Raw genomic sequence first — 72089 nt, forward strand, 5'->3', positions numbered from 1 at the left:
GTCTTGTTCATTGCCTTGGAACACAGCCTCATGAATATCTACTCATCACTTAAAACTAAGTCTTCCTGATTTGTTCATGATAATGGCATCTGGAAGAAATAGTTACTAGAATACCCATGCCATGGGATTTTTACCAGAAAGCTAAACCCTTTAAAGAGCAGTAATACTTTCTGTCAGGTGGCCTGTAGTGGTTTTGTTCTCTGCTCTGTATCTGGGCATTAACCATGTGTCATTTTCAAAGAGTCTTTCCTGTCACCCAAAGCTGGTAGTAATGCACAGCAGCAGGGTAATATAGTTCCCATTCTTCTTTGGTCCTCTTCTATTAATGGATTGTACAGATGAGAAGAGGTGTTATTGATTATTGTATATTGGCCCCAGTTCAGCTAAGTGCTTCAGCACAGTTCTGAGCTGCAGTGGAAAAACATATTAAGTACCATTAAAGTACTGCCAAATGTTGAGGTACAGTCCAAGAATCATACTGAAATGCAGTCTTTTATAAATTAAAGAGTGAAAGTAGAAGGCACACACATCACACTACAGCAGAATACAAATGTTAATCTTTTCTCTTACAGAATGGGTGGGTCTCATTAATCAAGGAACTCTGTAGATTACACTGTTACAGGCACATACTCTTGTAAAGAAAAGAATGAAGGAATTTATTTGTGTCTCAAGTATGTTGTGGAGTATTTTCCATCCTAAACCAAGGTGTTCTTGTTTGTTTCTAACTAATAATCCATTCAAAGATGGGAACTCTAACATGTGGATCTGCAACTTATCTGGAAATACCTGCCTCTGGTTTTCATTTTCATTCCACTCAGATTGTGCATATTCAAGAAATGGAATACAAGCCTTGTTTTCTGTAGATTAGTGAACAAATGGCTTATATAATATTTTCCTGGAGCCACACCTGACTTACCAAATAACCTGTAGTTCCCATTTGTCCAAATAGTGATGATGCTATATTCTCTCAGGTGTATGCCCAGATCTCTAAGATAAAAGCACCACAATACATTGTTCCCTTTTTAGCGATCATATAGAGTAGGTTAAGGGAATTTTTAAATACTCTTGTGATTACCTAGCACAGAAACATGACTCTGTTGGGTGACTCCTGTGACAGTTCAGAGTTTCTTCAGGAGTGTTTGTCATAACAGCTATAGCTTGTGATTGAATTGCTGGCCTTGATATTTGCGGATTTGCTTCTTGCTGCATTGACTTGTTTGGTTTTGCTCTCTTCAGGGTTTGAAGAGCTTTCTAGTTTGAAGGACTCATATCTAACCAGTCTTGCCAGGTATTTCATGGTGTGGAACCTTGGGTTTGCTGTCACTGAATCTTGATTTCTGTCCCATGTATTTTCTTTAGTCTTTTATTTAGCTGTTATTTGGAGTGTAATGACTGTAATTGAAATACCTAATTCCAAAAGAGGTTATTAAGTAAATAAATTAATCAGATTGCATTTCATGGTAATATAATCTTGATTTTTTTTTCTTGTAAAGTATTAACATTTTAAAACTAGTTCGTGATACCGGACTGTTCACATATGTATTCATGGATATATTAACATTCAGGAAAAGTATTTAGATTTCTGAAGTAGTCTATTTTCCATCTTTCTTTAAGTTGTGTAACAGAATAGTAACACATAGTTTTATATACTTTTTGTCTTCCAGAACATATGAAAAATAAAACTATGTTCTTTAAATATCTCCTTTTGATATCATCTCTCCTTGTGTTTATATTTCATAACTCACTGAACATCTTGGGCTTCACTATTTTATGTAAAGAGAATAATAGATTATGAGCTTTTTTATTACCATTTCATATTTTATGATCTCACAAGAAAACTCAGCAGCCTTCCTTCTAACTATCCACAAGCAGCAGTTACTAAATAAAACTAAGCTTGTAATCCATCCTGTACTTAACTTGTTTCAGCAAAAATATCTCCATTAGCCTTCTCCCGTACAGTATGAGCAGAACAAAAGGCTGTGGAGTCTGTAAAATCATGAAAGATTTTACATCATGATCCTAATCATGAAAGAATCATGATCCTAATCATGAAAGAATGAACAAGAGAAACTGAAATTCAGTAATGGTTCTTCACACCTATAATAAGAGCAATTCATAATCAAATAAAATTGAAGGCTGACAGGGTGAGATTAAGCAATAGAAGCAATTGATTGTGGTAGACACTATATGAGAAATCTTTTCAAATATAACTGAATAAGTGTGGATCAGCATGGAGAAATCATGGTATTCCTAGTCTGTCCTTGTTAAAATAATGCAGCTGTTCCCATTTTAATCTGACAAGTGGTTATGAAGCTGCAGTTGGGATAAAGCAGTAAGGCTCCTCTGAAGTCAGTAGATGGATTTTACTGTAAACAATGGGACTAAACATATCCACCCATTATCTCCCAGTACCTCTTCCATAAATGAGAAGAGTATGGAAAATGGAAAAAGGGTAAGGAAATGCAATGTATTTAGTTAGCATTGCCATTTGATAATTACCATCTGCATGAATGTAATCTTGCTCATTAGTAAGGAGACATCCTTGAAAATTGTTGCTAGTGATTTTTCTGCAAATCTTTCTTAATTGATCCTCACATTTTGTGTCTGACAGAAGATGAGCTACTAATGTTGACAGTCTACCAGAAACTTGTTTTGGTGGATTGTCTCAGAGTAGGTGAACACTATTTCTATCCTTTAGGCTTTCAGTTTCTCTTCCTCTGCAGGGCATTCTAAGCCAATCATTTGTCTGTGTTAATTTAAAACTGTTAAAGAATTGTCTTTAGAATGTCCAGTATCAGCATTAATTGATCTTTGCACTCATCTGTGAACTCTGTTCAAGAGTTTATCTGACCATCCTTAGATCTCTAATGCTTCAATGACTATTGATCTCTTCTGCTGCTATTTCAGTTCTTTTCAGATGCTGAGCTTTTATTGATGCTAAAGGAAAAACATTGGTGTAGAGCATATTTTTTAGCAGACCTCTTCTACTGTCTGTGGCTGGGAAAGAGGGGCACATGGAGAGAAGAAATTTTGATATTCAAAGTAATTCTGGGAGCTAACTGTGCTCTTCCATAAGCTATCTTAAGATGACAGTAGAATCACTCTAAGTAAGACAGCAATTAAACTGTGTCCAAACATACCTCACCGAATCAACTAGAAATGGATAGGCTCTTGTGGGAGGGAGACAGCTTTGTTCCACAAATGGAGAATGGGGCAGAATTTGAGGAGCTGTAGTTTGCACAACCTCATATGTTTCTTTGGGTTCTACTGGCAAATGAGCTCGAGCAGTAATCCTGCATCAGATAAAAATGGCTTTAAAATATACACATTGTAGAAGATTTGGGTGAAAATGCTGAGCAGGGTCTCTTTCATTGTGAAAGAGTTTTAGAATTTCAAATGAACTCACCTCAAATTGTATCCCCATTGTCATTCTTTCACTCCTTCCCTAAGGAGTAATATTCAAATTTTTCATCAAATTTGTAATATTCAAAGAAGGAAAGCCCATTACATAATCACTGATGAAATAGGTTTTAGATGCCAGCTAGCTGTTTTCAAATACTTTTTTTTCATTTCAGTGGCTTGCTTTAGTATTTTGTAGATTGATATCTTTATAGAAGAAGAAAAAGAGAAATGCATCCTACTTCTTACAGCATAATACATTTCCTCCAGATTTCTCTCTCTATTGAAGGATTTTCAGTAATTTCAGCAGTAGAAAAATAATTTTAAACTTGAATGAAAAACAGGGAAAAAACCAAAAGAAAACAAAAAAACAAAAAAACCCACAAAACAAAACAAGAAACCAAACAAACCATAAACCTGAGCACTTGAAAAATCATCCTTTCCATGATGATTAGCAATCTGCATGGGCCAAGTATTCATGCACACACACACACACACACACACATTGCTGCTTCCAATCTATACCCCCTGTCTGTTGTATCCTTGACACACTTTGAGTCCTTTAAAAGGAACTGATGTGGAGTGAACATTCAATCCATTTTGCTATTACCTTTATGAAAGGTACAGTGCATCTTGAGAAGAGCATGCCTGACCCAATTTGATCTTTCATTTCTAACACCATAGCTTGCTGACTTTCTAAAGGATACTCAAGAAAGGCTTATTAGCAGATGTTATCACTGGATTCACCTTTTCTGAAATAAGGAATGACAGGACCATCTGTTCATTTGTTGCTTGATAACCTAAGCTTCTGTGTTGTCCTGGAAATCCTGCTGATAGATCTATCTCCATGTGGTCACATAGCATTGATCTGTTTGGAGTGGATTTTTGTGGAGCAGAACAGAAAAAATGGAAAATAGAGGGGCTGTTTTAAAGAGCAAATAGCACAGGCTCCTGTACTGCATGGGTAGAATTTTCAGTAGAACCAAAGTGAAATAATACCTCAAATCCCATTTACATAAAATGAAAGACAGTGAAGCAGTAAACCTGTACTTGAAGCTTATGGAAATTGTATATCTTCCTGGTTTCTCTAGCTCAAAGATATCAATACCACTGATTAGTGAAGAACTTAGATGCTGCTGGTAAATGTGTAGGAAAACAAGCAGCATCACTCAGTCTCTAAAAATACAAAACAAATGATGAAATCTCTTTAGGGAAGTTTTAAATTATAAGCTCTAGAGTAGAAAGATTTAAGAGTAGTAATTTGCAGTGGGGCAGGTGGGGCAGCTTAACTGAGAGCTTTCCACAGAGATAGTGTGTGAAGTCTAAGCAGTCTATAATGCTTAATAATCAATATAAAAGATCAAGAGATCTTAAGTTTTTCTAGATGTTATGGAGTATTAAGGGTGGTTTACTATTGCTATAAAGGCGTTTGTAGTTACTCAACTATTTAGTGACTCCCATAGTCGTTGATTATAGTAGGAAATAGTATTAAACATGAAAAACCAGTAACAACTCTTATTTGATCCTTTTTACCTGCTTATGTGAATTTATTTGGTAAAGTACCAGTTGATACAACAGCAGCTTGTGAATGGAGATTGTTTGTGGGATGTTGTGTGCTGAGGAGGTGCATGTATTGCCAATGAGAAGTTAACAGTGGCCTTTGCCCTTTTTATGATTAATCAGTCAAGAGCAAGAAATGACACTGAGTCTAGCAAAGTGTCTGTTGCTTCTTCAAGGAAGTGGAAGGGGAAATAAGACAGAACTGAAATCTGGGAAGAAATCTCAAATGTGTATCAGAAAAAATATAAAATTTCCCCTGGAATCAGAGAAGGACTATCCCATGGGATGTAATATTTATATAAAGAGATAGTTGATAGTTTTCTTTTATTTGTTTTCTTAAACATTTAAAGTATGCTACTGTATTTCATTAAGAATAAATAATAAAAAAAAAGGGAGCCTATTTGCACTCTGTTTTCTCATGTGATTTCTGATGATTTAAATGAGAAAAGAAAAAAACCCAAGAAACCCATTTTTGTATTAAACTTACTAAAAGGTGTAGGAGAACTGTATGTACAGCCCCTCAAAATATTTTCCAGTTTATTAAAAAAGTAACAAAATGTCCATCAACATGAACCTGGGCAGACTGAGTTTGTGATGAGTTTGATCTGCAGGGGAAGGCAGTGCCCCAGGGGGATGTTTAAAGGAAGCAAAGTGGCTGGCAGCATGGGGAGCAAGTCTAAACCCTAGTTATCTATGCTAGATATTCCACCCAAATAACTGGACAATGTTGCTTTCTAGGCATTACAGCTCATTTTGGATCCCTTCATTAAATGGTGACTTAGTGCAAGGTGGTAGCTTGGGATGCTAGTTGTAGCAGAAAAAAATCAGCTCTCTGAAGTTTTATTCCTGTTTTCACCAGCCAGATCCTGAAATGATTATGGATCACTGAAGCTGTACAGACACAGAATAATTTGGGATCTGACTCTGCAAAAGAAAGCCATAAATTGTATCCAGTATGTAAGAGACCCAAGTTTTCATAGAATCATAGAATCCTTGGGGTTGGAACAGACCTCGAAAGATCATCTAGTCCAACCCCCCCTGCCAGAGCAAGGCCACCTAGAGCACTTCGCATAGGAACGTGTCCAGGCGGGTTTTGAATGTCTCCAGTGAAGGAGACTCCACGACCCCCCTGGGCAGCCTGTTCCAGGGCTCTGTCACCCTTACAGGAAAAAAGTTTTTTCGAATATTCAACTTGAACCTCCTATGCTCCAATTTACACCCATTACCCCTTGTCCTATCACTGGTCACCACTGAGAAAAGCCTAACTCCATCTCCCTGACACTCACCCCTTACATATTTGAAAACATTGATGAGGTCACCCCTCAGTCTCCTTTTCTCCAAACTAAAGAGACCCAGCTCCCTCAGCCTTTCCTCATAAGGGAGATGTTCCACTCCCTTAATCATCTTAGTAGCTCTGTGCTGGACTCTTTCAAGCACTTCCCTGTCCTTCTTGAACTGAGGGGCCCAGAACTGGACACAGTACTCCAGGTGCGGCCTCACCAATGCAGAATAGAGGGGGAGGAGAACCTCTCTTGACCTACTAACCACACCCTTTCTAATGCACCCCAGGATGCCATTGGCCTTCTTGGCCACAAGGGCACATTGTTGGCTCATGGTCATCCTCTTGTCTACCAGGACCCCCAGGTCTCTTTCACCTACACTGCTCTCCAGCAGGTCAGCCCCCAACCTATACTAGGACATCGTGTTGTTCTTCCCCAAATGCAAAACTCTACACTTCCCCTTGTTGAATTTCATCATGTTTCTCTCTGCCCAACTCTTCAGCCTGTCTAAGTCTCTCTGAATGGCAGCACAGCCTTCTGGTGTGTCAGCCACTCCTCCCAGCTTAGTGTCATCAGCAAACTTGCTGAGGGTACATTCTATACCCTCATCCAAGTCGTTGATGAAGATATTGAACAACACCGGTCCCAGTACCAACGCCTGAGGGACTCCACTAGTCACACACTTCCAACCAGATTCTGCCCCATTGACTACAACTCTCTGACTCCTTCCTTTCAACCAGTTCCTGATCCACCTCACTACCTGATCACCAAACCCATACTTGATCAACTTATCTACAATGATGCTGTGAGAGACGGTGTCAAATGCTCTACTGAAATCAAGATAAACCACATCTCTTCACAGGTTAATTTTTGTAATGCTTGACCAAAAGTATGGCCTGCCTCTGAGTAATTAGAAGGATTAACTCTTGCTAAAAATATTGCCTAAAAAAGCATAACAATATGCATGGATTTGTCATAACAGTTCCTAGGAAAAAAATTAACTCGGTTGTTGAGTCTGGGATTCTTTGTCAGGGGTGGAGGGGAAGAAAATTCCTGTGTCCAGTGGGAGTTTTATTTTCTGCCTGGGCTTTAAAATTGCACTGTAAATTCTTCATTTCTTCTTTTGTTTACTGTAAACTCTTGCAATGGTAAGACATGAGGAGAGCACTTGGCTAATAAATATGAAGAACAGTATTCAAGGTAACTTCCTGCACAATACGCATAGCTTATGAGCACCCTTCTTTTGCAGGAAAGCAACTGTGTTGTCAGGAAATAATGTGAAACAATTTTTGCTATCTCTCTTTGAACAGTGAATCTTTAAGAAAAAATGCACTAATTAGTTTTCATTAACTCCAGCTATTGGTACTGCATAACAATATTAACATAATAATCCCTGCTTTCAGGTTTTATTAGTGTGTTTCCTGCATTTTTATGGTTTAGTCATTAACTTTATATCTAACCAGTGTTTAATAGCTATAAAGGTGAGGAATGCAAGGAAAACACTTTTAAGGAAGTGATTTGTTTCATATGAACTTGTTTGGAATCTTTATACCCTTTACTTTCGATTTGTTAAGATTAGGAAATTCAGCTTCAAGTAAAAACACACCATTGTTTGTGAGTACTCCTACATCCACTTGGCATTAGCACCTAGAAAACAGTAATTCTCATTTGTTACACACATTGTCATCCTTAACAAGCATCTACTTGTGCAGAAGATTTTTAAGTCCATCTTGCGTTCGTGCTTCCATTATGAGTTTTAGTTTGTTGGATTTTTTTTATTATTTTTTCCTCTGTGTGCTGCTTTGACTTGTCAGTGCATACTTGAGATTAATGTACCTATTCCATCCCAAATTCTTGTGGCAGTGCCAGCTAATAGCATTAACAAAAAGCATGAGCATATCTATAGTAGATTTATTTGATGTCCTCCTTTAGAAAGAAAATCTTGAAGAAGCAACAGCTCAGTAACACAGCAATTATGTCCAGTTGAAATGATCTCTGCATATCTACCTTCCCATTACTGTGCTTTTATGCAAAGTAGTAGCTTGTAAATTTTTTCTTTTTTTGAAACTGTCATAGAATTTTTATTAAGATGCAAAGAACTTCAGGATAACTCCCCCATTCAACCTCATGTTAAGGAAGACCAATGCTGTAGTTAAAATAGTTTTGAAAAAGAAATTAAAAAAACAAAACAAAACAAAACACACCAGTAGCAAACTACTTTTATTTGATCACTATACCCAAGCAAAAATACTATTTTCACCAAACTGTGTTCAATCACAGGCTGAAAACACAGGACAGTTTTTTCTTCAGGAGTAGAAATGGGCAGTGTTTTTAATTAGTGATATTTATTAATGATATCATAAGCAAATTTAGTCAGTAGGAAATCATACCAAACACTTTGGCTATGTTAGTTGTCCATCATTTTCAAAAGCAGAAAATAACTCATTTTAAAGCCTTTTAATCAATAGATTATAAACAAAAAGGTGCTAATGTCTCTTTTTTTCCCAACAAACTGAATGGCTCTATTTTCCTTTCTTTTGCTACAAATAGCAAGCACCATCAATCCAGTGCTGGGCTGTGGAACAGAGCCTAGAAAGTACGACAGGGCAAAGGTGAAGAACGCTTTGGCATAGTTTTCTTGCTGCTTTTCAGTTGCTTCTTTAAAAAGCCTCTCAGAGAGTAGGGATCCTCAAGGGCTTGTTGGGCTCCTCTTCTGGTTTAATGGTGATTGTGACACTTGCAGGAGTGCAGCACGGAGAGAATTAGTGAACTCATCAGAAGGAAGGAAGAAGTGATCAATTATTCACCACATGCCATCAAATACAAGAAGCATGACTGCCACTTGTCTCTCTCATTTTCTTTCTTTCACACACACACACAACTTATGCTATTTGTGCAATTACATTATTTTCATTAAAACAGTCTCTAGAGAAACCTGTTTATTTGACAGTGCTGGAACATTCATCATCAGGGTATTGCATCAAGTGTCCTTGACATTCAGTGCCCTATGCCCCCTGCATCTTCATCTTTAATTATTTTAATACTTGGGATAAATAAAACAACAAAAAGATGTGGCTGCTGTACCAGAGACAATTATTTCATAATTTGATCACTCATGGATTATTTTTGGACTATGTTTCTTCCTCTCTTGATAAACTTTTGTACTTAAACCCAGTTTTCAAGGGGAGTCTAAGAGCCTTCAGATTATTATATGCAAGCAAGACTTCTGCATCCTTAAGTATTCATAAAAACACAAAGATTAGTATTTTTACTCACTTTGAAATGTTATTAAGAATGTTTTTTCAAAAGTCATTATTTGTACCAAAAGCCTCATTAACCCTTGATTAACCCATAAGCTTCTATCATGGTTTCCATGCTAGAGTGATATTAGTGTTAAATAATGTTCTCTTTTCATTTAAATATTCAAGATCACAGCATCTTTGTAATCACTTTACTTTTTGCTAGGTTTGATATTAATAAAATGACATGAGCATATTTGAAAAGTGAATTGGTCTGAAAACAGACAAATTGATGATGTTTGCAAAAAACTTAAAGATTCACGAGTAGCTTAAAAATGGGAGACATGTTGCTGGAACTTGGACCTGGAGAAAGCTGAAGCCAGTGTCAGAGGGGTGTAATTTACACTTCCTGATGTCTTATGCAAGAACACTTTTAAAAGTCTTTATCATGGAGGGAGTTCTTTATGGGGCATTTAGTTGATAAGATGGAGTATTTTGGCTGTTGATGAAAACCTCATGGAGCATCAGTCCTGCAGAAATAGAAGTGCAGGTGACCATCCTGTTGTGCTCTACTGAAGAATTAGAAAAGCAAAACATCAAAACGTTAGCTTGCTATAAGAATGCATATATTTTAAACCCTGTTACAAACACTCACTGGGTAAACTTTTTTTTTCCTGTGTGTTATTACATTTCATGCAGTGTGCAAGTATTTAGCAGACCTTGGTGTGTAAATTCACTGAGCATGACAAGTGCACCTAGAGGATGCAGCCATGCCACACAGTGTGCTCCCCACACAGCCAGGCACTGGACATCATCTCAGCCATCTCTGTGCTCTTTGCCACTCCAAGAACCCTTTAAGGTTTTTGTGCATCAGCTTTTAACCCTTATTGTCCAATTTGCTTTTACACAGTTTTATTCTGTTTTATATTCTTGTGCTCTTGGCAGATGTGCTGAAAATGCAGCCTGAGAGCAGCTTTAGATAATGCCATACATGATGTGTCTCACCCTGGTACACACGTGTCTCTGCAGGTAGGAGAAAAAATAGGATGACTTCGGAATGGTTCCAAGCCAAACAGCACAAAGCTACTAAACTTAATATACCACTGACTCTCTCAGTAGCTAAGAGTGCAATATCTGAAATAGTATAGTGTCTTAAATAGAGTTTATATTCTGTACTTATATTACATGGGTCATCCGATACAGCACAGGTGCATGTGAAACCTTCCCTGTAAATGATAGATCTAAAGAGCACAGAAAGAAGTGGCTGAACGAGCTGTTGCTTCAGAGCCTGGTGTTTTCCCTGTGTCATCCTGAAATGGTGATAAACTGGATGTGCTTGGCTCTCCTTTGCTTGACTTCCCCACAAGAAGGAAATGGATGCTATGGGGTTTTTTGTGTTTTTGTTTCTCTTCACTCTTCACTAAAATCCAGGTACCAAAAATCCAGTTGATTTTGAGAGATCCATTTATATTAAAGTCTAAAATCAAAAAGAAATACTTGCAGTATTAAGATTTGCCTGTTGCTTGTGCGGGTGCTTGAGCCACTTTGCTTAAAGGTTCTCTTTAGGTACCAGAGCTGTCCCACCCAGTTGCATGTCACACCCTACAAATCTCTATTAAATCAGTGGCCACATTCGGCCTGTAGCTGTCAAACAATGGCAAGATTTCAAAACTGAAATAATGAATGATCTTAATAAACACATCTTATCATCTCTTGAGGTAATTAATCAGACTTAATTTTAAGAAAAGAATTAAAATATTGCATTGATATTCACATGAAATCTCAGAAGCCCTGAAATTTAGAGTACAGCTGGTAGGGTCTGGTTATAAAGAGGTTCAAAAGCAGTGTCTTCTGGAGGTACCAAAAATGCTGATTAAAAACTGGCAAAGAGCATAATTTATTTCCATTTTGCACATTAGGTCAGAGAAACATAAAACAAGTATCTTGACAGGAAATCTGTTGTGAAACTAGAGAATAAAATACCATCCTGCTTACCCTTGGTCCCATGCCTTCAGGAACAGTTCTTGAACTGAGGTAAAAATATGCCACCCATTTGCTGCAACATTTGTTTAAAGGCTCGATGGCAATTAGTAGAGAGGAGTGTATATCTTTGTCATCACATTTCTTATCAACATATTGCATAAATTACTGTATGCTGTCTCGGATTCTATGTAAAATTTGCTCTAGCATTTGCTGACAGCTCTGTGATTTCCACAATAGAGTGAAATGTAGATATTAATGTTCACAGTGTGGTAATATTCTTAGGAGCAAGTTCATTTCAGCTTATGACTATTATTATTAATAGTAGTGTGAAAAGCAGAGATGTCAGTGATTGTATTTTTCAGTATGTGCCATAGTTGGAAAGAGATGTCAGACATAAATTGATTTCTGATCCTTGATTTGTATTGATTAGGAACTGTTGCTATAAATGGTTCCCAGTAACATTTATAATACAGAGAAATAAAGAGAAGTTTTGGGGCACTGCTGTCTATGAATTACTAAATTTCCTTGGCTAAGAGTACTTCATGGGTCACAAGAGTAAGCTGCATGCACTGCACTGCCATAGCCTAGAGCTGGGGACACTTTGTGTTCTGAGCTCCTGCAGTGCTGAAACATGGACTTTTCACTAAATGCTGACATTCAGTGTGTTTAATCTAATTAGTTTTCTTCTGAAAAAGAATGTGTTTCAGAAGTTGTTCTACAGGTTTATAGTAAGCCTTAGAAATAAATGAGGGGGCACCATACAGCTTATCAGAAATATGTTCTGATATAATTTTCCTCTTAAAAATGCACATGGTTTTTCTCTCTCCCTCTCTCCCTTATGCCTTCTCTAGTGATATCAGGGGAATTTGAATATTCAGTTATGCTAATTTGTATTGGTATTATTGACAGTTTTACAAATGCTCTAAGCTGTGTTTTAAAAACCAAAGTGTCAGCCAGGAAACATTTTAACCATTGCAGGTTTTGTAACAAAAACCCACGGTACCAAAATGTACATTTTTTGACTTAAAGAAAGCTGGCTGGACTTAGAGAGAAATATAGTGGAGCTACACATCTTCAGGTGGGAGAAAGGCTTAGTACTGCCTGCTGGGCAGCACCATGTGGACTTTCTCATCCTAGAGATATGGTGTGAAACAACGAGAAATATTAAAATGGAGATATAAACCTTCTGTGTGTGCATATCTCTTAGAAAAATTAAAACTGAAACCATTATGCTATAAGTCCATTTTGTGCTATCAGAGCAGTTAGGAAAACCTACCTGAAAGTATGTTTAGCTTGCTTCCATATTTAACCCTAATTACCCTTTGCAGGGGAATTCTTTTTAGCATTCAGATCCTCATCTCACTTTTTAGCTTTTGGAGGTCTTATTTTCCTCCACTACATAAATTGCAGCAGGTGCACAGAATTGTAGGCATTACAATTAAATGTAATCAAATATTTTAGGCACTAATGAACAGCTCCAGGAAAACAAGTCAAAAGCAAAAAAAAAAAAAAAAAAAAAGGGGGGGAAGAAAAAAAAAAGCCTTTAAGTGAGTAGATTTTCAAACACCCAAGGCACCATAGGGCCAATTATGGGAGTCAGACACCAGGACACATACTGGCATTAATTATCTTTGAGTTCAGGGAAATAAAAAATAAAAGCAGCAATTATCATAATAAATTTCCACACACTGCTTGTAAGTTGTGCTAATCTACAACACACCTGGGTTTCCAAGATTTAAGGCATGAAAGTGAATACTCAATCAGTTCCTAATGACCTCACACACAGGCTCGGGGGATACTCTGCCTTCCTCTGAGCTGCCAATCAGGCAGAGGCTAAAACCTGTGTCCAGCTGCCACAACACCTTCACCCTCTGCACCACTGCTCAGAAGTACAGCACTACAGACTCCAGTCAAGCTAGAAACTTGCAAAGCACATGCTATAGAAGATATAATATCTCCCTCCTCAATCTCTTATTTTATTATACACATAATGAAAATCTTGATTATGGAAGTAGCAGTCTCAATCTACTCTAAATACCTGTGGATCTCTCTAATTCTCCTTTCTGTAAACTAAGAAGAAATCAAACTAGAAGAACAAATATTTCCTGGGTGTCAGAGGTTTCTTGAAGTGTGTAGCTGGCAGAAAAAAGATACACATCTGAGCTAGAGGGAAGTTTTTTCTAGAAATAGTATTAAATAATTGATCTTCCTCTGACTAATGCTTGAACCAGCTGCAAGATATTCTCAGTGAAGATATAGGAAAATGGAGCAATGTGTTTTGGGTTGTTGGTTTTATTTCAGCATTGGGTAAAATTAATGTCTGTACTGGTTTTCTTGGAAGCATTGTCTGGCAGTTTGGTTGCACTGGAGGGTAAGTGTAATTACTCCACCTATATAAAGCATATAATAAAAAAAAAAAGCCCTAAATGAAGAGATTTACAAGAGTAAATGAAGAGAAGAGGTTTACATTTGTTAGGCATATGATATTTTTATTAGTTATATGTGTTTAATCTGTGTTGAAGAAAAGAAGAAATAATTTCTTTATATTTAGTTTCCTTTCCCTTCCTATCTGCTGATTGTACCCCTATGTTTTATACAATCCTTTGGGACATTCTGTATATTCTGCACAGCACAGGCAGTGAAGAGGAACAGGCCAGTGAAAATGAGCTCACAGCTCTTTCCCTAGTAGTGGCATGATATAATGTGGGCCAAAACAAAATTTTTATGTTCTGTAAGATTAAAAACATTGCTAACATGATCTGAAAGATAATATAGTTATTGAAGTGAAGTATCAGAGAAGGACCTACAGCTTAATTGCAGCCAACTACTTATTTTTGAGACAGTCAAAGCAAAAATCCCTGTTGGGCTGTGCCTAATAGCACAGAGCTCAAGTGTCAACCTATGAGTTGATGTATTGGCAAGGCAATTTAAAAGTACAGATAACAGAGGATTCTGGGGAGTTCAGGAAGGTTTCAGCCAGATTTGGCAAGTGGTCAACTAAGTGCCAGATGGGAGCTGAAAGCTGGGTGTTCTTTAGACCATCTTGAAGTATTTTGCTCTTGTATTGTCAAGATGAAGTACACGTATTATGCAGTCAGCCAACAGATGTGCTGTTCCTCAGGTTGCCAGTATTCTCCTTTCTGTGGCCAGGCCACAGTGCCAAACTTGTACCTTTCCTGTAGCTTTGCTTTCTGAAGACAGTTTGGATTGCAGTGGCATGGTCTTCAGTAGTTGATATAGTTAATATAAGGAGTATTTTCAATGAAACTGATTTATATTATTCTTGCAGCTGTTCCTACCTGGGTTTTTTGGTTGGTTGGTTGGTTTTTGGGGTTTTTTTTGAACTGAAGAGAGAGGCATTTCATCTTTTTTTATCTTCTAATAGGGACTGTTTAGCATACATTTGTTGACAGCTACAAACACATTCAAATACCTTAAAATGTATCAGATCTGATCATTTTTATCCACTATCTCCTTCTCCGTTCTGTTTTCAGGGTATTTTTTTCTGCTGAGTTAATGCCAACCTGCACATATTGATTTCTAATGCTTAAAATAGTATAAATGAGTTACCAGTACTGCAAAGAATTGAGGTTTATCATTTATGGCATGAGTGATTCCCACCAACACACAGTCCCTATCATGTGGCAATGCAGATATGAAAAGGATTTTGATTTCTCATAACACAGTGAGCATTTTTTTAATGTAATGATGTAGTCACTTCAGGGGATTCTTTAACAAACTGAATGAAATCTTAAAGAAGTAAGAAGGTATTTTTGCTTTTTTTGTGTTGGTGGTGAAAATGTTAACTTCAGGATTAACAATTATTGTCTGACTGAAGTCATTACTTCGGTTAAATATTTTTAAGATTTTTTAAATTTTTCTGAGGAGCAGAGCATTGTGTGTCTTTATTCTTAACTATTAATTTTAGTAATGCATGACTGTGGTTTGAGAGTTTTGTCAGAATGGTCTCTCAGGTAGATTGGGCCGATCTCTGTATCAATAAGTGAGTAATTACTGAAAAAAATTTGTCCTTTTTATAAGAAACTTCTGCTGTTTGTGAATGAGTTTTAGAGAATGTAAAAGGTATAAGTTTTTCCACAGTGATTACACAACCTAATAATTGTGCAGATAGCCAGAAAGAATTTTATTTCCAAAACATTTGCTTCATACCTTAACAGTTCTTAATATGAAACTTACTTCCCATATCCTAAAATCCCATTTCAAACAGACATCATGTACCCAGCAGCATCTAATTCCACTTGCCTATGGATCTCCAGGAGAACAGAAAGATGTAGGATAACTTCTTTGGGCTTAGGAACAAGTGGAAGAAAAGATCCATAGGAAAGATTGATTCTTCACAAGCACAAAGAAATATAACAGGAAGAGGACTCAGCCTTAATTTTACTCTAGTGGATTGAATCTAGAATGCTTCCAAACCTTCCCAGTTCCTGTCAGTAAGATTGATGTTTATGCCCATCCTTTGCTTATTCTTCAGTGTTCCATTAAATAATGTATTCAGACATAACAAATATTTAATTATGTCTTATAAAAGCTCTGCATGGCTTCTGAAGAACTCCTGTGGATGTTTTAAAACAAAAGTGCAAAGGTTAAACTGAGCTGTTCAAAGTTGGAAATGGTTGTTTTGAGTTTTCCTTGCTCAGGCTTGAAGAGTAGAGTTGGTTTTGGTACAAGAGGCTTCAAACTGGCTTCAAACTCTGTGGTTAGATGTTAGCATGGGCAATAATACTGAACTCAGCAAGATACTCTAAAATTACATGAGCAGTTACTAAAATTCATATCTTTGATCTTATCCACTTCATATCAAGGCTCAGAATTAACAGCTAAGGAAGGTTTGTGTCAGTCTCTGGTTTGTTTCCTTCCCACACACTCTGATCATAGAAAGAACCATGCCCTCCCTCTCAGTGATGATGATATGTATGTTAATTCATTCCTTGTCTCCTCTTTATACATAGAGTTCCACACAACCTCTGCAACTCATTATCAAATAAAAGCCCATAAACTCTTCTCTGCAGGTATAAGATTCTGATCCCTGTTTTATTGTTGATAGTGCTAATATTTGAGTGCTGGTATTGCTAGATAGGGCGTTGCTGGGTATTTTCTGTAGAGCAATGCAAAATCATGAACTCAGTTTCTCTTGCTGCTTGGTTTCATCTAGATTTCTACAAAGCTTAAGTAAAGTTTTTATGCCTGAGCAAACAGTTTTTCAGAGCAGACTTGTTCCAAGAGTGAAGCTGCAGCTCAGGAAGATGTTTTCACTTAATGATGGACTCTGTGTCGTGGCCCTGCCCTCCCTTACCCACTCCAAGCCCGAGCTCTTTGCCGTGTGCTTTGTTTTCTAATACAGTGGAGCCTCCTCTGGTCTGGTGATTGCACTATGGACCTTTCCTCTAACAAGAACCTGTTTGAAAGAGTCCCTTTCTCCCCATCAAAAATTATCACTGGCAGAGCTGGAGGCTGACAATTCAGGAGTGTTCTACTAAAAGGAAATAAGATGTTTTCCCCCAGGATATTTCAGTGCATGCATATGTAAATTACCAGCATCATGTTCATTTCAGTTATAAACTCTTGCTCTCTCTGTTCAGAACCTACTTAGTAGTTAAGTTCCATGAACTTTAATTTTCTTTTTTAAAACTAGCCCTAGACTTTGAAACCAAGGATGTGACCAATTAAGCCCCGGGGCTGTAATTTTGTGTGTGACTTACAAGCTCTTTATATTCAAAAGTTATTGGCCTATTCTATGGAGCAAAATGAGGTGAAGTGAATCCCTGTTTGAAGGCATCCACAGGCTTAGACAACAGTAAAGAAGTGATGGTTGGGAAGGGAAGGGGGACATGTACTGTACAGCACAGTATCACCTGCTCCCTGATATTTTAAAATATCTATAAACTAAAAACAGTCTGCTTGCTGGAATCATGCTGTATGGAATCATGCTGGATCTCTTACTGCCCTGCTGCTAGGCCATTTTTTACATATTTTTAAATTCACAATGCTGGTAATGCTTTTGATCATTCCTTTAATGTACACTAGCTAGGGTTTAATGAGGAATCTGAATCAAGGACATTGTCTATGGAAAATGTCATGTAGTGAATTAATTAAACTTTCCATTGGAAAATAAGCCATTAAAATACTGGCTTGAAACTGATGCAGGCCTTAATGCTGTATCCATAGGATTGCATACATAGTATATCCTATGCAAAACTCATTCCTCTACCCAGTGTAACATTCTCTAGCCATTAGACCACATGGCATTTTTCAAGCAACAATGAAGTAGGTATCTGGAAATGTCATTTTCCTGCTAAAACTTGTCTTTTCATTTAAAGGCACGTTGGTCTACAGCCTTCTGATGAGCACTTTTCAGATATATTGAATTTGTTTTAATATAGAGAGTGTAAAAGGTAGAAAGAGAACTATAGGAATAGACAAACATTCTAATAAAAGGAGCAATCAGCTTTTAGAAAAGGGCAGAAGGGAACAGAAAGGTCTGGCAAATAACAGAATAAAAGCAATCTTTAATTTTTGTATGGAACTGTGCAGCTTATTCATTTCAAGTAAGTGTCTCAAAGTGTCCTTTTAAAATATCACCAACTGCTGAAATCGAATACTATAATTTTATTATAGTAACTCTAGGTTTACTTATTTCATAATTGGCTTGGCCAGGGAGCTCACCTGTAGGGATTTTACCAGTAGCCATTCTTATCAATTTTTAAATAAATCCCACAGATTGAGTACAGTAAATAATGAATGACTCAGTACTCGGTAAGTCAATATTTAATTTAATATAGATTCTGGGAAGGTAACATTTTACATGCAGATATTACTATAGTTCTTGCTAAAATGAAAAAAAAAAAAAAGTAGATTTTGTTTACAGAAGGGAAGGGAGTAGAATTTGTATGGCAATTGTGGTAAAATTTAGTTGATATTAGCATTTCATAACTTGAGGTTAATGAGGGTGTGCATCTTCACATCTGTCCAGTTGTTATCAGTTCCTGGGGATTTACAGGTTCATTCAGCAAGTGCAAGCCACAGGCAGGAACAATGTAACTTCAGTAGGATTTAAGCACATTCTTAAGTGCTTTTCCAGATAGAGTGAAACTTAAGTGTAATATAAGTAAAAACTGTTTTGATAAATTTTCTTTCAACTTCAGTATTCTCTAGTAGTTTGTTTATGGACATAGGAAGATACCATCAAGGGAACTCTTTCACCAAGAATTTAAACAATTTAGATAAGAATTTAGAGATGAAGAAAAATTGTGGGATTTTTAAAAATAACACCTTCCAAATAACAATCTGGATTTGTTTATTGGGATGACAACTTAAACTTAAGGACTTTTTTGAGTTTTGAAATGCCAACTGGAAATAAACATCTTCTCTATAATGCTGCAGCTCTCTGGTAATTATTGTCATCATTAGTGTCTTATCATCTGTGTACTTCAAGAGAGAGAAAAAGGGAGCAAGCACCTAATAAAAACTTAGCTGTCCAGCCTGTATTCTTTGTTGAAGTCTAATAGCAGAGACACTTGTGGTCTATCATTAAAGATTAGTTTTTCTGATTTTTACTATTGGTTACTCATTGGCCATGTCCACATGACTGTATACTAGAGAGGCTGCTTTGTATCTAAAATGTTGAATTAGCACTAGCTAAAAACTTAACATCCATGAGGATGCCCAGGATAAACTTGAAGTCCAAAGTTTGCTTTCTGGAGAGCTATTTTCTGAAACTCTGTTGGTCAGAATGGTGTATTTGGATATTTTGACAGGGGTTTTTTTGGAGGGGTTTGTAGTATATAACAAAAATCAGGTAACTTTTTCAGCAAGTGGTATGTCTTAAGCATTTGCTTGACTTTGCTGTACACATCCTGTTAAAATGACTGGAACTCCACTTTAAAAAGGAATATCATGCTATGAGGTTGGAGCTAGGAGTTTTCTCCAGTATTTGGTGAAAAGTGGCAAATGTGCCCACATAGTTCAGAGAACACTGTCTGAAAAACAAAGCAGTAACATCTAAAAGATAAAATATATAGAGCAGTCTCTCAATGCATTCTCTTAGAGGGAGAATTATTAAAAGATAATTTTCAGTTATGTGTGCCAGGAGCAATTCCTTCCCATTTTGTCTGGGTGGGTTTTTTTCTTCAAGACCACATCAAGGCTTTTAAACAGTTGTAATTGTATTTATTTTTTAAGTGGTCTCCTTGGTATTTTGGTATGAAAATCTTTGCTTTCATCATTATTAAGGACAATAATATTTGTTACACAGCATACTAATTTTTTAGCTGAACAAACTTATTCTCAGAATTCCCATTTGCATTATTCTCCATTTAGTTTTCATCATTCATGTGTCTTCTTTTTATTTCTTTTTTTTTTTTTTCTTTTTTTTTTTTTTTTTTTCTCATCTATTTGATCAGGAGGACTCTGCTGTGTGAAATGAATTAATATCTGATTTCAGTTGTATGTGATGACTGTACATTTGTATACTTATTTCTAGGAAAGCAATTAAGCATAAGTAACACTTTAGTTGCAGATTTAGACCAACATCTTATTACAAGCTAATGAAACAGTTTTATTCTGGAAAGCACTGACAGGTTAACCTGTAGGCATTGCTATTCCTATCTAGTGTAATAAATTTATAAAAGACATGAAGTGACCTGAAGATAACCAGATCTACCAGTTTAAAAGAAATACTTTTTATATGTTGTAATTAGAAAATATCATGTGTTCTGTAATTATCAAATTGTGCCCCATAAAACCCTACTAAGTATTTGAATCAAAGCCTTAGAAACCAGCCTATTGTACTTCCAAGAAGATCTTTCCTGACCTTAATGTCATGTCTAAGACAATTAGCCATAATTTCTGTTTTATTTAAATATGAGAAACTCCTGAAATGTCATTAGATAAATGCCTAGTATGAAAATGTGTGCAATTACAAAAATGTATGAACATTATTCCTTCTGACTCATCAGACTTAGTATTGCAGTTGATGGGTCATCACTCTCAGCCTCTTGTTTATAACATGAGATGTTCAACCATAGTTATCTCAAAGCTCAGTCCTTTAAAATTTAAAACACTGTTTTTGTTTCCTTGATGAGAAGAGCTATGTGTGAATATAGGATGAAATCCCCATTTTCCTTTTTTATTTGTTGCTTAACCACAGTTTGTTCAATACCTCAAAACATAGCAAGGACAATCAGGAATAGTAACTTTATTAAAGTGATTTTTATTTTTTTTATTTTTTAAAATCAACTTTCTGTTCTTTACAGAACCCCAAAACACTGTTATTATGTACCAGGTGGTGAAGATGTGAAATGAAATCTCAGAAATCCTGAAACCCTTCAGGGGGGTTTGGTCTGCAGGAGACCTCATGTGGCTACAACCTCCTGCAGCAAAAGCTTTTATTATGAACAGGTAAGGCAGTCAGCTCAAGTTATCTTTCAGTGTTAAACAAAATGCCTCATCTCTTTAACATCATTCTTCAAGAAACAGAAGTGTCAACAGTTGCTTTTTAGATACAAGTAAGGAAGAACACTTAATTTCTACCTTGTCTTTGAGAAAATATGTTTTTTGTTTTTCTGAGTCCCAAGCATTAATGTGTGACAGCTCTTCAACATCTAGGCAATTGCAACATGCCTATTGATTACAAAGGGCCCAATAATTATACTTTAGATTGGGAGAGTATTTAAAGCCTGGAAAGCTGTAAGAACTCCATGCATGTAACAACCTAAGGCACTGTAGTGATCTCTAGGGAGAGTTAATCATCAGAGCACAGCAGCATGCTGTGCAGAATGCACAGTGAAGAGCTTCTGGGAATATCTAATTGGTTATCTTAACCATGTCTCCAAAATTTGGTAGCACATTGTCTATTTCAATTGTTGAGGAAATAGTTTTCACTGCAGCCAAATCTATAGTGGAAGGACATCAGTTGATATTACAGTCTGACCTTCATCACCTGAGGTTCATGGTCTTTAGGGAATCTTTAATTTGACTGCTGATGAAGTTTCAAGAGTGTGGTAAAACATCCCCTCACAAAAGTTTACCACCCAGGGTATTGGATGCTCTTGGAGAGTTCTAAGTGAGGGATCAGAGTATTTTCAGAAGGATAGAATTGAACTGAAGGGCTGCACATTCTCAGCAAAATGCTGTAATTGGCTTCTTGGCTGTAAGGATAACTCCTACCAGCATCTCCAACTGGTTTTCAAAATAAAGCTACTAGGTCAAAGCTATTAGATTTATTGTTTTTAATAGCACATCTTACAGGTAAGCACTGGGTATGCTGGCTGTTTCTGCTTCCTGAAAGGAGACAGGAGCACAGCTATTTTGTGTATAAGTTTTGGGTAGAAAAGTGAGATAACCACCAAGGATTGATTGCTTTCTCTTCACTAAATAGCTCTAAGATGAACTTCTTGGGCAGCCTGGTTCTACCTCTGCACATTTCAGGTTTCAAGATCTGTATGTTGGTTTGGCCTTAAGTGTATGCTAAAAAAAAATTACTGTTGCAAATGAAGAGTAAGGTGAAGCATATTGCAAAATATAAAAAATGAGTGCAAGGTTCTTTTCATGTACATAAGAATTGACAAAATAGTTCTCATCAAACATTAAGACAGACAAATGGTCAAATTAGTGGTATCTAATGATGAGAAGTGAAAGTGGGGTTATGCATTTGTAGACACTCCACCTGTTAAGATATAAAGAAGGAGGTTGTTTTTTTAAATGACATCACAGTCACAGAAGTAATTTGCAATTTAATGTGATAGTTCAAATGATATTTTAAAAAATTTAAGTTTCTACAATTATTTTAAAATCCCTTTTTTTGCAAAAAGTGTTAAATCACCTAGGTTATTAAAGGTAAATATCACCTACATGGAATTCTTGTTGGAAGGGCCAGAAGCTGGAATAGTTACAAGACCATCTTTTCTCCATGCATTATGCCAGATGCATGATTAAAATCTTGTGTAATACCAGAAAGCTTTAATACCCAGGGAAAGTTAAGATACTGTGCTTCATTTTAGGTTTGGGGGAAATTCTTTAGTGTTTCTTCCACATTCAACCTTTATGACAGTTAGTAATAATTATATTTTATCTTTTTTGGTTTAATTTTAGCTTCTTTTGTATTGAAAGGACAAGTTTTTCATTTCACCTCACCATCAACTTCTGAAGGGAAAGAAGTTTTATGACATAGTTTTATGACTGGCCTGGGGGAAGCAGAGTTTATTTTGGCCAATTGAAGTAACAGTTACTGTCAGACACACAAACATAAACACTCTTGCTAGTTGTCTCCACAACCCAGGTTAAGATAATACCAGTTCAGTTACTCAACAAACCTGTCTTTGAAATAGAACATTGTTTTATTTAAAAAATAAACTCCAGAAATATCAAGGTCCTGGAGCAGGTCCAAAGGAGGCAACTGGGGTGGTGAAGGAACTCGAGCACAGATCCTATGAGGAGAGGCTGAGGGAGCTGGGGGTGTTCAGGCTGGAGAAGAGGAGGCTCAGGGGAGACCTCATCACTCTCTCCAACTCCCTGAAAGGAGATGGAGCCAGGGGGGGGTTGGGCTCTTTTCCCAGGCAACTCTCAGCAAGACAAGAGGGCAGGGTCTCAAGTTGTGCCAGGGGAGGTTTAGGTTGGAGATTAGAAAGAATTTCTTTCTGGAGAGGGTGATCAGCCATTGGAATGGGCTGCCCAGGGAAGTAGTGGATTCTCTGTGTCTGGAGATATTTAAAAAGAGCCTGGATGTGGCACTGAGTGCCATGGGCTGGGAACCACGGGGGGAGTGGATCAAGGGTTGGACTTGATGATCTCTGAGGTCCCTTCCAACCCAGCCAATTCTATGATTCTATGAACTCATATTCCCTCTTGCTTTCCATGACTATAGTCTGATCTACAGCTACCATTGCACTCATCTGCCAACAAAAGTTAAAAAAAAAAAAAAAATTTAAGTCTTGTAGCACTGCATATCTCACAATGGTTCACCACAGGTAGGATTGTAATAGCTTCTGTTGAAAAAAAAATATATATACAGTGGAAAGCTACCCTGGTATATTCTTGTCCCCATTTATGTTATGCTAAAAAAGTGTTGATGGCAGTCATTTAGAGCAATTTAGATTGTCTTAAATATTTGTATACAGGATTCCCATCCCTTTCCTTGATAAAGTCTTGGATAAGAGACAAGATTAACCATGATACTTACTTGAAATTATATAAGCAAAGAAAGAAACTATTAGGTGGTCCTAGGCTTCATATTTGTTATATTTCTACATTAGATGAAATATAATTCCCAATATTTATAGTAATGTGATCTATTTCTGAAACAGAGAACTAGTTAGTCACACACATATGACATACACACACATTCATTTTTTTCTGATAGCTTAAAAAAAACAAACCAAAAAACTCGCAATACTTTTCCTGTTTTCTGATCCAGATTTGCAGCCTTGTGGATGTCAATAACCTTATCTATTCCAATGGAAATATCTTGTGGTTTGTGTGCACAAAAGTCTCATTATTAATACAAACTGGATCAAGCAGCTCTGGTTTTCCATATGGAGACACTGTGGATCACAAAGGCCTGGTTTATTTAGCTTTCAGATGTGTGACCAGCTAAATACCTTTACATAAATTTTTCTCCTATATAAATATTTTTCTTGGTCATTGTTACAAGATACTGCAAAAAAGCCTCTTTTGATTTATAAATCAAAATACATCAGAAATAAAATCCAGGGCACCTGACAAAGAACAACAGGTGACACTGTAATGAGTCTCAGAGAGGCCATTCACGTTGGCAATTATGTAAGACATTCATATACTCCATCATCAGAATGTGTACAAAATACCTCACATTTCTTAGCTTTCCATGGCTGTAATTTTCTGATTATTTAAGAGTTAAAGTCAAATGGAAAATTTAAATAATAAATGTAATGGGTTTTTTATTGTGGTGTTTTCCTTGTCTTTTCATTTAGATGTAATCATGGTAACGACAGACTGAGGGCAAACAAAATTAAACCAGTTGGGTGAATTAGCTCAGCAAGTGTTGCTTCACAGGAAAGTCTTTATCTACTCTTCCCACAGACTGTGTGTGCATAATTGCAGGTAAGCACACTGGCTAAATTTTCCTCAATAGAACAATTATAACAGAAATGATAATTAAAGATCTGATATTACACTCATGACCAGATATTTGGGTCAAAATTGTACATGGACTAGCTTGAAGTCTGTTCAAAAAATGTATTTGATTAAATTTATATTTATATTGCATCCCTTCAGGGGTATGATTATGCAGCCAAAATTACCCAGTTAATGGCAAGGTGATGCCTATAAAAAGTGGTTATTTTTATTAAGTACTTCAGTGTTTGAGTGCAGGTTTTTTTTTATATGAAGATACTGTTCAAAGTAAAGCTTATATGGGCATATCTATACCTATCTCTAGCTCTGTTATGTCACTGTGCTTGTAAAATTTTACCAAAAATATATACATGTGTGTGTACCAGAACATAAATCTGAGATATCTATGACCTTGTGAAAGGCTGTGGCAGAATCAGGAACCTAATTACCATCTGTCACAACAACAATCCCTTGTAAATGTCAGTGCTGTTATTCACAGTGGGAAGGAAGACATCTATAAGTCTAGGATTGCATCAGTTTTCATGGTAGCTAATAAGACAAAAGCTTATTTGTCACTGCTGAAAACACAAATCAGGAAGAAGGACTAAATCTTTTGTGCAATACATTCATTAAGACCATTTCTGGCTGAATACACCAGAGAACAGCAAAGTTACTCAGAGGGCTCTGTAGAGATGAATTTGATGGTAGTTTAATAGAGCACCAAAACCATTCAGATTTTGAAAAATGCTTACAGAGCAGAAATACATCTGAGGATTTAGTAGACAATATGGCCAGCTATTTGGCTGTCTGCTACACCATGTGAGGCCTTTCTAAATTTTAAAGGAAAACTGAAGTTCTTCTAGAATAAGAACACTGCAGGTGACAAACAATACATATATTGAGTATTACACATATTTTTGTGAAACTTGTGTTCCAAAAGCTGTTATATAGTTATTGCTGAAGAAGGATTTACTAACACAGGAGTGTCTGTGTGGACATTTTATCTTGTTTTCATAAATTTTCTGTTCAGGGACATAAGTCCTGATTTTGTGTATTTTATAAGCTGTGTCACAAAAAAAATCTTCAGAACATTTTGGAAGACTTTGGTGGTTTACTTAAAAATTGGGATTTCTTGTATTTAAAAGAACATGATAATTAGAAACACAAAGGACTTCAGCCTGAATGTAAGGACTCAGTTCTGCACAAGCTTGATTATCCCTAAGCCTGGTAGATTTTGTCAGCAGTTTGTTTCATCCATGTACGTGTGTGTATGTGTGAGAAGTTGCTTAGATCTCAGCCAAAAAATCAACACACTTGCTTTTTCCTTCAGCTGAATCTTTCTGAGCATTGCACCTGAGTTGTGAGTTGCTGTTTTCCTGTATTCTCTTTGAATATCTAACAAGTGTAGAGAAGCTTGAGATTTTTTTCCTTCAAGGATCAGTGAGGGGGGAGGAATTTAGGAAGATTTTAAAAAAAAGGACTGACTGTTAGTAGATGAGAAGGCTTCCTAACTCTTTTGTGTATCACCAGAGGGATTTTAAGTGTCCTTTTGATATGAAATCCTTAAAATGTTTTGAGAAACACCTGCATTTTTTTTCTGAGCTTCTCATTCAACCAACCTAACAAGTGTTTAATTAGGAACACACTTCTTCAGAGGTTTCAGGGACAGATAAAAACTTCTGACTTATGGACAGGGAAGTCCTGGCATTAATTTTTTTATAAACTGTGACTGGTATTTGTAAGATTGATCTGACAATGTCTGAGCTGGAAAATAGTGCTTTAATTTTACCCTCTTTGAAGAGGTTCAGTTTAAATTTAGAAATCAAAGGAGAGACTTCACTATGCAATAAAATATTTGTGATTGAAGGGGATACATAAAACTCATAAACAAAAGGATGGCATTATAGAAATACAGCTTTAAGAACTATCAATAGGAAGAAAATAAGAATTCTGATGACCTAAATTCTTGAGTTAATTATGGAAGCCAGCTCCTGTAGTTACAAATGCAAGACTGTATTGTCTAGATTCAGAGATGTGGAAGTGCCTAACTCCCATTGAATTAAAATGAGAATTAGGCTCCTAATTACATTTCAGAATCAGGGATGAAGTGATTTGGGCAGCATTTGGTGTTATTAGTGTGGAACTTCTGTCTGCTCAGTGCAATTATTTTGCACTTACTCTGTCTACGTAACAATGAACCTCTGGCCACAGCAATCATTTATTGTCTGCAAATGCTCTGTGACTTTACCATTTTGAAAGAAAAATCTTTCAAAAGGAAGAAGCCCTGTTAAGAAAGCATATTTATGATTTGAAGAAAAAATATTCTTCTTCACGTTGCATTCCCCTGTCTTGCTTAGATTGTTTGTAGCATTTTTGACCATTACTGCAGAGTCAGACTTAGAATGCAGAGGGAGTAAAGTGACTGTATATTAGTAAGGCCTATCATTAAATCTTTACTCTTAAAAATAATTGGTTCTTTTAATCTATAATGGAACATGGACTTACAGGCCGTCTGTGATTAAAATTAGACCTTATTTGTCTTTTAATATGGTGCTATGTTCATCTCTAATTGAGAAGGGATCGATGCCAGCACTGTGATGGGCAGTAAGCTTATCCAACATGACTGTGATAGATTTCAGGGAAGAGAGACTTTGCTGTTTCTGTGTACAAGTGGGACGAGCAGACCATATCAGCAACATTTAATTATTTTGTAGGTAATTATTCATTGGACAGACACAAGTTTCAGAGTAGTATTGGAATAGAAGGAAGACCAATACAATTACCATTTGGCTAAAAACACTGTTTGCACTGGTAGCTAGAAAGTCATAATGAGCTTTTCATTACATTTGAATAAAGGAATGGGTTTTTTTAGTAATAAGGGCTCAGACTAATGCTTAGTTTAACAATACTGACTCTGAGGAAAAGGAAAAAGGAATGAACAAAAGAAAAACCAAACAGAAACTAAATAATAGATCACATGGTCCTGTGAATATAAATATGTCCAAATAGGTTAAGCCATCTCTAAAGTGGTCTTACTTTTCTGTGGGTACTGCTTTGCTCCCGCAGGAAATATTAGAAGGAGCTACTGCCTTCAAAACCAGAAAGAAATAAATCAATTAATCCTCCCAATTGTTATGCTTTAATAATTTATATAATTTCACACAACTTCAACAGTCTTATTTTGAAATGTGTTTTTATATATGAACTGTTGTTCAGGATAATGTGAAGTAAAATAAATCTATTTGCCACATTTTCTGTCCTCTGCACTGTAAACGATTGGTAGCTTTATGCTACTTGCTGAGCTATAAGTATGAATATACTGCCAGTGATTACTATCAGATGAGATACTTTTATCAGCAATATCAGTGAACTGGAAGGACTATGACCAGAGAAGGTATTCTTTAACCTTTAGATTTTTCATCATTTTATTTTTAGAGAGCATATAATGGTGAGTTGAGTTTTGGTTTTTTTTTTTTCCATAAGAAAGTTCAAATAGCTGTATTAAAATGGACAAGCTAATAAACCAAATGCGTTTTGGTTTTGTTTTTTTCTTCTCTGGGAGAGATTATGCTTGTTCAGAGTTTATTTTCTGCTTATTTCTGAGTATCCTTCAATCACAGTCTACCAAATATATCTTTTTGTCTAACAGCAATATCCATTGACATTACAATTATCATCTTCTTGCTTAGTACAATGTGGCATTTGCTCTTTGTACTTTTACACACTGCCCAGCAGATAATCCTGAAATTTTCATTCACCTTAGGAAATAAGAGTCACTAGGACTCATATAACTTTTGCTAATTTTTATTTTTGAGGTAATACTGATGTCGAGTTACTTTGTACTCTTTGTAGTGATGCAGATGTCATTACTCCACCTTAGAAGCACTATAGTCATCTCCAAACAGTCATGACAACATCTTATTCCAGCTGCTTGCACTATACTTCATGTTAATTCAAGTAAGAGAGCAAAGAGCACCAGCCATTATAATACTTTGAGCAATAATATGCTAATCAGAGTCAGCATTAAAAGGATGAAACTGCTACTTTCCCTTCAAGCAGTTGTATTTACAGGATACTGAAAGGTAAAGAAATAGTGATAGCTAGAAATCACTCTGTGTCTTTTTTTTTGGTGTGTGTGTGTGTGTCCCAAAGACACATCAAAAAAAGTCACACAACGAGTGTACAAATGTGTATTAATGAAGAAATAAAATTTCAGGAACCATTTTAAAAATCCAGATAATTAGTTCCATAGTTTTTCATGACTTAAATGTCAAATCTAAGAATACTGTTGGTATTAATGTCTTTATCAAGTTGAATACTGAAGATTTAATTGTTTTCTAGAAGTCACCAACTTCATGATAGGCATTTAGCACAGTAACATCAACTGATTTAATTTCTTAGAAGAATAAATTATCTTCTAGTACTCTTCAAATAAAAACAATAATTAAAAAAAACCCAAACCCAAAACATTTCCAAAAAGAGTTGAAGTTGCCTCTGATGTCAACCATAATAGCAGTTTGTTGATGTCTAGTATCAGCGAGCTTGATAGATCATTATAAATTATTACAAAATATCTCTTAACAGTGTGGAAATTCAGTCTTGAGACTGCTATGACATGAAGGAAAATTTGGTATATTCAAATTGGATTACAACATGTAAACCATCTCTGCCGTGATGAAGGTAAAGGTGAAGCATTTCAGAGATGCCAAACAGTTGTGTCCTACTATCTTTGGTCTTGGCTTTTTTGTTTGTTTGTTTTTTTCCTTTTTTTCCCCACAAGCAATTCCTCCAGTTTCCTTATTAGAACAAGACACTATTCTTTGCTCTTCATTGCTCAGTTTGTAAACTCTTAATTTACATGAGTTGATATCTATGTTTTAAATCAAGCTGAGATAGTGCAGCATCTTAGAGCTGTAAAGTCAAAGACTGGGTCTCTGAAAATCCTGGAAACTATTTGAAATTTTTCAAGGTTATACTTATTTAAAATTATTACTTCTTATGTATTATATTCACCTGTGCCATTAGCTTCTGAAATGAGAGATTGAGCCATTGGCATAAAAAAACTCTGCCAAATTAAGGTTTGGTGTCCTTGATAGGGCAGGGATGAAGATTGGTTGATCTCTCTTGTAAGTGTAGTACTGACCCCACTAGCTACATCCTACATTTAAGAGGTATGAAAGGGGAAGTCTGCAGTTTAGAACTGAATTTTGGCAGATTAATTACCAACTCCTGAACCTAATTGTGTTTCATATGCTGTTTCCTAGTATTAATTCCCTGTAGTACATGGTTGAATGCACATGTACTTGTCAGTTTTCTTTTATAAAAATTAATTAATAGGAGATGCATGTATGAATTTTAACACGTTTACTAATTTTCCCATATTTATTTTACTTTTTTCTAAGAAATTCTTGCTTAGAATATGGTGGACTTAAGTGGACTGTATCAAAGTATATTCCCTGCCTACCCAAATTAAGCCTGCAGTATACATATATATATCCACATATGAAAAAAAGGAAAAATTAAACTGTAACACTTTTCTAATAATAAATATGCAGAAGAGGTTTTTTTTTAATTACTTTTATACATAAATTGAGTCCAAATTAAATGTCAAATATAATTTGGTGTAAGAAGTTTGAAATATGTGATAGTCCTCAGAGAAACTGTAAGCCCTGAGATCTCATACTCATATTGTTATTTGCATAATCATCTGCACAGTAAAGCTACTGAAAACTTCAATCTGAAAAGCATTCATCTCAGAAAGGAGTTTGCATCTTCTATAAAATATGAAGCATATTGACTTTTTTTTTTTATATTATTTATTTTGCCTTCAGAAAACAGAGTACTGCAATCCATTTCCAGCATTCTTCTAGTTTAGCTGTGGTAGACAAAATGTAAAATGAATGTTGACATATTTGTTTAGCATCCCTGAACAGATTAAACTGCTCTAGAACTACTTCGGTAATCAGCCTTGAAAAATATAAACTAACATCACATCCCTGGGTAGATTAAATTGTTTTAAAAGTTCTCCATTAATCAGCTGAGCAATATGTGCGGAAAAAAACCAACACATTCTTTGCAGATATGCTGAATTCACCTGCTAATAATATCCAGTTTCACCACCTACTGTCATTGTTCTTATACATGTTTAGTTAAGGAACTGTTTTTAAATGTTGCTGATATCAAAGATCTTCTTAAGTCGTGACCAGCTGAAGACAAGCCTACAAATTAATCCATTCAGGAATAGCTAATAGCCATGATACAGTGGTGGTTTTATGTTCTTTTTTTTTTTTTTTTTTTTTTTTTCTTTTTTTCCTTTGTCTTTTTCTTGTTCCTGAGGACAGATAGTTGGCATTAGTCTTCACACACAGAAGTGTTCCAGAGGATGCTTGTGGCAGTGATATAACTGTTTTAAGTGGGAATGGATGGGGAGACCAGGATCAAGGAGAGAGAGGTTCTTGAAACCTTTCCAAAAGTAAAAATAAGACCAAAAGATGTAATAGATTATGCTCTCTGCCATTCAGAAATAATTAATAAAATGAGGCAACTTGATTCTCTCCTGATTTGATCTCACTATGTTCATAGTCTGTTGGTAGAAAATAGAAGAGGATTTAACACACCAGAATTACTGGTAGCAGTTAAAGAAATTATTATGATTTTAATTTTGCATTATATGAAGAATCTTGTGCTCAAGACCTGATTTATTTATGATGAGCAGCTGCACATAATCCCTAATAACATGTAAGAAGTTTGGAGTCCTAAAGAAAGTCATCTCAATTGAGTTCAGATGCTCCAGCTTCTATACATCATTCAGGCAGACTACTTGTGCTAGGAATGTCAACATTAAAAACATTTAACAATTTTTTATCTGACTAAATTTCATCTTGGTGTGATCAGCTGTTGTACCCTCTCAGAAAAAGTACTATAGCATTGATTTTGAGTACTTGTACTACAGGTTACCAATTCTGAAAATAAATTGAGTAATAGTGATTTTTAGTATTGTCATACTGGAAAACCCCACAGGCTTTGTAGTTTCAAGAGCTGAAGTGAATTATTGAAGCTGACTTGTACTCACTGGGCACTAAGAATTCTTCAGGGATAGTTGTAGGAGTGACCTTAGACACGTGAGTATTTTCATGTAACACAGTTATTCTCATTTCAGTACAACTATTTTGATTCTTGTAATTAAAGCCTGTAGGCTGGAATTAAAAAAAAATCCCAAACCCTGGGTAACAGTACTGAGACAGAGCAATCCCACACCTGAGTACAGTCAGTGGAACTGGACTTGTGGTCTCATCAGGCTGGAGGGGGTTCAACCGTTTCTGACATCACAGAGAAGCCACTGCTGGAAGGCTTGGGCCCCACATATTTCTAAGGCTTCAGAGAGTTCTCCACAGTCTCAGCAGTGCAGTGGCAGTTTTATCATCCCACCTTGCTACATCCCATCACTGGACCCCGATGCTGTCCCATATTTCAGAGTCATATATATTCTGTAAATTTAAAGAGGGCTCCTGTTCCTTGGCCCATAAAAGCAATTGCTTCAGGACTGCACTAAGTCCTTACCTTGTTTTTCCAATATGTGTCTAAGCACAACCACAACATCTTCCTGTTCTGCTCTAAGAGAATCCCCATCTCTAGTTTTTGGCTGCTTACCTCCTGTCCAGCAGTGTCAGGTAACTTTATGGTGCACACCCATTTTTTTTTAGTGGCATACCATTAACAGACCCACAAACATCCCTTGTTGAGACTAACTTTGTTCATCTGAGGGTCTTATTTATACTCTAGCCCCTTCCCCCAGGGTCCTCCCTGGTTCCTCCCCCCAAGTTTTCTGGTGTTTTTCCACTCTTTTCCAGTACTCTTCCACCATGCCTTTTGGTAAACAAGGAGATTCCTTTCTTATCAGCACATTAACTTTGCCACCTCCCAGGGGTAACATTGTCAGTCAGGACTGCTTAGGTGCTAAGTGTTTTGAACTTACTCTAACCACTGACCATGCTAATTCATGTAGTTAAGATTGTAGGCAAAGCAGCAGGTACCTAATCCTAGCAAGTTACTGTTGCCAGGATTTATTGGTATTTTTCCAAGGGGAACTCACTTGTTATTTAAACTACAGTAAAGTGATACAACACCTAGTGTTACTGAAAGGCAGTTTGAACTCTTACTGAAGCAGCATCACTGAGGGGGATAAAATATGCAGACACTTTACATCAATTCATTATGCATGTCAAAAATTCTAGCACTGGTACATTATGGTTGGAAATCTTCCTTTAGAAGTCATTTACATAATTTTTATTAATGATAATTTATATGAAGATGTATGCATTTTAGGATTTGTAATGTGTGTAGACTGGATTGTGGGTTTTTTTCCCCAAATCTAAAGCAGTATTTTAAAGAGATTCCAAGACAATAAAGCTTGTGAAAATGAAAAACAAAACCTCCCAGAACCAAACCAAAACAAATAAAAAGCAATAAAAGAAAGAAACAAACAAAAGCCACAACAGGGAAAAAAAAATCCCTCACAAAAGACCACAAATAACAAAAACCCCTAACAAACCATAAACCATATAAAAAAATATAGAATCTAAAAATATCTAATTACATTGAAGGAGACGCCACAGTAGGTTATTTGAATAAGGTCACTATGAGTCAGTGTATATAATTGCTTCCCTAAGCCCAAGTTTTAGAATTTTACAGTGCTATATGTTCTCTCTAAGCACTGGTTATATTCGTTTTAAAGGCAATCACAAAATTTGTAACTTAAAATCTTTAAAGCCTGGATTAGTGTTAGGGAATAAAAGATTCAAAAGTAAAAAGTTAAGCTCTTGCTTGATGAAGTATTGCTGTTGCTGCTCAAAGCACGAGGCACGTGAGTGGCCTGAGCTGCCAGGTACCATTTGGATCACCAAAGACCTCCCAAAGTCTGTGTGAGCAGCACTGTGTGCCAGGCTGCCAGCTCTCTTCCTGGCATCTCTCTCTAAACTTGCCATGAGCAAGTGGCAAGGGATGTCCTTGGGACACCCAAGGGATGTCCAAGGGATGTCCAGAGAAACACAGGTCAGCTTCAGGCTGAGATAGCTGCTGTGTCCTTCAGGGGAGGAGCATCTCTGTGTCACCATTGTCACACATCTTGGGGCTGGGTAACCATAGAGGTCTTTTTTTCCTGAGCACAGTCTTGGAAGCATGAGTGAGCAGTGTAGGACTGATAGCTCTGGTTCTTCTGTGTAAGACTGCCTGGAAGTGTCCCAGTGAAATAGCCAATGTCTCAACTTTTATTATTACATTAACTCCATTCCTGAATTAAAGGAAATTAATTCAGAAATAGAGTTAGTGTTAAAAACAATGTTAAATATGTAGCTGTTAACCACTAGAGGATGCTTCTTTACAACTACTAATAAAGTAGGTGAATCTCCTAGGTCATTATAGGGCTGTTAAATTTTGGTAAACGTTCTTTCAAATATCAATTCTAATCCTGCAGATTTAGAATCTATTCCTATTAGATCTAAAGTAAATACACCTCTGTGAACTTCCATTAAAGCTTTCATTTTACTTTCTTTTGCCCTTGAGTTGCAATAACACTACTAAGTGGTAGTTCTTCATTACTGCCACTGTATGCACAAGGTCTCGTTCACACCATACTTCTAATTGCAGTTGTTTTAAAATAAGAACTTCTACTAGAGAAAACAGTAATCAAGCCCAAATCCCAACATTTCTGCCCCAGTAGGAGTTTTTTCTTTGAATTTCTAATTAAAAAGCTTTTACAGAAAGACAGCTTGACTCTGATGCTGTCAGCTCTCCCCTTGGCCTTGATGCCTACCAGGGGAAAAAAAAATTAAAAGGAAGTGAGAAGATTTTACTTTTAAAGAAGCTCCAGTTTCTTGAGACATTTGTATTCAGATATTGCTCTCTCATGGGAGCACAGCTCTACCCTTCAAATCAAAAAGAAATAATAAAACACATCAGGAACAGTGGACCTCAGACATACTCTTTCCTTGTCTTAGAATGTTATTTCCATATAGAAAGCCCCTCTAATGGGACACTGGTAAATGGTAGGGAATTTAGCCCTTGTGGAATCTTCTCCAGAAATTGGATTTTTGCTTAAGCAAACAGCAAGCCGTGCAGCAGGGAAAAAGCTATTTGGCTGCCTGTTGAAGAGTCTTGCAAAAATACAGTTCAGCCTGCACTGGTCAGTGAAGTCAGTCTAGTGTGGACTGAAAAAAGAATCATTTCCCCTCAGCTGGATGTTGAAGCAAAGTCTTAAAGTCCAAATTTTAAATGTATTTCTAAAAGGGATCATAGAATCCAGCAGTTTTCATTAAGTACAGATTTCACTAATGTCTATCAGAAACTCATTTGGTGTTTGTGCTTCTAGGTATCTGTCTAATCTAAGGATAAACTAAGAATCTAGACTAATGGAAAGAAGATAAGGATTTTTTTTTTTCTTTTCTTTAGACTTTTTTTTAATGTTTCAAAGCTCCTCAGTGGAAAGATGCTATCAATGTGATCTCTTGTCTCTCTCATTTGGATGCATTATGCCCTGAGTAACTAAGCAATCATAACTCATTTTTACTCTGAATTGTATGACAGTAATGTATTCAGTTACCTGTAGTAACTTTTATAGAAGACTGTGCCTCCCAACAAGCACAGGTTTAACGTACAGGAATGCATGTTCCATGCTCACCCTGCTCTTCCCTTCTGTCTCGAGAAGGGAATTTCCCTTCTTTACACATTTCTGTTTCTTTTATCCTTTTGTTTCTGATCAATTCATAATTTTTAATCACTCTTTATGAAAGAAAAAGAATCCTCATTTTATTAATGAGAGGTTAGATGGGGCTGAAGTTCCATCTGACACCTGATTTGTCATTTTGCCTAGTGTAGTATATAGGTCAAAATATTTTGTTGCCTTAAATTGTAGGATTTTTTTAAAATTAGGTTGTAGACCTTTTTAGTTCCAACTGGGAGACAGGTGATGATTAATTCTTTGGTATCTTTCTGTTCTGATATAGAATTGACTCTAGTGCATTACAGAAGATAAAACAGCTCAGTGAATTACACTTCCTCTCCACTATGGAGTGAAAAAAAATGGTATAACCAAAAGTCTAGAGTGAAAGTCATAGTATTTGAGAGTTCTCTAAGTACTCAGTTCATGATCATTCAGGAACTATTCACATGTCCATCAAATTGAAGTCTTTGAACTCCTAACCATTGTATGATTTCATGATATTTTTCAATTACCTATAGGATTGATGTGAATTTGTGTTATTTCTTCTCCTTTGTAGAATTTGTGGACATACTATAAACCATTCACAATGCCATATTCACAATTCCATATGCTGTTTATTTTGCTAACTCTTAATCTGCCTCTTTGCACTTAATACAGACTCTTAGAAAGAGCTGTGTGTAACCCTTTCAGTTTCTAATGATTTTATTTTCCTGTGTGAGAAATGTCCAGTTCCTACAATCTCTTTCAAAAAACTTCCAGGCTTTCGCAGCGAGTGCATTATGGAGACAACATGTTCATAGCCTTTGGACAAGTGTAAATCAAACCAAACTGAATTAGGAAATTAGAATCACATTATCATAGAATGGCAGAGACATCTCCCACCAGACCAGCTTGTTCAAAGCCTCCTCAAGCCTGGCTTTGCACATTTCCAGGGAAGGGGCATCCACAACTTCCCTTTTGGGCTTCCTGTTCTAGTGTCTGACCACCCTCACGGTAAGAAATTTCTTTCTAATATCCAATCTAAATCTCACCTGTTAAAGTTGCAAACTGTAAGCCCTCATCCTATGGTTCCATGCCCTTTTAAAATGCCTCTCTCCAGCTTTTCTGTTGCCCTTTTGTGTATTTGAAGGCTGCTTTAAGGTCTCTCTGGAGCCTTCTCTGCCCCAGGCTGAATCCCCCCATCTCTCTCAGCCTCTCTCCATAGGAGGGGTGGTTCTTCAAAGTCTTCACCCGGACCTGCATGAGCAGACCCATGTCTGCCTTAAGTCTGAGGCCCCAGAGCTGAACACAGACTCCAAGATGGGTCTCATGAAAGCAAAGCAGATGGGGAGAATCACCTCCTTTAACCTGCTGGCCAGGCCCCTGGAAATTCTCGATCCACTGAATTTCATTACCAGTTAAAAAAATCAATCCAAAAATACCTGTAAAATTATTCTGAGGATTTTTGATTCACAAAGCATGTATCAACAGTTCTTTTTATAGTATTTACACATATGTATGGATATCTAGATATTCATATATGTATATAAATATTTAATACTAGGCCACTCAATTTTTTACCTCCTATTAGTACTAGGGCTTCCATAACAGTAAGAACTTTTCTTCTGGCTTTGCATGCAGTAGGACCAGGACCCCGAAGAGTAGCTAAGTTCTGGCTCTGGTTTTATTACTCTTGTCAGAGCTTAAATTACATACTTTCTTTTTTTTTCATAGTAAGAGCTTTCCAGGGTTTTTGAAACTACATGTGTAACATAATATCAGCTTTTCATATTTCCTATAATGTGTAATGTAAGATTCAAAAATCTTTTGAAAATAGAACAAAGCACTGAATACTAAATACTGATGGAATTGTAAGCTTATTAATGTTATCTGAACTGCAGGGTGAATTCTGTTAAATTAAACTGGATTCTAGCAAGATAGCAAAGTTGTGAGAACCAGTTCTTTAGAACACAACAGACTGCTTTAAAATTGAAGGGAAGGAGGGTTCCCTATTAAGCAAAAGAAAGTTTAAAATGCTGTTTCTCCCTCTCTGAGGAAATACCTAGGCCAACTTTGTCATTTGTCTTTATTTTGATATGTAGGCAACATAGAAATCACTGCCTAAGGAAAAAGGCATTATCCTTGTGGGGTGGTTTTAATTAATATTTTCAAATTTTTGAAACATTTCCTGGGCTTTTTCCAGATACCTTATATGTTAGTACCAAAACATTTTATTCTAGTAACACTAACTCTAATTGAGAGTGAACGCACCTGAATTCTCAATGGCACTGGGGAGAAAATGCTCCAAAGGCCCAGTAAATGTATGCATTTTGTGTTTTAGGGGAATGGCAGTGCAATTACTGTATAACCCTCGCTTACCAACCATTTTAACCTCAAATTAATGTGTGTGGCAGTGCTCCCAGAATGACCTTGATGCAGTACTGAATGTTTTGCATTTTTTAACAGGCTCAAACAGATACAGAAAAATGTAATCCCAGTTAATGGAATATTATATCCAAACCTTATTTGACATTTTATAAATTGTATTTATAGAAAACTTCTATCTTTTCCAGTATATCAAGTCAAATCCCTCTAGTCAGACCAGAGCACTTTATGTATTGCACTGAGCAGCTGATCATTTATTAGTTTGTACATAGAAAGATGCTATTTAAAGGCTTGAAAACTCCCTTGAAGTAAAATTGTGCCCTCCAGCTAAAACCTGAAACAGTGCAAATAGTGCACACAGGGTTCTGTATGGTCTTCAGTGGCAGACTGCTGTTTCTTGAGATTACTCAGGGGCATCTTCATCATCAGTTGCATGAGCCAAACTTTTGTGGATTAATACCTTTGAAAACTTCAAATGCTGTACAGTGCTATCAGGGCGATGGAGGAGCTGATCTCAAAGTCCACTATTAAAACTTCCCTCAAGGAAATTTTCATTAGAAATTTGTACATGGACAGTTCAAAAGACTTGATTATTGATTTTTTTCTCAGAAGTCCTCTCTCTTTTTTCGTATTGTTCAATATTTTCACAGAATTTAAAAAACCACAAACTGTGGGAGCAGGAGATTCCAGCTAGGATTTTATGCTGTTCATTTGATTTCTTGAGGCCACATCCTTCCCATGTCCTTGTCAACACTACAAGGAGAGAAGCTGTACTGGAAGATTTGCTAAAAGGCAGAAGCAATTTCACAGCAATCTAAAAAAAATCTGACCTTTCCACATACAGAAAATCTCTCTTAAGTAAATAACCTTTTCAGCTGTAAAATTTTACTAAGACATTCATTTATCAAAAGCAAAGATAAAAATCACTGTGTTTATCTCTTCCTCATTTAAAAACTGCGTTAAAAAGAACTTCCCACCAGTGCATGTGGAATTTAATTAAATGCCTCTAACAAACAAAATACTTTTCTGTTTAAATGGAACTGTTGATTTGAAGTTGGTGATGCTGGAAGATGATCAATTAAGTAATACCATCTTCACTTCCTATCCTTATTCCTATTACCATGTGTGTGATGAAGTTCATTAAGCCTCAGCCGCATTTTGAGGATACACAGTAGTTAAAAATTAATAGGGTTGATAAAGAAACTAATGAATGAGCAGTGTAATTATTTCTGTTTAAAGAAAAGCGTGATCTACTTGATCTTTATGAAAGATTGAAGGTCTTTTAATTGCTGGGTGCTTACATACCACATTGATGGCTGACAAGGCTGACATTTTCTCACTTTTCACTTGATTTTGCTGAACACATTTTGAAATTAAAAAACTCAATATGAATACCATTTTTAAGGTGAGGGGTAACCACACTTGAGGTTGAAAAGAGATTTTTTAGACCCTTTTAAAAGACTTTTTTGTCTTTTCATACATTTTAGTTTATTCCAGTTTATTCTATTCATGGTCTCTATCACCCTTCCTTATAGGACTTCTGAAGTCCTAAGCTCTCAGACTTCAGAAGAACATTTAAATTAGGCACTTACCATAAAAAAAAAAAAAATATTCAGGCCATTCTTATTCAGCAAGACAGGTAAGCACAGCTAATTTCCTGAATGTGCTTAAATATTTATTTCCGAAACATTTCTATACATAGATGAGTTATGCAGCATAGAAATGTAATATAATATGAAGTACATTTGGTATATTAATAATAATGTTTGAAGTACCTGCTTGGTAGATGTGTTTTAAAACTGTTCTCCAGTTAATGGGTTATCATAGAAGGAATGGGAGCTTGTCCATGTCTATCAGATCTCAATATTTCAGAATTTTCTGTTTTTTCTTTAGTAGAACACTTCTCTGCACAATATGACTTTAGTTTTAACTCTGCTCCTATTTCATTTGCATTCTTGTTCAAAATACAGATTGATAAACTCAGATTCAGATCCAGATTCAGACTCGTGCACAGGCTCTGCCTGCAGAAAGCTGCTCTTCCTCAGACCTCAGCCAGGCAATAGTGTCTGAAACACAATGGGAAACCCAGTGTATGAAAAAAAGGAATCTTCATCCCTGGTAATGACACTGCAGTTATTTTACCAAGACTGAAAGAGGTGATGAGGAGACACTGATCTGTTAAAACACTGGCCCTAAATCAGTTGCTGCATTTGTAGTGACAAGAGGGGGCTTACAGTATGTTGATGGGAGAGCCAGATAGAGTGTGAAAACCTTAGCAGCAGATCTGCACTGCACAAAATTGAGGTCAACTACACACAAGTGTGGGCCACTGGAATCTAAGGTACAAAACAGTGAAATCCTGTTTTTGCTCCCATATTCAGAAATCAGCTCCAAGATTTCTTCCTTGTCTTTGGCTTCATACCAGTGCTTCTGTGGCTCGTTACACAGTCCTTGCCTTCACATTCTGGCAGAGGGTCTCTCTGGAGTGTTTAAAAAGGAGGCCAGCTCAGAAGGCCTATTCTCCAGTCATCTGTTCAGATAATTGTTGATGAGATGGCTCCTTGTCAGTTTCTCTTTCCTAGCCAGCATTTTATCTCAATTTGTGCCATAAATTGCCCCAAAGCCAGCTTGTAAGAGCCAGCTTATACTTTGATCCATAGCCTGTGTTTTCCTCTTTTTCAGTGATCACATCTACGTAGCTTGGTATGAAACACCTATTATTAAAGTTTATTTCTGTATAAAGATAGTGCTCAAGAGAATAAATTGATTCTGAGAGTTAATGCATACTCTTTCCTCTCCTTAATAAAAGCATTTTTACTTAGAGCAAGATGAGGTAAAGAGGGCATCCCATTCAGATTAAAATCCATGTCAGCTCCTTGCTTTCAGTGAGTCTTAATAGGTTCTTGCCTGTTCTTGAAAATTCTGGTTTTCTTTGTGAAAAAGGCCAGGAAAAAACATGGAACTTGCATTTGAGAAAATGCTTTCAGGAAGAATCAGCTGGGGAAGAGTGGAACAGAACTTTTAAGAGGGAAAAAAGCCTAGAAAGAAAATAAAAGTGATAAACAGGGAAAGCAAGGGTACTAAAATTCAAGTTACATGAATCTGCCTTTTAAAACCCTTTTATCACTGTAACTCAGCTCAGGGATGTTGAACTTCCCAAAACCCTCATGGCTTTAAGAGAGTTGCAGTAGAATTAAAACACTCAATTATTGTGGACAAATGAGTTAAAAGTTTACAGACAATTGGGTGTCCTAAAGGAAAGGAAATTGCTTTCTAGGAAAGAAGTGTCAAATAATTTTTCTTTAGTTTAATATTACCCTCTCTTAACACTCCAGATAGTGAAAATACCAGGAGCTGGTTTATTTCCTTGTTTCACAATATTTTATTTCATCTTTGAAGTCCATTAAAAGAATTCAACTGACTACAATAGGCACTTGGGCTCAGATGAATGAAGGAGTGGTGAGTAGAGGTTTTGGAGGTTTCCTTGGTATTTATTAAGTTTTATCCTACATTAGGAATGAAAAGGAAATTAACCGATGAGTTTATTGACATTTCTTTCATTTTCTGAAGCCTTTGTTACATCCAGATTGATTTACATCATCACAGGGCTTCAGTAAAACTGCAAACCTGTTACTATAGATCCACTCAGTGTAATGCTGCTCCCTGCAGTGGCTGAGCATTGGCAGGCAGGGTAATGTCAGGAGACATGCATTGAGCAAATAGGATAATTTGAGAAAAAAAGAAGTTTGGCAAACAAGAATAAGAAAAATGAAAAAAATCACCTAAGTCACTATTCTACTGGATACATGTTCCAGCCATTTGTTACAGGTTTTATTTATTAAGTAGTTGTAGCGAGACAAACCTTTCTTAGGGATCTGCACTTCAAGGTCTAACCAGGTGTCGTAATAGAGACTTGCGAGCAGTGCTCGAAGTCTATAGCTCACAGAGTGGAACTAGCCTAGATCAGTCCTGTGGCTCGAAGAGCTACTGACCTCTCTGTTGCCTAGCCTAAGAGTGAGCTGCCCTGTGGGTGTGAGCCTCACCTTTTATTGGCCCCTTGGTCCTGCTCATGCTCAGTAGGGGGCCTGCCCTAACCAGGCACAGGTGGACTTGATACAAGCTCACATCCACTCCTTGGCAATTAGAGGCACCTGGTTGCCTTGTTACTCTGCAAGTAGTTATTACAGTTTTGTCAAAGGAACCTCAGTCTACTCCAGCACTGACCGGTGAGTCAACAAGTTGTTTGGTTGTTTTTTTTTTTTGAAAGTAACTGGAAAGTAACTGAAACTTTAATGTGTCAAATTCGTGTATTCTAAAGAAAAATTACTTTTTAGAAGAATATCTCATTAGTAACAAGTCAAATTTGTTGCTCTTGAAGTTATCATGACAACAAGTAATATTTATGTAATACAGCATATCTCGTATTTTTTGGTTCACATGAGCATCAGGAAACATTTAAAATGTAAGAAATACAGTAACCAGAAATATGAACTGCAGATCAGCCAGTGGATTGTATATATGCCTTTCAAAGATGTCTGTGGGAATTCTTTTTCCCTGCTTTGAAACAAATAGGTTTTTTTGTCCTTGAAATGCATGTGAAGGACCAGGGGTTCAAACTTCCCTTCCTCAGTGGTAATAAAGGAAATCAACTAAAGAAGAAAAAGAAATCTGTCTCCAAAACTTTTTGCATAATTCTTACCCACTTCAAAATTCTGGGAATACAAAAAAGAACTTTTTACATTTAGAATACTAAATGAAAGTGCATTGTGCAGAACTGCATGAGCTCTGAAGGTAATTTAAATGAGATAATACAGAGTGGTTAAAACAGCATGGGAAAGCTGTTTGCTGTAGCTTATGTCCTCTTTGCATTCTCATTCCATGCCAAGTCAATTCTCCTGATGAACATAACTGAGAAGTTATTTGTGCCAATATTCACAATTTTTATAGCATAAAGTAAGTGCCAGTTCTTCTTGAATATGATGAGAAATAATTCACAATGCCTTTTTCAGATTACTGGAATGCAAACCTATGTATTAAAGCAAGAAATGTAGTTGCAAAAATTGAAGAATTGTCTTATGTGCCAAGAGATTCATAAATGTCAGGAAAAAAACTCAGTAGTCTCCAGCTTTTCAGACTTGAGAAAGCCCACTGCAAATTTACCATCGTGACGAGAGATCAAAGGGGGTTCTTGTCATTTTCAGAATTAATCACAGGAATTTAACACACTTCTTGTAGGATAATGCTGTGAAAAGAAAGAAACTTCAGCACAAGTAAATTTATTCTTATGTTTAAGCATTACAAGCTTGAATTTAAGCTTGAACTGTCATTAGAGAGAAACTGAATACACTTTACTGATTTCAGTAGATTAATCATGATGACTATTTGACTTGCCAGGATTCTGATAACAAGCAGTGCCTGTCCCAAATAGCTTATGGAAAAGAAAGAGGAGGAGTAGGAGGCAAATGCAGAAGAAATGCTGTAACTATATCAATATAATTCTACTTCCAGGGGGATCTCCTAGGGGCTTTTTTCTGTGTTTCTGTGCATAATAATGAAAAGGACTAAAATGCAGGGAAAAAACTGAAGGGAGGGGAACTTTGAATTTAAAAAGTGTGAAGATAACAATGCTGGGAAATTAAGGGGAATCCTGAAGTTAAGATAGTCAGGAGTGAGAGAGGAAAAAGATGGCTTAGTCTTTGAAAGAGAAGTTTTGGTCAAAACCAGAGAAGTTTCTCTTCACAGCCACAGATTTGTGAATTATGGTCTGACCTACAGTTAGTGAATAGGAACAAAAATCTGTATTTTATTATACTACAAATATGTCTGTAGTATGTCAGCAGCATGTAATCATTAGCATTTTCATTATCATTTATTAAAATTATAATCCTTAAGTAACTAGTCAATTAATTTTGAAGAATGGCACAATCCTGAGAAGTCAAGTCATTTTTTGATAACCTATAAGCAGAACTAGATGCAAAGTATAGTGACTTTTCAACTTACTGGATTAATGGCTGTGCTCTTGTCTCAGCAAAGCACAGTAATTCATACTGCAGTTGGAATTTGGGCGTGTGCTTTGGGGTTTTGTGATTTATATTATTTGAAAGAGAAACAAACTAAGCAAGGACATAGAACAGCTTGATGCTCCTTGCTTTCTGAGTCAAAATGAAGCTCTGTGCATTGTTTTCAGTGCCTCAATAGCCAATAAGGAAAAATAAAGCAGTTATTGTTAGGGTTTACTGGCTATTTTAAATTTCTCTTTTTTTTTTTTTTTGATTTCACAGCTGTAGCCTTGTTTTTTTTACTTGTGATTTTTCCCCTTGATTGTAAGAACAAAATGTAGTGATGCTAACAACCCAAACTCCAACTTCTGTGGTGTTAAGCCTTGTTTACCCTTACTGTGTTTCTGTTTTCCCCTACAAACGAAAGGATAATTATAAAAGTCAGAGGGAAATTTTGTTTCTAAGGCCAAGTACTTTGAGAGCCAGAACTTAGTGTGTGCTTTATGATTACATTTACCACCAGCATGACAACATGCACTGCACTGTATTCAAAGGGAAACATAATCAGGTAGCCAAAGGAGGACAATTATCTTTCATACTAATTGGCAAGTTCCTTTTAACCTTTAATTAACTGTGCATTTTCAGTAGGTCTAAAATAGTCTTGTTAGGCTTCTTGCTGGTAGAAGGTCATGGAAATATCTGTTCTCCTGATTGCACAGATGCAGTATAAATAAAATATAGGTGCATGTACGAAATATAAGGTCATAATCCTCATTTGCACTTTGAAGTGCATGGAGTATGAAAATCTTACACTGCTGAAAGCACTGGTGCTGCCAGGAGTTTTCACTTGTAGCTTCAAAAGAAAATTCAAATAGATTTTGCATTCTCGGTTTGTTTCTCTTGGCACATTTTTGATACAATCAGCAACAGTTACTTGAAAGGCTCAGAACTGATTAGCATAGTAATATGCCTTCTTTAGATGCCGTCCTAGAGAATATTCCCTGCAGAGCAAAGGTTGAGATGCATGGAAGAAACAAAACATTGCTCTCCTGAGTGCTGAGTTATTCAGCATTCTAGACTGCTTCCTTTAAGATGTGCTGTTCTCTTTTAGGGGGCAGTTTATTATAGAAAATCCAAGTAACACCAAATTTTCAAACCATTTCCACCATATTATCCCTGCAAATATTTTATTTGAAATTGAAAAATGTGGATGCTCATCTGGATTTGATGTATGGATTGCTAGGTTATATATAACCTATATATAGGTTATATAACCTATATACCTACATATATATAGGTATATAGGTTATATACAGTGTTAATATTATGTACATGAAACATCTAGGCATACAGGGCTAGGAAGGAGTGATAGAAAAGACATGGTTTGGGCTCAAAAGTCCTTGTGACACAATATTTTTTTCAGGTGCAAAGGCAATAGTAATAAGTAAGGCCTCAGACCATAACAGTTGTGTGGCTTACATTGATTTATTTCTTGATTAAATAAAACAGCTATCAAATGCATTATGCATTGGATGAATAGCTTCCTGTTTCTGGCCTCGGTCAGGTTCCAGTTAACAGGCAGTGGGGTGTCCTGTGCCAATGGATAGAGGCCTCAGTAGCTGCCTTGCTTGTGGTCAGCAGCTGCTTTTGGTTGTGCTTTTGTTGTTTCAAATTATAGTGTCATGATGCATCTGACTGTATTTTAAAATCTTTGTTAGATAGAAATGCTGCTGAAAGCAATTTTTCTATACTTTTAAACCTTTTCCTTGTCAACTTCTACCTCTGAGTTGCCTTATTTCTTGTTCTAACCACCATTCAAATACGCATCTTTTGTTGTCTTTCACCAATTGCTCACAGTGTCCCCTCAGCCTCACTCACCTGACCACGGATTGGGGTGAATGCAGTTTCTGATTGCTTGAGACCTAAGGGATAAAGGCAGTGCATGGAGGGTGTTACCCAAATTGTTATTTCTCACAGATTCACCCCAAACATGTAGGCAAGAGAGAATGACCAACCTTATACCCAGGGCAGTGTAACTGTAAAGGGAAAAAGAGAAGTCTGGCTAACTGTGGCTTCTCTTTTTCTTTCTATCCATAAGAGCTGCGTTTTCTCAGTTCTGTTTCATGTATTATATACATAACCTAGCAGAAGGAACTGATGAAGACCTTTTACCACATTACAATATTTGGGGATAAAGAGAACATTTGGTAGACAGTAAAAGCACTCACTAGCAAACTGGTTCCTGAAGTGTTGCTGTGGAGAAACAGAGACTACAGTTCTACTGCCTGCTGAACAATGTTAGTGTTAATCTTATCAGTAATCATACAGACTGGGGAACTGGATAGTAAGTTTTGTCTCTACAAAATATGGTAATATCTCTATCAAGTGATGGAATTTTTCAGTGATTTTTTTTATTTTGGTAAAAATAATGTATTTTAAAAATGAGAGAAACAAAAGACTTTTAATTCATTAGGATCATGACACCTTTTGATTCTGCCTGGGCAGTGTAGATGATGTACTTCCACCACAGCAAAGCTTCTGTTGCTTTCTGTATGTTACTATTGTTTAAAGTAGAACTTTATAAAAATAGAATAGGGTGCTCATCATCAGCCAGTCTTAGGTGTCTTTGGAATCAAGGCTAATCTTTGGAAAGTATTTTGTCTGCTAAGGGCCAAATGGCTAATACAGTAGAAGTTGTCTATACAATCTGTATCTCAGACCTGCTGGAATAAGGTGGCTTCATCTTATGCTGTAAGATGTCCTCTTCACTTCATCTAGAACAGTAATAGATGTTGAATAGACCTAACAGAGATCTCTGTTGGAATCTAAAGAAAAAAGTGTTTCCATCAAGAGAAAACTTGTTACAAAATTACATACAGACTGAATTAGATCTAAATCAGATTTTCCTAGAGGGAAATCTATGCCATACAAATAGCTTATCATCTCAGCAGTGGATTAGGGAGGAACAATCATTCTCTCTGGAACCCTGGGGGAGGGCAAAATAAAACATTTTCAGAAATTACTAAATTTGCTTTGCTTTCTTGGATTTCTTGTGGCGTGGCAGGCCACATCATTTTGGCTGTGTTCACACTGATGAATGTCTTTCCTACACTAGTTCTACTGAAAAAACAAGATTATTCACTTTGGCAAAAAGCCCCTTCAAAATTCCAGATAGGCAAAAGAGTTTATCACCTAGCAGAATTCTTTTTCAGTCCTTTCTTTGAAAAGAATGTAAGGCTTTAGGATTCTGTCTCCTAGGTTGTAACCAATATGTAGCTCTTTACTTCTTTTTCAAACTAATATCTTTCCAAGGAAAACAGAGATCCTGAATAGTGTTCTTGCCATGTCAAAGTCATTATGTAGGCTGATTGCTGTAGTGGTTCTGTGGAGTGTTGGCGTGGTTGGAAGACCCTGAATTACTCTTGAGAAACAAACAGTATTTGCCTAACCTGAACATGCTGTGGATGTACTAATGTTATTGCTTTCTTGCTTTAGGGCAGCTTGAACTATACATAGAATAACCACCACACTCAGTTTTCTCTAACCACTTAGCAAAATAGGTCTGTCTTGAACAATTTCACTGATTTTAGGGAACAGGAATGTTTGCCCCTTATTAAATCTTTGCAGGGAAACCAAGTATGCTTCCTTATGGGACTGCCAATCTGTTTTTAGTGATAACCATTGTCTGTACAGATCTAAGAATTTTGGTTTTATCCTAAGCCATCGATGTCATTGCTACATGGGAAAAAAACAAAGTTACACTTTTATCCTTTTCCCTGAAAAAAAGAAAAAGTAAAAATCATCATTTTTTCTTTAAACCAATTATACTTTCACAGCAGACTTTGGGTTTTGTGCATCAACTTGAGAGCTTAGCACAGAGCTGCAGTGACAGCCAAGAAAACCAGGTATACTCTAGATTCACATAAAACAAAGGTGGGTGGCTCTCTATTTGTCACTGCTGCATGGAGATTCATAAACTGGAATGTCCTGCTCTACGTTTTTAAATGCTCTTCACTGGCTGTGAAGTGGTATCATAGCTGATAAAGTGTTATCTCTTTTATATAATTAACAGACTTCAAATTTTCTTGCTCAAAGTAGAGGTGTATGTATCAGTGAACACCAGCAGTTCTCATGTTCCAAACAGTTGTTGAAGTAGATTCTTTTCCATACAAGTCATCTTTATTGAAGTATCCCTGACAAAATTTACCATTAAAAAGAGTCTAAGAAGCCATAAAAGTTCTTGCTATGTATAGGTTTAGCAAAAAGTGACAAGAAAATTGTCTGGTAGTACAAATTGTTGTTTCAGGACCAAGTTATTTCTAGGTAACCTTATACAGTCAGAGAAAAGGAGCTGAAGGAAATACAATTTGAATCACAAAGTGCTCACCTGTTACTGCCTGTGTTTGCTTTTGGCACTGGAAAGTTGATCTCCATAGATCAGTGGGGAAAACTGTCCTGAGCCAGATATGACCATGCAATAAGAGTATAAACAGACTACACTGTCTGATCCTGCTGATGAGTTAGTGCCTGGTGATGTGGAGCAGTTTGGAAGCAGATGAGATCTTTCCTGACAGCTCCTTTGACTGGTCAAGAGTTTGAATGGACTAGTGGAAATCCCTCCAATATTTAAAACTGAATTAGGGTTAGTATGGACTGGTAGCTGGTTTCCTGTACAGGCTTTTAGCATCAGAATGAAGAAGTCATCATCACGTAAGAGTGAAATGGAAATACTGAACTTCCAAATCTGTAAGAAATACAAACAAGATCACTTCCAAAGTAATCTAATAATTTGATCTTCTCTTCCTCAAGTCTGGAGAAGAGTCAGAACTCAGAGCATCTGTATTGAAAATCCATATAGGATATGAGTATTTTTTACAGTCTGCTTTCTTCCCTGTGGACTTAGCCTATTTGTTCTTTGAGAGGTAGCATGTTGAATACAAGCAAACAAGAATGGTTTGGGTTAGAGGGGACCATAAGCAAAGTGTGGTACAGCTACAGGAAACAAGAGAATATGACATAGCAGTTCGACTGATTTTGTAGCAACTTATTAGGACAAAAGCAAACCCTTAAAAATTGTGGAACCATTTATCTTTTTCATTTTGCTTTATCTTCCCCTTTAAGATAAGTGATTATTCCTTTGCTGCAGAAAGCATCAAACACCAAGTCAAAAAAACCACCATCTGGTTGCATTTGCTTTTGTTCTAGTCTAGGTTTAAGAGTTTGACTGTTGTGCAGTAATGGGGTGATCATTAGAACTGGCTTTTTTGCACGTTGCTCTAAGAGACTGGATGAGACGGCTGTAAAATGCAGGAGCAAAATGTCAATTAATGAATTACAGGGATGGGAAGTGAGAGTTTGGGAAGTATAATTTGCTAGCTATAGCTATATTAATCTGTTTTGTCACAGCTTGCTTTCTGTCTGCAGAAGTATTTTCTCACCTAGGTTTGTTTCAAAGATTCTCTCAATCAGAGTAGCACTTCCTTAAACTTTTTAGGAGGACCCCACCTCTGTTATGTAAAAGTGCTGTTCTCCTGAAGGAAAAGATTATTTAAAGATTCTAATGTGTTAGGAGACGTCAGACTTCTTCATTTTAGCAAAGTACATTTTCAGCATTGTAGTTGTAGGTGTTCCTTATGTATGAAAGTAAAAACAGCACTTTGGCCACTGTTACCTGAATTTGACATTGCTGATAAAATCTAGGACATAAATCACTTTCTTTTCATATTTTTATTCTCTATCATCAGCTCTGGGTACAATTGTGAACACTGGAATTTATTACCAAAAAGCCAGGTCTGATTGTTTGCTTTTAAGTTCCAGTGCTCCCATTGTAAGTCAAGCCCTCCATTCAGCTGGTAATTCCATGGTAATGCAGGGTGCTCCTTTGAGAGGGACACAGTGAGGCTGCATGAACCAGTTCTTGGCTCTGAAAGTACTCCCAAATTCTTGCCTGGGTCAGTCTGCATAAGTTCTGTTTGAAAATGGGACAAGTTAATGCTTCATTTTGAGGATTTTACTACATGCTGCTTAAGTACTCCAGGACATAGAATATGTTACCTCTTGATTATCCCTTCTTCCCCAGTGCTCTAAATACTGCAGATTTACAAGCACCAGAACCAGTTGTCAGAACTCAAGCCTGGCAGACAGTCACTGGCTGGAGCTGTCACACAAACACCAAGATCATGATTGTAATAAGCAAACAGCAACCACAGAATTGTTGGAGGCAATGAGATCTTAACATGGTTAATTTTGTGATAAAACTGAACTGTTGATAAAGATGATGAATATTTAGAGGAGACTGAGTGAGGAATTATATCAGTAATATTCTGAAGGTTATGAAGTTCTCCTACATTTTCATAGGCTCAGAGTTAGTAAGGAAGTCACTGATATCTGCAAATGGCATTGTTTTACTCCACAAATACTGAGAACTTAAGGATATATAAAGGAATGGTTCTTCTGCTTTGATTGTACACTCAGGTTCAGGGTTTTGCCTCTTGTCTGTGTATGAAAATACCAGTTTACAAACTGAAGCTTTAGTACAGATAGCTGGGAAGAAGAATGAAATGTGTTTCAGAAACTGTAACTTCTGTAACCTGTAATGCTGGTTATTCAGAGCAAATAATTAGTATTCTGGGTCAATTAGGTGAATAAAGGTTATTGTATGACAGCAGCCATTTTTACTTATCCATCAGAAATACCTGTTGGATCCAGCTGCATCATCTTCTGTGGTGTAAATAGCCTGCCTGTTTTGTATTGTTGCTTTTTCCTCTACAGCAAGCAATATTAGGACTCTGTACAGTGTTGTTTTCCAACAGAATTATCTGTAGTTATGAATGTACATTTTTGTTGTATTTACCAGAGCCTGACAGTGCATCCTCTCATTTGACATCTATTATCTAGGATAAACATTATTTCCTTTTTTTTTTTTTTTTAAAGGTGGTCAGACATAATTTAGTTTGGTCTCACTTCCCATTTTTACCTGTAGCAAATCTCTGATAAAGGCCAAATGCAAACAAATCTTCCAAACTTTTGTAATATTCTACAAAGACATGTTTGAAAAAAAAAATGCCAAAAAACCTGAGACTTTGTGATGCTGTGAATCTCTCCAGTTTTCTTTCATATTTCAAATAATAGAAAAGTAGATTTGCCATGGAAGTAATAGTAAAGTCAGAGGTCTGCCATCACTTCCAACTGTGTGTAAAACTGCATCTTGTCTCAGAGTAATTTTCCATCCTGACTGTTGAAATGCTTGTAGGGAGGTGAAGATCCCCTTGGCAAACTTCTCCAATGAGTTGTAGTCTAAGTGACCTAAACTAAGGTCTTTGTTTTACCAATTCCCAGTTTTGAGAATTAAGAAGAAATCATAAAATGTAAGCAGACACACACAAACCCCCCCTTGAATGAAAAATCTGAAGGTTACTTCTATCTAAGTGTGATCATGAAAAGGAAAGATACTTGCAGGAATGGTAATCTTTTGACTGCAGTGATGAACTGTCCTGTGGACATGGTCACCCCAGGAAATGGCTCCTTAGGTAGGACAGAGCTAAATGGGAATTGCCCTGGATTTCAACTGTATTGTCTGGTGCAGCCAGTACAAAACTTGGGTGAGAACATCTTACATGTTACTTTTACTTCATCTCTTGGGACTGGTGCTTGTGTGTGAGGAGGTCAAGTACAAGCTCAAAGAAGCAATCTATAATTTCTGCTGTCAGTTTGCTCAGTAGTAAACTCAGTAATCAGTCATTGGAGATCTTAGACTTTTCCTGAGTGGTTAGAGCTTGTTTCTGAAGAAATTTAAATATTTCTATTGTCTACCAAAATAAATGTAGGAGAAATGGTATTCCTGACTTTCTCAAAAAGTATAAACTTATGCCTTTTGTGCTCTCCAATGACCAGACTGTAGGATGCAGTGTGTTCTTACATTCTTCATTCACTACAGCTCAGGATTTGACAGTCTCTCTATTAGGTCACAGGTAGCAGCCCCCACTCCATATCTGTAACATCCCCTCTACCTGTGGATGAAACTGTGCAATGTTTTTAGAAATCAGGATGGTCTCCCACAAAAGGCAAAAAAACCCCCAACCAACAGAAACCTTTCCTGCTTCAAATGAGTAACAATTTATTATCTGAAATGGAATATTTTAAATAAAGCATCTCAATTTTTGGGGGGGAGAATTACTTCTCCAAAATAATTTTCTTGCAAATATAATAATGATCTTAACCTGAATTTAAGGATCAAGTCAAGAAATTGCTGGGAAATTGTGTCTGCTGCCATCCCTATCCCCTGCAGCAGCATCCTTCTACTTGGAAACATGCTATAGGTACCTGCCAGACTGTTCCTATTTTTAACTGTGTTGGTGATTTGCTGTTGCTTAATTGTAAAGAAAAGCTACCAGAAAATCTTCACAGGGCTGTTTTTATAGGGGTAAGGGACAGCAGAGATGTGTTGTGGATGTTGACTTGTGTCACGGTCCGATGTGGCATTAAAATTCATTTTTTGTTTTGGATCCCCAAAACAAAGTCCAACTGCAGAAAGGTTGGGTGCAAGCAGACTTTTATTTGACAATTGACACAAGTAAAATTATAGAGCCAGGCAAAAGAAGGAGAGAGGAAAAGAAGATAGAAAGAGAGAAAAGTGGAGAAAAAAAATGTGAGAGAAAAGGGTAAGAAAGTGGGAAGAATGAGAGAGAACACATTGCAGGCTGACCCTCAGGAAAGGGGAGTAGTCTCCACCCAGCTGTTAGTTCGTAGTTTTTATCTCTTTTCTGTGTCACCCCCTGCTCAGCTCTGGCCAGGCCAGGTACATCAGCATCTTCCTCCACCCTAGCCAGGGTTACTCACTTGAAAATTATCCTCTTTGAGACAAATTCCAATCAGTGAGATCAGATTCTCACAACTTGGAAGTGTTCAAATTCAGTGGCAACTTGAACTTTGCTGGAAGTGATTGCACCTCTGGTGTGACTATGAGCTTTATGTTAGGAAATGTTTGTCTACCTCATGGAATTAATAAGTGTGTGTCTAAGTGTGATTGTCAAGTGCTAAAGTGGTTCCTCTTGTATCAGAAAGAAAGAAAAAAAATCTAGGCAGAATACATTCACATTTCCCTCAAACTAAGCAAAGGAATAAGAGAATATTTTTATATTACTTACTAATAAGATGGCTTTAAAATTCCTATAAAACTTTTTAAAATAAATGCTTTGTAAGAAATGTGGAAATTACACTTCCTCTTAAAATAGGAAGAGTTCACCACTGTCATTACTCCTTTATTTCATTCCTTGTGGGCAAAGTTTATGCAGTTTACAGGAATGATCAGGACCATTTCTGAATAAAAATAAAAAGTCCATAACACAAGGTCAGGAGTTGGAATTAGAGCAAAATGACACTGTAAATAGCTTTAAATAATGTTTAGGTTCAGGGGAAATTGGATGTCTTAGTTAAGACAATATATTTATCTTAAGATCACCACACAATCTCGTCTGCTGTGGGATGTTAGGTGATAAATGCTTTACCTCTGTCTGCTCTCTTCTATTACCATTCCTTTGGTGTATTTCTATTCAAGTCACTGCAGTTTGATATTCTGTTCTCTCTTGAAATCAGATTTTTAATTCTGGGTAGGTGGCTATTTGAAAAGAAGAAGAGAAGGAGCAGAAAAAAAATCTTCAGTAGTTAGTGGTTTTCTGCCACTGTTCTATTTGACAAGAGAAGTCTTTACAGGTGATTGAAGTTGTTCACTTTGTGCATGAAATTTGTAATACTCCTGTCACTTTCTGCATGCAGATGACAAGCTGCTGCCAGCTGTACAGCATCGTTTGATGCAGCTTCAGGGATTTAAATGATTTCCATCCATTCAAATTGGCCCAAACCAGTGAACTATTCCCATCTCCAGCATTTGTAGAGCCAGACCAATTTGCCCTTATCACAAGAGAGCTGCCGAAGGCTTTGTGAATTACAAGCTGTTTCTTGTGTTTATTGATAGACTGATATTTGGGAAAGGACCAAAATAATAACAGTAAAAAAGTCCAGTTCATTTCCATTTGAATTGAATTTGTTTTCTTGCCTGCTCGCTTTTTACCTTCCAGGTTTGGTTTTCTTTGCAGTTTTTGGGGGGATGGTAGGGCAATAAGGGGACATATAGAGCTCAGTTTCTAAATGTGAGACCTCTGGGAGAAGGAACTGAAGTAATATAATCGGATTATACAAGCCAGCAGAACAAAGTCATTCCATGAGGTTTTTCCTGCACTGAGCAGATGAATAGTAATTATTTAAGGATTAGTACAAGCCTTAGATGTGGTCCACTCTGAATAGTTTTACCATATATAAACAAAAGCAAGATGTAATATATGCTATTTAAGCTTCTTTTTATCTATGACACGTTTCTTTTAAAGCTACAAGAACTTGAAAAAATCCTGCATGGTGAGTAAGCACTCTTACTGTCTTATAATAAAGAATTAAACCCTTTAAGCTTTAATTCTAAGGAGATTCTAAAGAGAGCTTAATTAAAGATGATTTCTGTACTTTTAAATTATGTCTACCCTCATTCTGGTGTTTTTTGGAAGTATATCAGCAAGGAAGAGAGGAATATTTTAAAGATACAGATTCAGTTTGGTTTTAAATGGTTTATGGTATCCATGGATTTTGGGGAGTTTCTCAGGTCTTCCAGCTGTGTAATTATAGTCACTTTTGGCCACATCTGTAAAAGTGACTTGCAAAGCTAATTTTAAAGTAGATTTGAACTCTAGGTTTTTAATTATCTGTATTCCTATTTCTCAAGTGAGGTCATTACACCATGGTACCTCTTGACAGACCTTTAAAAAACAATTGTGACTTTTTTTCATTTCAAATTCTATAGCCCAGTGCACTGTAAAGATTACTTTGGATGCATTATCTGATAGTACCACATATATCAGAATTATCATCCTGTGCAATAAGCTGTAGCTGTTAGGTGATTTTTCTGGAGACCCATGAAGCAGCCTAGTGGGAGATGAATGAAGCTGATGTTATGGCTGGTTTTCCTTGTTCCTAGTTAATTTAGAGAAGTATTGGAAATAGTTTTCTGACTTAATGATCAGATTGCTTTTATTCCCCAAAGTCCTCTTTTCTTTGTTTCTTCTCCACACACTTCATTTCTTTGTTGTGTTTTTTTTGTTTCCCTCCTCTGTCCATATTATGATATAAATTAAATAAAGAGTAGATCAACCAGTGGGTGACCACATTGTGGATTCACAGAGAACAACAGGGATTTATTACTTAGGCATAAGCAAAACATTTTTCTTCCTGAAAATTAATTCAGGCATTGCTTTTGGGAAATTCCACCATTCTAATCTTTATGTATCCTGTCATTTGGGAAATACAGGTGCTAACTGTTGAAGGTTTTTTTTGTTGGTTTTTTTTTTTGTTCTTAAAACTATATTTACTAGATTTGGTTCATTTTGAGCCAGATAATCATATTTCATGGCTCCTTCTGTTGTCCGTAATTGCTCAGTAGGTTAAAATGCATTAACCTGTGAAATTTTAGAGGTTATGTTCCCTTACAGGTTAATAGTCTGTGAGTACTTGATTTAATGGATTTGAGGGGATTGCCACTGGGGGATTGAGTGGACAAGAAGCACAATGAAGATTAGAGGGCAGACCACAATCCAGGAGCAGGAGGTTCAGTTGCTCAAATGAGGCAACAATAAACCAGGGATTCAGAAAGATTGCCTGTACATGATGACAATCATTCCACTGTCAAATGAAACCAAAATATGTGTCATTTCATTGTATTAATTGAATGGGGTGGAATATCTGAAAAAAATGTGTTTTAAATTGTTTTTCACAAATCCATAGTTCCAGCACTTCGTGTTTAAGTGTTTTCCCCAAATGTAGATAATTACTTTCTGAAAATACTTACTTTACAAAGTTGAATACAATCAGGAGCAAAATTATATTACTTTGAGCACTTTGAACTACTAGCATTTGTTTTGCTTGTGTCATACTGCAGATCAAATCACTGGTTTGGATTTTCTGTCCATCAGTCAATACTGTCATTTGTTCATCAAAACCCTTTTTTGAAGAGGGTGTGGCAAATGTAGCAAAGACTGGGAAAGATTCAGAGTCTGTTTGTGGAGCAAGTGGTCTCTAAATTAGTGTTTAAAGATAAACTTTGATTAGACCACCTAATAGAGATGGAAGAAACAGACAAATTCTTGAGGCATGCAAATTCTTCTGCCATTATAAAACGGGTGATGCAAGCTTCAAGCTGACCACCAAACAGAACAAATACTGTAGGTTTAATATTTATCACTTTTCATCATCAGAGGAAAAAAGTAGTTGAAAGGTCCTGTGGAACAGATGTTAGTTAAAACAAAAGATGAGAAGGTGTTCTGCTTAGGAAGCATAATAATGGAGCTGAGGGTGAGGACCAACTGCATTAATAGAGTGGGATGATAAAGAGGATGGCCTTGGTACAAGGAACTGAGGAAGGGCTTTAGGCCAGCATCTTACACTTGAAGGATGGGTGCAAAATTCAAGGTCTGCTCAACTTCCAGTAAGCTGTAGGGAATGTCTGTATTTGTTGATAGACTGATAATATAAACAATACTTGACTAGTTTTTCTAGGAGATAACCCTGAAATAAAGAACATACAGAACTGAAAAATTCTCCAGCACACACAAAAGTGTCAGTGCTATGAGATATGTTTTATCTCAGTACATGTCTGAGCCAAAGACATTTGTATTTGTAATACAGTCAGGAAGGGCATTTCCAGAGATGGAAGTCAGGGTAATTGCCTGTCTTGGTAGAAGAACATTAGTATGTTACATTAGCAGCATTAAAAATATTAATATGGTGTTACAACCTTTCATTTCTGATATCTGGTGCCACTTGTGATGAGCGAAGGCCTAAGGCATGAAAACTTTCCACCAACTTGGCTTTGATCAAGAGATGTTTCTTCTGTCTGTATATAGCAGGCTTTTGTTATAATTGGCCTTACCAGTTTTATTCACACTTCAACTGTGCAGAATATGTAGCACGCTGGTAACAGGCTGGCTGGTGTTGATAACAAGCTTGTTAATAAATCACTCATTCTTCCTATAATAATAGGACTTTCTGCTGTGTTTTCTTCTCAGAAGTAAAGGTAAATAATTCTGCCACAATAATTCTGTATTGTCATTCTCATGTCTGTCTCACTTTCATTCTTTTATGGCATGACATGGTGCAACGTAATAGTAAGATAGAAAGGAAAACTACAGTTTGTTGGTTGAGTTTTTCCTTTTTACATGGCACACTACTGTTGTGTCACAGAAGTTGCAGGACCAAAGAGATTCAACTGGAACAGGGATGAGGATATGAAGAAGTGAACAAAGTGAGGTAGTGGTGCAAACCAAAAAAATGCTAGGCAAAAAATTGAGGAGCAGTTTAATTAAAATCTGATCATTTCTTGTTATAGACAAACACTTCTGAAACAGGTCTGAGGTTTTTAATTTAATTTAATGGATGTCGGGTACAACCCTGAGACTTAGGACTGCCTAAGCAGCCTACTTTAAAGACCAATAATATGTGTAGTAATACTTCTTATAATGTGGACAGCTATATGCATCTCAACATTTAATTTTCACAGAGAATAATGCTGAGAGGGACCTGGACACCAAAGGGATGTGGCACTCAGTGCCATGGTCTAGCAACCGCAACGGTGGTTCAAGGGTTGGACTCAATGATCTCTGAGGTCCCTTCCAACCCAGCCAATTCTATGATTCTATGATTCTATGATTCTATGATTCATATCCTCTCTATCTAAAATTTGTTATTGAGCATCACAGACTTGAAATGTAATCACTGTAGATGATCAGTTTTCTCAAGTTTCCTTCATGATTGCATTTCACAAGCTGAGCCCATGTTATATGAACAGTTCCACAGTGTGTTCCTACTTTTCTGTAGTAAGACATATGTCTCTACATTCTCAAATCTGTATTTTAATTGAAACTGAGAAGGTTTTTTGTAAAAAATAAAAATAAAAAAATAAAAAAAAAACAGAGGAAGGTTTTGAAGGTGCAGGTGGTACATCTGGCATTATCTTCAATATAAGAATGGTATTTTCAAACACAGGTACACGGTGGGATTTTGAATATCTTAGAGGCACATAAATTCATAGCAGAGACTTGGGGGGCTGGAAATCCCTCTAGGCATTATTCACCTGCACTGAAAGTCAGGCTGTAGAAGATATGGGCACTGTGTAGGTTCTTTATCTTTATTACTTTCCAATTACATTTTCCATACTTCAGTACCTCTAGAATTACACAAAGTATGTGTCTACTACAATCATAAACCTAATACTGAACACATCAGTTGATCTGTTGAATTTTATTGCTCACCAGAAAGAGACAAAAATTCCTTCTCATCTAGAGCAACAATCTTATTTTTACATGCACACATTGTCTAGCAAGTCCTGCTGAGTCAGTGCCTGTCTCCTGATCCCCATGTTTGCCTCACAACTCTTAACAGTTGGTTGCTTTCCCTCCTCTTTTTTTGGAACACTTTCCCCGTTCAGAATATGATCAGCTTCCTTTCCTCAAATGAAAAAATATGTTAAAGCCTTATTTTAAATAATTTTATTTCAGATGCAAATATTTATTCTTGTCTTGCTGAAAAATTCATGCTCTTTATGTAAAATAACACTGACAACACCTAAATTTGGTGCTGCAGCTCCTTCGAAGAGTTTATTTTATTTCTATAGTGCTGCCTTGATTGGCTGTCAATTGTCAGTTGGGTCTTAAGAGGGATCCAACCCCAAAAAACATTAAGTGAGTTGGAAAAATTTGCATTATGTCCAACCTCTGCTGTTCCATGTGGAGTACCCTCAGATAAATTGAATTTTCAATTCTAACAGATGAAGGAACCCTTCTTCTTAATCGTTATGTTAGTCTGCAGACTTACAAAAATGTGCAAACATCCGGTAACCTTTAGAAGATTTGAGCTGTCTCTCTGGGTGAGATAACTGAATAGGAAAAAAAAAAAATTAATATGAAACCTATAAACCAGTCTGATTGGCAAAGTCATACTGGAGTGCTGCTCTAAGAAATGTGCTGCATTAGGAGCATCATTATTGCATGATAGGAATAAGACTGTAATATTTAGGTTGTAACAACAAAGCACATTTGGGAATCATTTACTGGAACTCAAAGAAGATGGATAAAAATCAATATTACATGTTGCCTACATAGCTATTTCATTCTCCAATTGCCAACAAGCAATAAATTGGTGCTAGTATTAGAATTCTGACATATCATTAATCAGAGGAATAAATGTGAAACAGCTTGATGAACCTTGGTATAAGAAACAATTTTAAGCAAAAAGTCATCCCATATGTGTCATTTCTTGCTAGGGCTTTATATAATTCAGCAAATTGTATCATAAATTCTGACGAAGGGGACACTGGAGCTGTCAGCTTCACTTTTTTAAAGGGAAAAGCTCAAAAGAAAATATTAGTTCCACGTCACACAGAGCAATCTCCCATTTTCTATTCTTACATGGTTTTAAAGAGTGTTCAGTAATGAGGGTATAATCCTGTGAGGATTGGTACGCTCCCAATTTAACACTTCTAAGTTTTACTTCTCTGTTTTGATCCAGCTCTCTGATCTGTCTTACTTTCTCTTTGCATGCCACAAAAGGGCTTTATTTTCTTCAGCCAGCATAGTCATGGACTAACAATAAACTGAGGAATTTCATTCACTGAAGACAAACAGGAGTTTTGCTGGCAACCTCTGCAGTGGCAAAGTTGGGCTCATTTGTTGATTGTAGTCACAGCACAGACATCTTCCAGTGTTGTGCCAACAGTCCAACATTTCTTTTTAAGAGAAAGGAGATTGTTCCTTGTCCAGACGAGTTAATGAACCTTTTATTTTGCCCTTGGGTTGTGTTCTTAGACCTTTTCCTTTCTCTTAGGATTTGCCCTTCTCTCTTATGCGTAATAAGGAGCATCTGTTAAGTCCAAAGTTTGATCCTGAATGAAAAATGCTGTTGACCACCAAGTCCTGTGCTGCTGTAGAACTAACTGGGCAAGGGGTCAGTAGTTAGAAGGAAACTTCTGAAGTGTCCTCTCACTTTGATCTTGCTGTAGATGAAGAGTAACAGGCCTAACAGCAGAAGCTGCAGATGAAAATGAGAATGGAAAGCTTTTTCATCTCCACCATTGCTAGAGAATTAATCTTTCTTCTGGTCACTTCCTAGAGTGGCTGTAGTCTTCTGGCATGTTTTGTGGGGAAAAGGGAAGAGAGCAGCAGTCAGGGGACAGATGTGAAGACTGCAGACCAGATCTCTCTCCTTTTCTTCCCACTGCAGAGGGAGCCTGCCCACGTAGCACAACTGAGCAGCACTGAGAGTAGGGAAGAGACCGGGCAGAGGTAGAGCATAACCTGAGTGCAACAATGGGCAAGGAAGGACAGAACATGCAGGCCATGAGGCTGGTGCCATAGATACCACAGTAACACAAGATACTCATCCCTAGCATTTTCATATTGCTTGTCTTCTCCATGTGCAGTAAGCTCTGCACACCTAGAATTGCAACGTTTCCATTACAACAGATTAATTAACTACTTGGAACTATTGCATCATTATATTGATTTTTATTTTTTTTTTCTGATAAGGGTAGTTGTGGGAAGGGAGTACAGATTATTTCAAGACCAGATCTCCTGAATTAAGTGTAGAGATACAGCCTGGGTATCTACCAGTGTTCATCAAGCTGTACTCACCTGACACCGTACACACATGTTGTAGCTGTACCTCTGTATTTGTGCACAGGTGCACAACATACACACCTGGAGCTGTAGTGACCTGACTGCAGCTGGTGACTAAACAGATGTGTGCATGTTGTTGCCAGACTTCAAAATTACAGCAGGTCAATTGCTGTGGCATATTCTCTACTTTCCTTACTAGCTGCTGTGGTGAGTGGGTGTTGCATCCCGTTTTAGAGGTGTGCCTGTTGTCAGGTTTACCTGGAGTTTTCTGTACCTTGCAAGTGTTTTAATTGTGTCTCTCCCCCCAGGTGCCTTTAAGCTCTGCTGTTTGGATGTAAGCATTAATTCTGCCACAGTGCAGTGTTTCAATTTTTGTCTGTTTTTGAAATAATCCTTACAATCCTTTTACATTCTAAATTTTTACATAATTTGGACTAAGTTAGTGCACTGTATGTACCACTGACCTGTTTTACTTATAGACTGAGCATGTAAAGATCACTCTGCTTTAGCAGAAAATGAGGGCATTAAATAAGTAAGAATTGTCATACGCTTCAAGTAAGTGCTGGTAATATCCTGCATTCCAGGGAAATAGCTGGACCCAAGCCCACTATATTGAGTCTACCCAAGAAAAGTGTTCTTTGTTATTTAATTCAAAGCAACAAGGACAAATGGCTGGGGCAAACCTGTACAGATAAATGAAGGGATTCTAGGCTGCTTGAATGCTCATTTTAAGTCTGAGTACCTCTGAGGTGTTACAGGTCTGAGTGATGCAGAATAATCTGCCCAGAAGTTATTAGCTAGTGTGTAAATATTCTTTGTAAGATGTTTTGTTTTGGTTTTTTTTTTCATTCTTGGAGAAATGTTCCCAACAAGCTAAGTGTCAAAATTAAATTTTTGGCTTGTCTTCAGTGCCCAATTTTCTTATATCTTGTATTCCACAAACAATTCCAGGGATAAAAGAAGTGTGAGAGCTAAGGAATGCTGTGAATCTTCTCACTGTATTAGTTTCTAAAACACCTGCATTGCTCAGTGCTGAACAGATCTAGTGTGAAAATGGCCGAAGGGCTCCCTTTCAGTTGCATATGATTTCATACAGAAAAACTGTTGGGGGGAGGTGGGGAGGCAAAACAGCTTTTGAAGGTCTAGTTGGTGACATTTTTATTAATGAAAAAAAAAAAGCCAAAGTATTGAGAGATTCTGAAAAGTGAAGTGTAGTAACATCTCAAAAAGCAGGGTTGCCTTTTTGAGTAAGAAAACAAGGTTTTCACCAGCATCTTTCTCCTTACAAAACACAGTAGAAGATATTGTGATGTTAAGCCCTTAACATACAAACCAAGAAAAGAATTACTCAAAATCATGTGACCAATTTTACCTGTTGTCTCAAAAAAAAATAAGTCTCAAGAAACTGCATTTTAAACAGATGTGTTTATGGGACTGTCTATTCTGCAAACTGCAAAATAAAGAAGGCAGCTCATGTGCAAGCACTTGCTTTGCTGGATTGCCAATTACTAAATTTCAGGTAATTTACCCACCTGGCAAACAAGTTGAATTAATCTTGGTGGATTTTTCATGCATTCAGTGTTAGAATGGTTCAGCTGTTGCTGGACTCTGAAATAGCTCATTCAAAGCTATCTTTGTAGCAACCTTCATCAGATCTAGTAGGTTGTTATAGTAGCTTTCCCCCCCTTTTACTGGCCTTTCCAGTGAGTTCTGCTTTTAAGACTTTGGAGGATTAATCCAGCATATCTGTCTGGCTTTGCCCTCTGTGATCTCTCAGGATAAACTTAGAATTAATTCCTCATACTCTTTCTGATGGAGGAGATAAGCTTTTAGATAAAATGTTATTGCAGTTGCTGTCTTATCTGGATGTTTGAGCTGCCTGTTAAATTGTAAATTAAAGGCTCAAACCTCTGGATTATGGACTCCAGCTTCATCATTAATGAAAAAATATGCCCTTTTCACAGAGTGTCATTTTTCTGTCTTCCAACTAACTCCGCAAAAGAAAAAAAAAAAAAAAAAAAAAAAAAAAAAAAGAGAGAGAGAAGAAGAAAAAAAAAAAGAAAGGTGAATCTTTTCCCCTACTAATCACCACTTTTCCCACTAAACACTACTGTGATTACCGCCTCTTTTATTCACTTGAATGAACAGGCTATAGGAATGTGGTGTTACTTCCATAAGACACTTCTTGCTTTGGGACACAGAGAAGCCTGAATCAGGCTTCCCTCAGCATCCTGCTCTGCAAAAGTCACATCCCAGATTTTAAGGGGAGAGAAGCTTCTCCACTGTCGTTGACCTTTGTATACAACCTGTCAGTTTTGCCACTTCCAGTGACTTGTTTTCCCACTCCCACAGTGGGGATTTACCTCTGCTATCTCTTAATTTTAAATTGAGTCAATTAAATTACTATATAGCAATTGACCAAATGACTTCAAAAGCTCTCTATTGTATTTCCCCTTCCTTTAAGGACAGCCATTCTTTAGAGGATGCTACATAGATTTACAGTTCTGTTTTATGTGAAATCTTTGTGCAATTAAGGTTTAGTTATTAATATGGAAATCTTACAAGAAAACTGACTTGTTTCCAGCATCCATTAGGCGCTGGTTCATTCAGATACAACCTCTGTCTCTTTTTGTCGTGTTTTAATTCTGGTCATTGTGTATATAAGTGAAAAAGTTGTGGAAATGAACAAAATATTAACTTAAATAGAAAAGAAAGATAAAATCCTCTATTTTCCAGTCTGCCCTTCTTTGTCCTGATTGACTTAACCTTAGCATGACATATGCAGAAGTGCAGATAATCAAAGTATACCTGCAAAGATTTGGAAAGACATCACAGCCCTGACATGCAAAGTCTTCATCTGAAAATAAGACTATGCTAGAGAAGTAACAGACGCTTTAATGTACTGCAGGGTGAATATTGCCAGTAAGTGTCCTAGGATAACATATATTAAGGTAAAGTGGTTGTTTCACAGCTGGATGATGTATGAATGTGTTCCTGGGGAACTCATGGGCATATACAGATGTAATCCTGTGACGTAGTAACCAATCCTAACAACTGCCATGCCTTGTTTAAAAGTCCACTTGATAGTATTTATCATCTTCATACATTTTCTGCTCAGTACAGGAATGAATGGTAGGCAGAACAATTCAGTGGGCTAATAAAGTGATCAGCCTTAAAAAAAAATAAAAAATAAAAAATTTTAACAATTCAGTGTTACCTGCTTTTTTTATCTCTTTGCTGTGGATAGTTCTTCAGCCTCAGTTCCCATTTCTGTCTACAAGCAGTGATTCCTTTAGGCAGAATGCATGCTGGTCAAATCTTGCTCCCTGCAGGTCTCTCAAGTTTGGCTGCCACAGCAGCTTGCAGGCTTCAGCCTCTCAAATTAGCACTGAGACATGTTCCTGAGATCCTCTGCTGTGTGCCACGGGTGTCTGCACTTTCTTCATACTTTGTATGTCAACTGACCTTGCAAGTCTGAGAGTGTTGTCACCATTTTCCTGAAGAGGGGTGCATGTGGGAGTTCGGTTCAGTTACAGATTGAAACTGTATTAGTGAAGTGTTTTAGGGCAGTTTGAATTGAAGGCATCATAAGTATGTACATTATTACTAACAGCATTAAGTACTCCATAATACTGTGTCTGGCATATTGATGAATATAACATGAACTGCATTCTTCAGAAAGAGCTATGGAAAAACTCTAAGACTGATGGGCTAAAACAAAAGGAAAATAAGCCTCATCTATCACACATAGGATATGTGGGATTGCAAGATTGTGTCTTGAAAGTGAGGGTCAGTTTGGAGGAACAGTGAGACTGAACAAAAATATGAGGACTTTAGCAGTTTGTCTTTGTTGGAAAGTAGTAATAGTTCTCACGTGGTCAGGAGACCTATTTTGTATTCTTAGCTAATAGAAGCTGAGTATCTCTATTAAGGACTCTTCCATGCCTCATTTTCAAACCAGTCAAAAACATTTCTGTACATTCCTAAAGCTCTAAAGCACACTGTAGTTGCTGTTATTGCATATTTGTCCCAGAGGGTTTTTATCTTCAGTAGTCAGTGAATATAAACCAACTAGTATTGTATATTATGCTGTTCTAAATGGAAGGATAAACTATTCTGTTGGTTTTAGACATAAACTGGGGAGAGATGTAGTGGTTGGAGGCTGTCTGGAGCACAGTGACCATGAATAATAGAGTTTTCAATACTCAGGGATGCAAGGAGGGCCATCAATAAAACCTCTACACTGGACTTCCAGAGGGCAGATTTTGGCCTGTTCAGAAGACTAGAATCTTCTCCAGTCCCTGGAGGTTTTTAAGAAGATTTTTAATGTGGCACTCAGTGCCATGGGCTGGGAACCACGGGGGGAGTGGATCAAAGGTTGGACTTGATGATCTCAGAGCTCCTTTCTAACCCAAAAGGTTCTGTGATTCTGTAAATTTAGTGGATCCAAACCTGTACTCTGAACACTTGTTAAATAAATATACCCTTGTTCAGTGCTTGCTACCAGGGTGGGTACCCTCAGAGACTTCTGCAGATTCCAAAACTCATGGTTTGTTTCCCTCAAGTTTCTCTCACTCCTCCAGTTTTAATAAGGTAGGATCTCAAGCTGTTGAGTGTCCATGTAACTCAGGTGCATTGGAGCTGCAAACTCTTCTTTTTCTTTTGACTTCTGTTGATTAATACTTATTTCTTCTGCCATCTGCTTAAGTGATAACTGTGGTATGCTACTGTACTTCTCACTTGCCCACTAATCCTTAAATTTAATTCTGTTTCTTGGTATTAAACACCAATGAATGGATTCAGGGAGGAATAATTAACTTTTATTGTAACCTCACACAGACAAAGAATCAAACCACTCAGATATGATCCATCCTCTTGACTATCATAGCTTGCTAAACAGCATCAAATTATCCTGAGAGAGGTTTCTAATTTTTTTTCCCATGGTTTGATATCAGATGGAGTCATAATTTTGTTCTGGAGGTAACCATATTATCTTTAGAATGCCTGTTCTATTTAGAAGCAATCCTAAATTATTTATTGAATATTCTCAGAATTAGAGCCAGATTCTTAGCTCAAATGATGGGTTACTGAGAATCGGGGGGTGCAAATTGTTGAGTATTTTTTATTTAACTGCTCACAAGATCCTGGAGTTTCCACAAAAATGAATCTTTTCTTTGTAAAATGAACTTGAATCAATGGTAAGAGTTTTTATAAGATAAACCAAGTCCCCACACTAGTTTTGGGTTTTTTAATTCTTCGTTTCAAGATTTTATGTCATGTACAGCAGTCAGCAGCTTTCAATCTGCTTTTTGTCATCTCTGTTTTCTGTTTTTGTTCAAGTAGCTGTAATTTACACAACAAGGGGGATATTCACCACCAAGACAGAAAGAAACTTTGTGATCAGAATGCATAACAGTGAGATGCCTTGGGTTTGTTGCCCCAGTTCTTTTTCAAAGATGCTCTTTTTCTTTTAAAGTAAAAACAGTGTAATTAAATAAAATGGCAGTGTATGTCCCTAGGTGAAGTGTGAGTTGCTTCAGAATGAACAAAACTAATGTGCTTGAGACTAAATCGTTCAAACTCTTATTTCTCCTCTACTAAAATTGCTGCATTGTGATCAGAAATAAAATAATGATTTAGGTAGGACTTGAAAAAGCTAATTAATTAATTCTCTCTATTATTTTCATTGTAAAAACTGCAAGTCTGCTTATTCAAGATTCACACTTTGATCCAAGGAACCTGTCCTTTCATCCAGAAAAACACAGGTAATTGTCACCTGGGATGCTGTTCACATTGTCATAAAAAAGCTAAGGTGTTACTCTGTTACTAACCACTGACTTGTCCAACTAGTCCTTTCATCCCAGGGAGATGGTAGGGAAAGTACCTGCTTGTTACTGCAGTGAAGGTAACTGCCTGATTTTTAAAGACTAATTAAATAGGCTTTTAAGTGTCCTAATTCATCCTGTGTTTCTTAAACGGCTTTGGCTTCATGGTTGAATATTTTATTGTACTCCGAGGGTCAACTTAAGCGTTACTGTTGATTCACCTGTAATAGTAGTCAGATGACTGGCAATTCCTTTGCTGGGCAAAAAAGTCCAGATTCAAACATGAGTATCTGAATGCAGAAGTTACCTTGAAACCTTGAACTAAAGAACAAGAGCTTCCTATTTGCTATGTCCATTTGGGGAAGCTTACTGATGCAAGTGTTTCTGTTCAGTATAGAATACCCTGGAAAAACCTATAGCAAGAAAAATTAAATCCCAGCTTTTGTGCAGTCACTCTCATCTACTCTTTCCTCCTTCTCAAGTCACATTTTCTCCCTTATAATAGTGTTCTGTAGAGAACTATATTTGTCCAGCTATAGCATGTTTTGGGTTGGTTTTTTTTTTTTGTTTTTTTCTATAACCAGATGTAAGCAACCACAAGTACTACAGGAAGGGTGACAAGTCATTGGGAAAGTTCAACTAGACTGCAGCTGCGTGCAACATGTCTGGGAAATCTTATGCCATAGGTTCCAATATGCAGCTTCTTCACCTGATTCATTTGGATAACAGCTGTGTCACAACCATGCTGCTGCCATATGATAAACATGGCTTGGGTGGAATTGCTGGGTGGATGAGGAGCAGCAGTTCCCAAAACTTGAGTCCCCTATGACCTTCTCAGTCTTCTCAAGGATGTAGCTACTTTCTACTCCAGTTACTTGGAAATATGACCCTGACAAAATCTGCTGAAGAATGCTGTAAGCAAAATTCATTTTAAGAAAGAAAACACACCACACTGAGAAACTGCTCAGCAATAAAATTCAATGAATAATGTCATCAAATTATTTCCCCTCCCCCTGCAGGAAGCTATGTTGATGCTTACAGCATACTTGGATCCACTTCATTCATGACCATTAAATAAGCACACATTAAAAAAAAAAAAAAAAAAAAAAAATCTGTTGCCCTCTTGCTTAAATGTAAAGTTTAACAAAAGACAAATGTAATTGTTTGTGCCCAACCATAGTCACTTCCATTGTTCTTATATATTCTTTGAAGCTACTTCTGCAGGTCTGTTTAAAAAAAATCTGTGCTTTCAGTTACAAAATGCTTTTGATTCTCAATAGAAAATGTGAGTGAAGGATATAAAATCATTGCTATCTATAATAAATATTAAAACTCTTTCCTTCAGAGAAAAACAATAAGGAATTTTAGCATTACAAAATTAGAACTTGTACTTCAGGAATAAAATTACTTTAGAATAAACTTTGAAGAAAACAATTTTAAAGACCTGTAATGACTCTAGTAGGTAAAGGACCAGGGCTGTAAATAAAACATATGAAACTACCTTCTTCTTCATCCAGGAACTTAGGAGACCTTATCATCAGTGTGTAAATCATAAAGGAGCAGCTTGCTGCTGCCTTGATTTGTGACCTCCCAAATTCATTGCAGTTCTTGTAGGAATCAGTGTGATTATGGTAACTCAGGCAGAAGGGTTTAAATCCAGTTGTTCATAACTGTGCAGAAAGGCAGCAGAGCTTTGGGGTAATGTCTGGTGTATCTTGGGCAAGCAGGATAAATAGTGCTGGGAGTCATATTTTTAAAACATGAGGAAATTTCAGGAGAGGTGGCCAGGCTGCTTTCATTCTGACTTTCATAGTGTTGGGGACAACTGAACTGAACTCCTACTTAAAGTTCCACTTTTTTGCAGGAGTTCAAAAAGAGCTTACTAGGCTGGTGTGAATAAGTGATTGTCTCACTGTGAAATACCATAGACCACCTTGATTTTCTTCCTTCCAGGTCATCCAAAAGCGCCAGCTCTTTATAAAAGAATCAATCATGTGAAAGCACTAGGTGTCTGTTAAAAGATTTATTTTATTTATTATTTTTTATCAAATGGGGTTGGTTTTCTGTTGGTGTAAGGAGACATTCCATATGGATCACCAGCTATCAGACAGCTAGAAAGAAACTCTATCTAATTCACAGGAAGGAAAGGAAATGCTGCAGCATATAAAGATGAGGGGGTTTCAAATTAAAGTGCAGATCCAATCATCTTATGAACCAAAACACATTATCTTGAGCAATTGCTAGTAAACTGACAATCACATAGAGGAAGAAATCTTGGCACCATCCTATAAAATCTCTGATGTGTATCAGAGGAAGAAGCAAGAGAAGACATTTTTTTTCCTTAAAAAATCATAGGGACCATTTAATCTGTTGCTCCTCACAGAACATAGTAGTTTATATATATATAAATGATTTTTTATATATATATATATGTATGTAATATATTTTGCTCCCTTAGCTGAGGTTTAAATTAAATTCCTGGGTGGGTGAACACTTTGGAAGTTTCTTGGTGTGAGGTTTTTTTATGTATAAAAGACACTCTGTCAGGCAACACAGAGTGCATGTCTTTTATAGGAAAGAAAAAGCAGAACAGATAAAACAACTCAGTGTGTTACCTTTACATCATCCTTTCTGAAAACTATACTGGCATTTTTAGACAATCACAAAACTAAATCCCATTTCAAGTCAAATATATTGAGATATTTGAGTGTATTTATGTGGAAGTTCCTGGACATATAGGTTTTGTAAATATTTTCATGCTTACATTGAAGTGGTTATATATTTTAGATTTGGAGAAATGTTTAACTTCCTGTCACAAGGTAATGTTAAAAGAAAAGGTTAATTAAAATCTGATTTTGCCAGAGAGAAGTAACATCTTTAAATGTGTATGTTGTTTCATTGTTTTGCATAAAAAATTTGGTTTGAAAACATTTCTGTATTGAATTTTCCAATGGAGCTCTTTTAGTAATGTTATGCCTTAAATTAATTTTTGTCTGGTAAGCACTAAAATAAAACAGGGAGAAAAAATGGAAGAAAAAACCCAATACTTCTAAGTTTTTTAGAATACTCTTGGAACAGAACATCATTTGAACATATTGGAAATAGAGATCTGATAAATGGATGGCTATTGTAAGCTGTAGAACTACATAGCTATAGTTGCATTTTTTTCACTCCCTCTGACTCTGTCAGGGCGCAGGCAGCTCTTGGGGGAGGATTTGTTGGTTTCATGTCATCTATGCTCACGTGAAGGCCAGATGTTCCATGGTCCCATGAGAGATCCTGATCTCTTTTTCCTGGTGGATTAAAGTCCTCTTCCACTGCACAAGCAGTTTCTGAGGTTCATGGAGTCAGTACAAATGTACTACCCCAGGATATTCAAAGCAACTTTCCCTTTTGGTTGATCCCTTAGGTGGAAACTATGTCACATCTGACATCTGGTGAGACAGAGGCTTTCTAATCAAGCTGTCTGTACCAAGCTAGACCTCTACAGCCTTAGACTCTGAATTAAAAAAGAGGGTGGCAGAGCATCAGTGTGTTTAGGAGTTTATGAACCATATACTGGTATATTCTTAAGATAAATGAAAGAATCTCACACCTGATTTTGGTTTTCTACCCCAAAGGCATCAACTGTTATCAAGAATTTAGAGCAAAACTATTATTTCCAGGTTCCTTGCAGATTATGAGGAAATAATTTCCTATAACATAAGTAGAGCCTGATCTTGTCACATGCAAACTCATTTGTGTTCTTGGTGCATTCCTGTAGCTCAGGCTTCCTGAACAAATCCATTTTTATTTCAGTACTTTCTGATTACCTAACAGTGCTTTCCTTTTTTCCCATCCTCCTCTTCCCCAGGATTTGGCTTCAGGGCAGGTTATGGAATCACAGCATTCAGGATAGGGGCTTCATGAAGGCATTGACACTCTTTGGTAGTTGTCCTGTCATATACTGTCCATCTAGAGACATTTTCAACCTCCAGGTAGATCACTGAAACTCCATCTAGAATGTTAATTTCTAAAAGGATTAAGATTACAATGTTTTAATAAGAGATATGTTAATTGGAGACCCCAGTAAATAAGTATTTACAAAATGCCTTCAATGTGTTTCCCCCACATCAGGAATTAAATTCAGGGGAAGAGTTCTGTATGTGCAATGCTTGGCTTGTGATTGACAGCATGAATGAGTCAGAGAGATGGATATTGTTCAAGAGTTATTGTCTATACAGAGAAGTGTGTTAAAAATAAATAATAATACAAGTACTGCTAAAAAAAAGGGGACCCGTTTTTTTCTCCCTGGCTAAATTTATGATCATGCACTGGGCTTAGCTGCATTCAGTAGCCTAGGAATTGAAATTAATGAGCAGAACTGAACTCTTGCAGAAAATTCCTCCAGGCTTGCTATGAATATTCTGCACGGGCATTAAGTATGAAGTTTTTTTGTTTAAGCTTTTTGTTTAGGTTTTTTGTTGGCTTTGTGTGTGGTTTTTTTGGTTGGTTTGGTTTGGGTTTTTTTGTAATTCCACCAAATAACTTCGACTTCTTTGAATAGGAAGCTTCCTAAAACCAAAGAGTTGTGCTTTAGCTTGCCATTTCTGTGCAAGCTATTATTTTAATGATGAAATTTAATCTTGTCAAGCATCCTTAATGAAACAAATGGGACAGAAGGAAGGGGTGGCATACCAGTTCCAAGTTTTTGCTGTTTTCCCAAGTGAAGAAAAATTACAAGGCAGGTGGGAGCTGTAACAAAAGCAAGTTTAAGGGTTGTATGGGGTTATTTGCAATAATATACAGGGACTCCAGCCTCTTCTTCTCTCTAAATGAGATATGCAATAGTCAAGACTATGACTTAGACTACATAGTTAGCTATAACTTCTTGTAGGTGGTGTCCTTGGTTTTGTTACTCACTCCCACATTTATCATCACAGTGCTGGTGTAATTTTTCTCAAAGTTTGGTTATGGGAACATGGTGTTCTCTATGGAGTATTTATGGTGCTCACCTAGCACAAGGAAACTTGCCTCACTGCTGTCAACCATTCCTTTAGAAATTATATGGAATGAATTTGCTTTCCAGAGCCCTATTGAACAGCTCAGTGCAACAGAGGAGAGATCCCCCCTTCCATGTTGAAGGCTGTTGCTGTTTTCCAGCTGTACTGTACAGGTGAATGGATATAGCTTTGAAAACATTTGCTTCACTTTACACTTGGAAACTTAAGCCAAGATCTGCTGAGTACAGATTAAGCCATAAAAACTGCTAGATTTTGTGTGAGATGATTTCCACGGTTTGACTTAACCTTCTTTATTTGCATCAGAAGATACGCAAGTGGAAGCATTGAAAGTGAGTAAAAAGAGGGATGAAAATGACATTGGTCTGAGACACAGGTTTTAAGGACCTTTTACAAAGCAGATAAGGTAGGCCTACCTACTCATAGCAGTAGCTCTTGATTTAACATTCACATTTTCACACAATGGCAGGATGAAACATATTGTTTCCAGCTCTGGAAAATCATTCTCATTACCGTTTTGCTGCTTTTCATATGTATTAATAGATAACATTTATATCTAGTTTATCTGAAGCTTCCAGTGTCTGTAACAAAAACCTAATGCTACATCATTTTTAAACTTATAAGCACAAGATGTCAAGGGTAAAGTCTGTAATTAAAAGCAGTGAGGACAAATTCCCTCTGCATCACTTCATATGCTAGGTCTCTGTCTTACAGTTTCTGTGTGCACACACACACCTTTAGTCAGCAGCCACTGAGGTTTATGCTGCTGAAGACTTTCCTAGACAAAGGGCTCAATGACCTTTATGTGAGAAGCAGTAGGAGCTCTTTTGTGTGAGGAAGACTTGAAATATAGCCATGGAGTCAGAGCATTGCCTGCATTTGTCCTGAGATACCATCCTGCTTTAGC

The sequence above is a fragment of the Calypte anna genome, chromosome 13, assembly GCF_003957555.1.
Source record: "Calypte anna isolate BGI_N300 chromosome 13, bCalAnn1_v1.p, whole genome shotgun sequence".
Classification (NCBI taxonomy): domain Eukaryota; kingdom Metazoa; phylum Chordata; class Aves; order Apodiformes; family Trochilidae; genus Calypte; species Calypte anna.